The sequence below is a fragment of the Zingiber officinale genome, chromosome 4B, assembly GCF_018446385.1.
Source record: "Zingiber officinale cultivar Zhangliang chromosome 4B, Zo_v1.1, whole genome shotgun sequence".
Lineage (NCBI taxonomy): Eukaryota > Viridiplantae > Streptophyta > Magnoliopsida > Zingiberales > Zingiberaceae > Zingiber > Zingiber officinale.
In genome coordinates, this window is record NC_055993.1 from 122379447 (window position 1) to 122451535 (window position 72089).

General features: G+C 39.0%; 2 protein-coding genes across 2 annotated transcripts; both read right to left on the reverse strand.

The window, feature by feature from the left end:
* Positions 1-16258: 16258 nt before the first annotated feature.
* On the reverse strand, positions 16259-18643 carry LOC121976343 (oryzain alpha chain-like). The gene is made up of 5 exons (XM_042528473.1): positions 18138-18643; positions 17675-17907; positions 17425-17565; positions 16661-17122; positions 16259-16475 (listed from the first exon to the last, which is right to left on the reverse strand). The coding sequence occupies exons 1-5, from the start codon at positions 18601-18603 to the stop codon at positions 16377-16379; spliced, it is 1401 nt and encodes a 466-aa protein (XP_042384407.1). The 5' UTR covers positions 18604-18643; the 3' UTR covers positions 16259-16376.
* Positions 18644-33549: 14906 nt separating this feature from the next.
* LOC121978623 (zingipain-2-like) lies at positions 33550-36421 on the reverse strand. The gene is made up of 6 exons (XM_042530944.1): positions 35922-36421; positions 35343-35575; positions 35097-35237; positions 34519-34756; positions 33717-33811; positions 33550-33612 (listed from the first exon to the last, which is right to left on the reverse strand). Exons 1-6 carry the CDS (start codon positions 36403-36405, stop codon positions 33550-33552), a joined length of 1254 nt encoding a protein of 417 aa, XP_042386878.1. The 5' UTR covers positions 36406-36421.
* Positions 36422-72089: the final 35668 nt, after the last annotated feature.

Consider the following 72089-nt stretch of genomic DNA (forward strand, 5'->3'; position numbering starts at 1 on the left):
AACTTACTACCATGGCACTACAACTTGTTGATCACTCCTGCAGGTACCCTATGGGTATCGTTGAAGATGTGCCGGTAGAAGTATGTGGGAGTATAATTCCCATCGATTTTGTTGTGTTAGACATGGAGGAGGACCCAAAAATCCCTATCATATTGGGAAGACTATTCCTTGCTACAGTAGGAGCTATTATAGATGTTAAAAATCATAAACTTTCTTTGGTGATTGGTAAGGAACGGTTGGAATATGATTTATCTAAAGTCTCTAACCATGTCTTTTCTCTCTTAAATGCTTGTAGTAGGGCAAACATTTACAAACTGGAGGAATGGAATTTCCATCCTCATGGGAGGCCACCAAATGAAGAAAACATTGTGGCAGAAGATGTTGGGAGGAGACCTCCCAACAAAAGTGACAAATATTGTCTGCCCTCCAAGGGCAAGGAAAGGAGAGGAGTAATCAAGATTGGTCGAGCTAAAGACCTTAAACAAGCGCTTCTTGGGAGACAACCCAAGGGTTTCTTTTAATTAGTTTCATTCCATGTTTCTATTGTTCGTTAGTAGTATTTTTACTCGGGTTTTGCTTTGTTTTCAGGTTAAAATTTTACTTCCATAAGCTGGCCATGACTTCTTCATGGGCATGGAAGTGTTGGGAGAGCTAGAAAGGAGGAGAAGCATCAATTGGAGCAAAACAGAGCATGGTCGTGTGCTGTACACGGCCAGGCTCATGGTGCAGAGAAGGGAGATGCTTGGGTCGTGTCTACATGACACGACCGTGTGGAGTCTCCAGAGAAGAAAAGGTACATGGTCGTGTCCCAGACATGGGCGTGTGAAGAATCTAGAGGAGGAAAGCTTCTCAGCCGTGTCACACACATGGTCGTGTGAAGGAACCAATGCAGAAGCATGCACTGGCCATGTCATCTGACACGCACGTGTGCTGATTGTAGAGAAGGAGGTTGTTGAGGCCGTGTCCCAGACACGGTCGTGCATGGACACTCATGAGGAAGAAGGATATGGCCGTGTCAATTGGCACGACCGTGTGACTTAACCCGAGAAGGAGAAGGCGAGGGTCGTGTAGATCTACACGGCCCGTGTGGAGAAATTTTGCCAGGCCGTGTCTCCTATACACGGCCAGATCCAGGCCCCCCACACCCTCCTCATCTCAACACCCTCCTCCTTCCATAACTCCTCTCTTCTTTAACCTTTCTTCCAAACCTTTTCAGATCTAGACCTAAAGCCCTTTCTTCTCCACAAACTTCACCTAGATCTAGATTCTTTTCTTCTCCTAGGTCTAAGATCTCCATTTCCCTAACCAAAGATCTTGTTATTCGAGATCTATTTCCTCAAGAGCTAGTTCCTCCAACCCTAAATAGTATCCTTCCCCACTCAAACTTGACAATATGCTCAACCTTTTGAAGAGACTTTGCAAGGGTGGTAGTGGATCTAGTGGTGGAGACAAGGGGAAGGAGCCATCCAAGGACAAAGGGAAGTAACCAGTAAAAGGCAAAGGAAAGAGGGCATCACGCGACGAAGGTAACAACAATGAATTCAATATTGTATTTAGAAATGATAATCAAATAACTAGATTTGCAATTCTTGTCAATAGAAAGATAGTGTGTACTAGGTATATGGACCCAACCGTTTTAGACATGATGGGAATTAGGGACGATATAGATTGGATGATTGGGTTCTTGGATTGGAATGACATGCTGTACACACATCTACCTACTTATCCTCACCTTGTTTTGGAGTTTCTGAGTTCACTAGATGTCCATTTTGCCAATGAGGATGATTTTGTTGGCAAGAAAACCTTTAGATTGATGAATCAAGAATTTCAATGGATATTTAGTGATTTCAACGCTTGTTTTGGATTGTCTACCGGTAACTCTCGAAGGTTTAATTCTAGGTTTAATTGGAATCACTTTTGGAATTCAATCAACGGATTAGATCATCCTTATGAGCCCTCTAGAGCCAAGGCTTCTCACATGCAAAACTCTATTTTTAGATATCTATATAGAGTCATGAGCAAAACTATTTTTGGTAGGGGAGAAAGTGATGGAGTCATCAAGAAAGTAGAACTTTATTCTCTATGGGCTATGCTACATTTGGTTGATTTTGATTTCGGTTTTCATTTTCTGCAAACCTTAGTGAGAGTTGTGAGGGCATCTTCGGGATCAATAGTGCTTGGTGGTTTGATTACCCAAGTAGCCATTAACTTGGAACTTGACTTAGAAGGGTTGGAAGTTATTCATGGCAATGATATGATCGACATGGATGCATGTCTTGCCATGAAGATGATTGTTCAGGATGAGAATGGTTTTGCATTTCCTAGAAGGAATGGTTTTCCTCTACCTCTTCCTTGTCCCGAACGAACTTCAATTCGCAACCCTGCTAATTGGGTAATCACTGATTCAGATCCTAAAAATGTTCCCTCCATATCCGGAGACACAGAGCCCCACATTGAGCCCTCGACATCTAGATACCCGCAGCCCTCTGGACACTCGGATCTTGCTAGGCATTCCTTTGCCTATGGTACGGGTTCCTCCAGATTTGACTTTTCTGATTTTCGTACTTCTCTAGAATCGCTTCATGAGAAGCATGATGCCCAACGAAGAATGTTGGAAGGTCGCTTCTCTTTATCAGATAATCAGTTTAGAGAAATACAGGATCACTTTCGATTCACGAGGAATTTTCAAGGTCAAGTGGCTGAATTTGTCCAGGATTATGATGCGGATCAAGCTAGAATGAGAGATTTTATGCAAAGCATGAGTGTCACTAGCCAACAAGTGGATGCTTTGTTTGAGTATCATATAATCCTGAGCGAAACTCCAGGTTTCCCTAGTTTCCCCATTGGCCAACCACGTCTTAGGCATCCTTTTCCTCGTCCTCCCCCACCTCCACCTCCTCCACCATATTGATTTCATCGAGACGATGAAAGGTTTAAGTTGGGGGGGGGGGGGGGGGTGTTGAACTTGATTTTTCTTTCTTTTTTCATTCTAGTTTTCAGTTTTTGTTTGTTTTCTGCATGCACTTTATTTCGATCGTCTTGCTTTGATTGCTTGTTTTGATAGTCACTTGACTATCTTTTGAAATCTTGTGGCATACATCTTGAGAACATCAAAACTTCACTTATATGCTTTCTTGTCTTCAAGATTAAATGTTAGCACATTTATTATCTAGATTCATGATGTTTTAAGTGATGTTAGTAGTATGCTTAATGCACCTCTTTTCTCTATCTTGGGTAGCATGAAATAAGATAAGTATCTTATGGAGATGAGTTTTAGTCTTGGCTTGACCTTAAGGATCTTTCCTTAAGGATCTTTTTTTCACTACACTTTGACTTGATGCTTGAATGGTTGATATCATTGGAATAGTCATGATTCATCTTGTTTTGTTTAGTACTTGGTTTCCATGGTGATTTCTCAAACATCATTTTGGTTACTGGATGAGGCTCAAATCATGTAAGCTCATTGGGAAAAATAAAAATATCCCAACATTTGTGCTAAAAGTACACTTGTGAAATAAGATTTGCACAATGCAAATACTTATGAAAAAAAATGTGACAAAAAAAGCAAAGAAAAAAGTAAATAAGGGATATAAAAAACAGTTGTCGTGAGTGGAATCTAGCTAGTCACCCCTTTGAGACCGAGTTAGGTTACTGGGGAAATGACTGTTTAGCTTCTCTTGAGATTGAGCACGCCTTTGAGACCATGGGTTGATTGAGAAATATGAACCAAGTGTGTGGCAAGTAAGTGCCTATCACTGGTTACTTGTCTATCACTGGAAACACTAGGAATTCAAACTTGATGATGACTTGACTAGGACATAGATTGAAACTTGAAGGGTTTTGAGTTGTTTTTGCACTATACACAGGGTACTTATGCTTGAGCCAAACTTAACTTGTTTTCATGATCATGCTTACCAATGAAACCTTTTGATAGAGTTAGAAGAATGCATTAGGGATATGAGAGCATTGTAGAGCATATGAATTTAGATTGCAGCATTTTGCTTGAGGACAAGCAAAAGTTTAAATCTGGGGGTGTGATGTGCGTAGATTGTATACACTTGTTAGCATGTTTTGACACACATTCACATACTTTGAGCATGCTTCATCTATGCATTTTCGTACTTCCAGCTTTCCATTTTAGCATATTTACTCTCTTTGTTCGGAGATCTGCTTTTTTACATTTTCTGTACACATGAGTCGAATTTGGTGAAGGATGCGTGTTCAAGGCCAAATCTACAAGCAAAGCGATGGAGGAAGCCATGATACCTGAACCCCACACGACCCTGCCATGGGGGTTTGCCCAGGCCGTGTGGAGATGAGAGGCCGTGTAGCTGCAGCAGAGAAGGAAGATGGCTTGGCCGTGTGAGATCTTCATTTCTCCCAAAGGGGAGAAGATCTTTTGTTCTAGGATGGAGGGAGTATTTGTAAGGATATCTTGATGTAAAACTCTTGTGGATATGCCAATTTCCCATTTCTATGATTTTGTCCTATTTTGTATCTATTTGATCTTGTGTGGATTGTTGTGATTGTGCCTAATTACCATGCTTGATTGAGAGTTTGGATATCTTGTGGATCTTGTAGAGGTAATTCTTCATTCAATTTTCCGAGGGATCTTCGTGACAGGAACATGCTCATGCAAGGACGTTTGAGGGATTATCTTGAAGGGGAAATTAGGTATTTCAAGAGGGTAGGATAGATTTGTGCATTAATCTTTATATCTTGATGGGTTGATGAGTGATGGATTCTTATGTTGATTTTCTGAGGGGCGCACGTGACAAGCAAGCCCATGTAAGGACAACATAGATTCATTCCTAATTAATCAATCTAGGTATGGATTTCAGTCCTAGGTTGGTTCTCTATTGCAAGAGAGAACCGACAACCTTCTACAAATGATGGACAATTGAGAAAAAGGATTTGATAGATCATTTACATTGAACAACCTTACAAAGAAACCAAAACTCCAAGAATATCCCTTATCATTGCCTTTATTCTAGTTACACTTAGGCTTTGTCAATCCATTGATTTGTAGTCTAGCTAATTCGCGTTGAGATATTCTTAGTGCTTATTCCAGTCCCTGTGGATACGCTAATCTTTTATATTACTTGCGATATTTCCATATACTTGCGGAGGTCAACAAGTGTACACTGCGGAAGAGTACACCGGCGGACGAGAAGGAAGCGTGCGGTGGTTCCGAGGGACGAAAGCCAGAACGGAAGATTGCTCGGGGAGCAAGAGACGCAGCTAGCGAGAAGGTCGGCATGAGGTGCGGCCGAGGGACGAAGACTACGGATGAGTACGCTGGCGGACGAGAAGGAAGCACGCAACGATTCCGAGGGACGAGAAGTCGGAGCGGAAGCCCGCTCGAGAAGACCGGAAGTTGGGTTCGGATGAGCCCTATTCCGGATGGCAGAAATCACCCAAGCGAGCGGAAGACTCGGTCTGAGGCGAACGGAGCCAGAGCAGAAGACTCGAGATTGAAAAAGTCAACAGGGGTTAACTTGTTCCTCCGGGGTGCCCGGAGCTCACCGGGGTGCCCGGAGCTTACCGGGGCGCCCGGACCCCTCCGGGGCGCCTGGAGCTGTTCGGGGCGCCCGAATCCCTTCGGGGCACCCGGAACATACCGGGGCGCTCGGACCTTTCCAGGCGCCCCGACCAAGGCTATAAATATAGCCTTGGTCCAGAAGCTTTTCAACGAACTCACAAATTGTAATTCCAACGCTTGTGTGCTTTAGTTTAGAGTTAAGCTTTTGTTTCTGCGCTTCAACGTTGTAAGAGGCTTCTCCACCTGAAGGAGTATTCAGTACTACATTTGCCTTGGATTAACAACCTCTCCGATTGTAACCAAGTAAATATCATATGCCTCATTTTTATGATTTACTTTCTGCTTACTTTATTTTATAAGTGTCAGTTTAAGAGTTCAAGAAGGGTTGATTTTGTTTTTGTGTTTGCAGGCTATCTAACCCCCCTTCTAGCCGGCCGCAACGATCCTACACCAGGTTCTTCCTAGCCTCGGTATCCCTGCTATCATGCCGCTTTGCCTACAAAGTGGGAATTGAGTCGTGCTCTTCATGTTCTTACTCGCAATGTTCTGTTACGAGGTTGCTTAGAAACTCATTGGGAGTACACCATGCGAGTGATGGACACCCGCACCCTGCCTGTCTTGGTGGACTCGTCCACTAGAACTGCTACTAAGGTAAGTTTTCATTCTATTTTGTGGTTATGCTCCTCCTCCTCTGTCTTTCTACTCATACTTCTGCAAAATTATGAGCATATGTTTGCTTAGTCGCTCCGCCTGAATCAGACAAGTCTACGCATATATCAACACAACAAAATCTTAAAGGATTGAGTGGTAGACCTAGAGTCTCAAATCTCCGACCCTGAGGCAGTCATGTCGGTACTTAGGGTGGAAGTGACGACCTTAAAGAAAGTGAGCACCTCTCAGGAGCAGATCTTGGAAGAGGCCTAGTCAAAAATAGACCGTCTTCGAGAGGAGAAGGGTAAGCTTGAAGCTCTCCTATAGACCTCCGAGACTAAGTGTCAAGAAACTCAATCGACACTAACTTAGTTATCTGCAACTCTGGAGGATGTCAAGCTTAGACATAAGCAGGAGATGGATCGCATGTCCCAAGAGCTGAGTTCCCGGGACCTGTGTATCATGGATCAAATGCGGGATCTGGAGTCTCAAGCGATAGAGCTAGGTTCTATACAAGAAGAGCTATCTCAAGCTCAATCTGCACTATCAACCTCGGTGATCGCCTTGGAGACCTACAAGGCGGGGGAGAGCGACCGTCGGCAAGCAAGCCTACAAGAATACTTGCATTCTTCAGAGTTTGGCACACAAGTAGGGGACTGCTTCGTCATGTCCGTGGCCTATGGTGCAGTAGAGGCACTTTAACGGCTCAAGGAGCAAGGATACTTGCCTTCCATTCCTCCTGCGGATTTTCTAGACCATCGTCGCATCCTTAAAGAGATGCATGACGACGTGTTCGCTGAATTTAAATGATTTATGTATAATCATATGAACACTTTATTGTACTCTACTTAGTAGAGACATCACAGCTTCTCCTTAGTCCTGACTCTTGACTCATTGAGGTCAGAGCTACTTTATCCTGAACACAGGGTCCTATCCTGATCTAGTCTTAGCTTAGAAAAGATTCCTGAGTGTCCTGAACCCCAGTATCTTGACCTAGCAGTTTATGCCCGACCTAGCGATTTATGTCCGACCTATCATATTTCCTTGATCTAAAGTCTTACAAAATATTAATTTTGGGTGTGATAAGGCTGGAGGTAGTTAGCACTCCAGAGACGATCTAACTTCCTACCCTGAGCATCTTACAAATAGTATGCGCCCGATGCTAACCGTTTAATAATCTTATAAGGGTCTTTCCCACTGAGGTGCTAATTTTGTTACCTCCCCTACGAGTTTTGTCCTCTTCCACACTAAGTCTCCTTCTTTGAAAAATCGGGGAACAATCCTTCTATCATAGTTATGACGTATCCTTTGCCGATATGTTGTTATGCGGACAGTCGTGCGCTCACGAGTTTCGCTTATCAAATCTAGTTCTAAGAGTCGCCGATCGGCATTCCCTTCATCGTATAACATTCTTTTAACTGAAGGCACCCCGATCTCGATGGGCACCATAGCCTCACTGTCGTAGACTAGATGAAATGGTGTAAGCCTTGTGCCGTTGGTAACCTCAGTTTGCCCTTTACTCTGAGGGTAAGCAACAGATGTAAAGGACTGTGTTATACCTAACCCTTGACACCAGGCCTGGATTTTGCATCCTTGGAATTGTCTTCCGTTATCTGAAACCAGCTTGTGTGGTATACCAAATTGGCAAAGGATGTTCCTCCATAAAAATTGAATGATGACTCCTTCAGTAATCCTAGCCAGAGTTTCTACTTCCACCTATTTAGAAAAGTAATCTACTACTACGAGTAAGAATCTCTTTTGCCCTGGCGCCATAGGAAACGGGTCTACAATATTCATGCCCTATTGGTCAAAGGGACATAAGACTATAGAAGTTTTCAATGTGTTGGTCATCCGGTGGGTCAGATTCTGATGCTTTTGGCAGGATGAGCGAGTGTTCACCAATCTTTGAGCATCTTTTTGCAGAGTGGGCAAGAAATACCCGGTCAGTAATACTTTTCGGGCTAGTGTCCTCCCTCCAGCGTGGTTATCGTAGCATCCCTAATGTATCTCTTGCACTTCTTCCATTCCTAAACATTTAAGTAGCAGTCGGGAGAATGCTCGCATGTACAACTGGTCCCCGATCAGGGTATACATATGAGCTCTTTTCCGGATCAACCTGGCTTCTTCTGGGTCATCGGGCAAGTCACCCTGCTGAAGGTAAATGATCATCGGGGCCTCCAATCGATATGCTCCTCCATATTGTTTTGCAGGTCTATCTGAGCTACCAAGAAGGTCTGGGCTAGCGACCTATCAGCACCCAAGTGGTCAAAGAACTAGCCATCTTAGCTAGTTCATCTACCCTTTGATTATCTGCTCTGGAAATCTTAGTTACAGTGACCTCCTTAAAATACTCCTTCATATTCTCATATGCCTCTCGATATACCTACCTCTCGATATACCTACAGGTTGTCACTATTGACTTCAAAGTTGCCTGCTACTTGCTGAGCTACAAGCTGAGAGTCTGAGTAAACAACTACTCAAGCAGCTCCAACATGTCGAGCTGCTTGAAGCCCAGCCAATAGTGATTCATACTTTGCCTCATTATTTGTAGCCCTGAAATTTAACCTGACTACCAATGGCAAGATGTCTTCCTGGGGGGATATCAGGAGGATCTCAACACTGCTTCCTTGCTATGTAGATGGCCTGTCCACATAGATCTTCCAAGTTTCTTCTGAATCCAGCTGGTGAACCTCCATCAAAAAATCTGCTAGAGCTTGAACCTTAATTGACGTTTGGGGTTGATACTGTATATCATATTCTCCCAACTCAATGACTCATTTGATGAGGCGTCTTTCTACTTCAACATTAGTGAGGGCTTTATCTATAGTGTTGTTGGTCAGGATTGTGATGGGATGTGCTAGGAAATAGGGCCTCAAGCATTGAGCCATTAGCGCTAATCCGTAAACTAATTTTTTCATAGTCGTGTATCGGGACTCGACCCCTTTTAGTAAGTGACTGAAGAAGTACACTGGCCATTGTACATCGTCCTGATCTTTCACCAACACCACCCCCACGGCCTCAGGGGTGGCTGACAGATAAACCCAGAGTGGTTCTCCCGTAGTAGGCTTGAACAGTGAGGGTAAAGTCTCCAGATGCTTCTTTAATTCTTCGAAGGCTCGATTGCATTCCTCGTCCCACTGGAATTGGCAGTTCTCCTGAGCACTTTGAAGAAAAGCAGGACTTTATCCACAGATCGAGATATGAATTGGGATAGTGCTGTTATTCGGCCCACCAACTTCTGAACTTTCTTCAAATTTTGAGGCACCTTCATATCTCGTAGGGCTCGGACCTTCTCCGGGTTTGCTTAGATCCCTCGCTCAGTGACGAGGTATCCCAAGAACTTTCCTCCTCGAGCTCCAAACAAGCATTTTAGGGGATTCAACTTCATCCCATACTGTCTCAGAGTTCCGCAGGTTTCTTCTATGTCAGCGATCAAATTTATAGCTAGAGTAGACTTGATAAGTATGTCATCCACATAGACTTTAACATTTCACCCTATTTTCTCCCGGAAGATCTTATCCATGATCCTCTGATAGGTAGCTCCAGCATTCTTCAATCTGAAGGGCATAATGGTATAACAGAAGGTACCATCTGCCATGATGAAACTAACCTTCTCCTGATCTTCTTGTGCCAATGGGATCTGGTGATATCCTTGATAAGCATCAAGCATGCAAATTCTTTCACAGCCCGAGGTTGAGTCCACTATCTAATCAATCCTGGGCAGTGGGTAGCAATCTTTAGGGCTAGCGCGGTTGAGGTCCTAGAAGTCAATGCAACCCCTCCATTTATTGTTGGGTTTAGCTACTAGGACTACATTGGAGAGTCAGGATGGGAATTGTATCTCCCTAATATGGTTTGCTTTCCAGAGCTGATCTACCTCAGTCCGGATGTTCTTATTTTACTTGGCCGAGAAATTCCTCTTCTTCTGCTTGATCGGTCAGGAATCAGGCAGAAGGTGCAGTCTATGTTCGACCACCTCGAGCTTGACCCTAGGTAACTCCTCAAAGGACCAGGCAAAAACATCCCTGTTACGAGTCAAGCAATGAACCAGGTCCGTCTTGACTTCGATAGGTAGGTCGCTGGATATGCGGGTGATACTCTCCGGGTGTTTAGGATAGAGTTGTACCTCCTCCCATGGTATGGGTTCCTCTGCGATAGGCAAAGACTCCTCTTGAATGACGTGGATTCTGTCGTCCTGAGTCCATTGAGCCTTGCGAGCCTCCACCTTCACCATGTCGACATAACACCGACGAGAGACCAACTACTCTCCTTTAACTTCCCCGACCTGATCTCTCACAGGGAATTTGATCTTCTGATGAAAGGTAGAGCCTGCTGTCCGGAACTCATGCAGTGCTGGTTTCCCTAAGATGACGTTGTATGAGGACGGTGAATCCACCACTATGAAGGTGTTGGTTGCTACTCGGAAAACCTAGAGGTTCCACTGTACAAAAATTTTGTACAAAGATCTGAACCTTTTCCTAGCTACCATGTGTTCTTTTAAATTAAATTTTGGATCGCCTGCGGAACTTAACACGTTTGATCCAAAACTTAATCTATTTGTTCTTTTAGGTTTTGACTTGGATCTCCTGCTGAACTTAACACGTTCGACCCAAATCACCTTAAGTTATTAATTCCATTAAATATTAATTTCCATAATTGGTTCCCAGTACTGACGTGGCGAGGCACACGACCTTCTTGGATATGGGAGCAACCACCACCGACTAGACAAAACCTTTTATAGAAATCTAATATTTAATTTCCTAAAATAACTTTAGGTTAACCGAAAAGAATAATCAAATCACAAGGAAAAGAAAAAACAAAAGAACACAACATCGAAAAACATATTCGAAATTCTAGAACGTAAGCCTCTTGTATTTGGTATTATTTCCATAAATAACTAGTATGATGCGGAAAGAAAAATTACTAGTTATACCTTGTAGAAAAACCTCTTGATTTTCTATCGTATTCCTCTTCTAACCTCGGACGTTGTGTGGGCAACGATCTTCCGAGATGAGAAACCACCAACCACCTTCTTCTCCTCCTAGCTAGGTTCGGCCACAAAGAAAGAAGCTTCACCAAGGAAGAAAATCAAAACACTAACCAAGCTCTAAGAGATGCTAGCTTCCTCTCCTTCTTCTTCTTCTTCTCCAAGTAGTATCCGGCCACCACAAGAGCTCCAAGCCTTTGAGAGAGGTTCGGCCACCACAAGAGGAAGAGAGGGAGATGATGATGATGGCCGGCCACACCAAGGAACAAAAGAGGGAGAGAAAATAATAGAGGTTGTGTCTCATGAAGGCACCCCTACCCCTTCTTTTATATTCCTTGGCCTAGGCAAATTAGGAAATTTAATTACAATAAAATTTTCTAAATTTCCTTGACATGATTTAATTGAGAAAAATAAAATAAAACTTCCCCAATTGAAATCTTATGGCCGGCCACATCAATGAAGGAAAAAATTAAACAAGTTTTAATCAACAATTAAAACTTCCTAATTTATTTCCGGAAATTTTAAAAATAAAATTTCTCTTTAAAAATCTCTTCATGGTTGATAAAAGGAAATTTCTATAATTTTAATTTTATCAACATGTGGACAATTTTAAAGAGAAAATAAAATATCTCACCAATCTACAAATAAGGAAAGAGATCTAATCTCTTTCTTTAATCTTTTGTAGATCTTTTACAAGAGAGATATTTTAATTTTAATTCTCTTTAATAAATTATTTCTTCCACATAATAAAAATTAAAATTAAAATCTCTTTTTAATTTAATTTGGTCGGCCCCCACTAGCTTGGGTTCAAGCTAGGGCCGGCCACCCAATTTTATACCTAGGCCGGCCCTAGCTTGGTTCCCAAGCTAGCTTGGCCGGCCCCCTATTGGTGGGTATAGAAGGTGGGTATAGGTGGGTATAGAACTCTATAAATAAGAGGCTACGATAGGGACCGAGAGGAGGAATTGGTTTTGGTCTCCCGATAAAATTAAGCATCCCGTGTTCGCCCCGAACACACAACTTAATTTTATCAATAATAATTCATTCCACTAGAGAACTATTATTGAACTACCGCACCAATCCCAAATTATATTTTTGGGCTCCTTCTTATTATGAGCGTGTTAGTCTCCCTATGTTTAAGATATCGAATGTCCACTAATTAAGTGAGTTACTGACAACTCATTTAATTAATATCGAAGTCCAAGAGTAGTACCACTCAACCTTATCGTCATGTTGGACTAAGTCCACCTGCAGGGTTTAACATGACAATCCTTATGAGCTCCTCTTGGGGACATTATCAACCTAGTATCTCTAGGACACAGTTTCCTTCTATAATCAACAACACACACTATAAGTGATATCATTTCCCAACTTATCGGGCTTATTGATTCATCGAACTAAATCTCACCCATTGATAAATTAAAGAAATAAATATCAAATATATATGCTTGTTATTATATTAGGATTAAGAGCACACACTTCCATAATAACTGAGGTTTTTGTTCCTTTATAAAGTCAGTATAAAAGAAACGACCTCAAATGGTCCTACTCAATACACTCTAAGTGTACTAGTGTAATTATACAGTCAAGATAAACTGATACCTAATTACACTACGACCTTCTAATGATTTGTTCCTTTCCATTTTGGTCGTGAGCTACTGTTTATAATTTATAAGGTACTGATAACATTATCTTCTGCATGTGACACCACATGCTATGTTATCTACTATATAAATTAATTGAACAACTACAAACAAATGTAGATAATTTGACCAAATGTGATTCTTAATTCAAAATAAATGTTTACAAAAGCTTAGGCTTTCAGTATACACTCCAGAAGGTGATTCTCCTCGTCCTCACCAAGGGCTCGCTACCCAAAGATATGGCTAGCTTGATCTGGTCCATGGGTCATACTTCATTGCCAGTGAAGCCATACAATGAAGTTGCTATGGGTTGGAGTTCGCTGGCGTCAATTTATATGCCCTCAAACGCGCTCTTGAACAACACGTTGACAGAGCTCCCAGTATCCACGAAAACTCTGGCCACGCGACTGTTGGCGATGATGACCTTTATTATCAGGGCATCATCGTGCGGAAGCTCCAGCCTCTCCAGATCTTAAGGCCCAAAGATGATGACGGGCCCTGCAGCTTGCTCCTGGCAGCACCCTACAGCATGTATCTCCAAACACCACTCATGAGACTTCCAAGCCCGGGCAGAATCTCCATCTGTGGGTCCTCCTGAGATCATGACTATCTCACGAATGGTCGCATTTCCCCAGTTCTCCTCCTCCTTGGCTTCCCTAGGTTCTGGGTTACGACCAGACTGCTGATTTCCTTGTCCCGCATTTTCAGACTATGGTCTGCTAGGCTGACCTACACCTGCCTTGGCCTATTGGCTGGCCAGTATCCTCTGTTAAGTCCTAGGCGCGATCTCAGGCGGAGGTAAGCCCAGCTCAGCGGCGCACTGAGAGTCTCGGGCGAACTGGAAGCAATCACTTGTGGCATGGGTGTGGGGTCGATGGTAAGTGCAGTAACGCGACCCCCATGGTCCAGGCCTTGGGGCTTGGACAACTGCCACACGTGGAGCCGGTAGGGGATCTTCATCGGGACCAAAGGGCGATCAGGCGTCCCGAGCATGCGGAAGAGGTTGAGCTAGCAGTTGAGGCGGCCTTTTCTCTGGCTTGTTGGCAGGAGTAGGCCCTTTGTCTGCTTTGCGTCGAGCGGCCTGAGCCTCTTCCACATTAATATAGCTAGCGACCTTCCCAAGCATCTCATCGAAGTTCTTCATGGGATCCCGAATGAGATCTCGGAAGAACTCCCCCTCTACTAGCCCATGAGAGAAGACGCTCATCAGTATTTCAGAGGTGGCTGATGGAACGTCTTGAGCCACCTGGTTGAAGCGCTTGATATAACTTCGTAAGGGCTCAGCCATCCCCTGCTTAAGAGCGAAGAGACAATGGCCCGTTTTCTGGTACTTCTTGCTGCTGGTGAAGTGGCCTAGGAAGACATTTTTAAAATCATAGAAACAAGTAATGGACCTATTCGGTAATCCATTAAACCATTTCTGTGTCGAGCTAGAAAGAGTGTTCAGAAACACTCAGCACTTAATAGCATCGCTATACTTGTGTAATAACACCACGTTCCGGAACTTGCAGAGATGGTATTCTGGATCCTTACTATCATCATACTCTCCGATGGTCGGGGACTTGTATCCCTTAGGTAGTTTCTCTTCTAGTTCCCTTAAAGATAAGGGCACTTGCTTATCAGGTTCTACTCGAGGCTCCTCTCGGAGAACTATAGCCTTCCCCTTCTTTGAATCCCTGGGCGGAGAGTTCTTCACCATAAAGGCCTATGGTTGCTCTTTCTTATTATAACAGTCCGGACCCTTATGGTAGTAGTCCAGGACTGGTTCCCGATAGAAAGCCAGGGGGAATTTCTCGAGTTACTTCCTCTTAGACCCTCTGTCTGAAACGTGGGTCGGGTCCTTGGAAACAGTGGGCATTTTGTATGGTCACGAGGTAGTGGTCTGTTTTTCATAAGTCGCTCTTCTCTTCGCTTCCTTGAACAGCTCGCACTCCTCTGCTGTCATGGTCACCTTGATTCGTCCAATATCCTCCATCTTCATGTTCCGGAACAGTTGAACCAGCTTCCCACAGACGACGCCAAATTGATCCTGTCCAGAATCTGAGTCAAACGAGAGACGGGTGAGTTGTTGCGGACGCTGACGGAGGGGCGACTGAGATGCTTTTCTCGTACGTGCTTTCAAAAATGGACTCCCACGTGGTGCTGACGGACGATGATGACTATGTCGGCGTTACCTGAGCTCTACGCACACTCAGACAGGCACACGAGCATTAGAGACTAGAAACCAGGGGAAAAGTCCCTGGAGCAGGTCCTCCGACACTCAAGTCGAGTACTTTTCCCCAGAAGAACAGTGTACGAAGAAGAAGAAAAGTAGAAGACAAGTGTGAATGTGCGAGAGAACATCTCTGCGTGAGGGAGAGAACCTCCCTTTTTATATGACAGCGTGCACCTTCTGGAGCCTAACTGATGTCAGAGAATGTCGGGTGTCAGACCTTGTCGAGTGATGGAGGACACGTGGCACTCTTCTGTAGCCTGAAGGAAGGTTCCATTCGTAGGTGACTGCAGACCATTGGAATATTCCATTACACTTGGCAGTTATTCTCTGATAATTGGTTACGATTCTCTGATCTCGTTGTCCTGTAACGCTCTTCGTCCTGACCGGGAAGGAGTAGGACAGCTCGGGATGACCAGTCGGGTATAACCCCTAGTCTAGACCTTGGGAGATTGAGGCTGTCGAGAGATAGTCCCGGCACTGGCCAGGAGTTGACTGACCAAGAGCTTTAGCTTACTGGGAGCATCGGGTTTATGTACCGCTAGGTCGTGAGGGCCCAACCAGTCAAATCCTGATCAGGTGTCATCTGACTGTCTATCAAAGTATTTCAAGTCTAGAATCCTGATCTGTTGGAACCCGACAGGGAATCAGGTTGCTGAAATCATTTTCGACCTGTTGACCGCCACATCTCCTTGACTTCTATCTGCCACATACCCTTGACTTCTGACTATCACATACCCTTAAATTCTCTCTTGAGAGGTCTCTTTTATCCTTCCTCTCTTAAGAGTTTTAAGGCACTCTTAAGGCCTCGTAAATTTGACAAAGATTATATCCTAAAAGATTGCTGATAAATCATAAGGATCTGTACAAGATAATATCATCTTAAGAAAATAAATCTAATTCTCACCTCGATTTTAATATTTTTATAAATTTACTTGATGTATCGATATTCGAAAAGATAACTCAACTATCGATAAATTAAGTTGATAATGACAATATAAAAAAAAAATACACCTATTATTTGAAAGGATACATCGATATCCAAAAAGGTGCATCGAGCGTATAAATAGGACAAAATCTACCTCACCACACGGTGCTCCAACCGTTCTATCCGATGACTCATTGTTAATCAGGACTTAGCTGTTGGATCAACATCGCCAACTACATTCCATATAAAAATCCAACATATACTTACCAGCGAGACATTTGGTTCGCACAAATAATTTACATGGCAACCAATATAATATTATCATTATTCAGCTTATATCAAAGATCTAGCGTGCAACATCTTATTCGATAATACATATCGATCATAGCGAGCCGTTGCTTATAGTCGTCTCATCATGCACTGCTCTTCAGACCCCCTGAGCTACTTAAAACCCAGTTGGGAATCGCAGGAGTGCGTCTCGAAGCCTTCACCCTGAGAGGACTGTTCTTGCTCTGTCAATGGAATCGGATCGGATAAGCAAGTTAATTAGATGATAATGCAGTTATTATCGGAGAATCAAGATAATTGGGATGAGTTTGTGTTTCCTTAATTAAATTGCATAGACTTGGCCAGGTATTTCAATGAGAAAGTTAACTATAGGTAATAATTTCCAAGTGTGGAGTGGAGGAGGACTTACCATTAGGCAGTTATCATCAGCGACGCTGCAGATCGGGTAGTTAAAGGGGCAGCAGCTGTAGTGGTCCTTGCAGCAGGTCGCCCCCTCGACCGGACAGCACCCCCAAGCGAAACAGCGATTGCCCCGCTCGTACATGCAGCAGCATGTGGTGCTGCCGGCGCAGGTGTAGTAGTTATCGCAAGCGGTAAGAGACTCGACGAGGGAAGGCACAGAGGAAGAAGAGGTAGTAGGGTTGCGCAGGTTAGTAGCCCCTTCTTTTATGGGGTAAGAGGGGCTGATTGCAATGCCACATTTGCCAGAAGATTCTGCTATGTTTCGTTCCATCAGTATGTAGCCAGAATCACCCCAGCTCTCACCCCATGAGTTCTTCACAATCCAGTAGTCGTTGCCATTTACAGTACCGTAACCTACTACCGTCACACCATGATTTAATGAAGTGTTACAGCTTCCGGTGAATATTCCCTGCAAAAATTACTTTTTAAAAGCATGTGGGAAGAGCAACAGGTTTTGTGTGTTATGACATCTAAATATCTGCAGCACTTGCAATATAGCAAACTATATGTATGTACGAATAACCTTCATAGCTTAGTAAAACATCAAAGTGGTTTATAAGAAAGGCGTTCTTAAGTGAACAAAAATATGTAGAAATACTCATCAAGGATGCTGTGATACACGAACAAACTTTTGTGAGGAAAAACACTAATCATTCGGATGAATCTTACCGATGTAATTACCAAACTTTAATCATCCTGGATGAATCTTACCGAATGATAAAGTTGGAAATTTCTTCCAGAGGCATCGATACCGACACTAATTGGTTGATTTGCCACGGCCTTTTGGAGAGACTTCTCATCGTTGGAAGGAACATTTCTGTACGAATCAATTGACACAACATGAGCATTTTCCTGCAGCAGAAAGGCAAGAACCAAACAAGATTAACAAATTAAGCCATCCGCAATCTAAACATATATAAAGTGTCTCTAGCTAGTTGCAAATGGTTAGTCAATAGATCACCTTGGTCGTATTGCAAGTCCCGTTCGTGCCTGTGTACGGGTAGTGCTCCTCACTGTTGACGCCCCCATTGTTAATGATGTACTGGAACGCACGATATGGCCATCCACCTTCGCAGCCATGGTTTCTGGTACTGCAGTCCACTAATTGCTGTTCTGAAAGCGAAATCAGATCACCGGTGACGATTTGGTTAATACCTTCGACGGTGGCAATTGCAGCAAACGCCCAACAACTTCCTATACACACCATGAAAGATAAAATTAATTAATTAATTTGCATTCCCGTTGAGATCATTGAAACAAAGTACGCCTCTTTTAGTCTTTTGTCGAAAGTCGGACGAGAGGTAAAGAAAAAGGAATCCGGAAAAAAGTTTTCCAAACTAAAACTAGAGCAAGATATCTATAAATAAATAAAATAATAATAATAATAATAAAATCTGAAGTCCCCAAAAGAAGGAAGAGCTCACCGCAGCGGCCCTGATTCTTTACGGCGACGACGGCGCCCTTCTCCCTCCAATCTATAGAATCGGGCAGAACGTCCCCTTCTCTCAGCCGGTACTGATTGCTGATCTCCCCGGAGGTGGATCTCCCCAGCCGGGACAAGTCCCTGAGGAACCTGGCCCGGTACTCCTCGTTGGTGAGGTCAGCGAACCGATTCATCCCGAGGCGGTAGGCGTGCTCCCCGCGGTCGGCCGCCGCATTGTGCTCGTCCACGAACCGGAGGTTCTCCTTGAAGACCTCGAGCCGGTAGTCGCCCACATATTGGTCGTTTTCGGCGGGGCGATGCTTGGCCCTCCACTCCTGGTAGATAATTCTCACCTCCTCGTCGCTACGGCCGGCAGGGAGGATGTCCAGATGGGGGACGGCGGAGACGGCAGTGAGGGCGGAGGACGAGAGGAGAAGGAGGAGGACGACGGCGACGAAGGAAGCCATGAGCGGAAAGGGAAGAGAGAAGCGAGATGGTCTCTTTGGCGATGGAAAGGCTTCCTGATTTATAGAGGAGAGATTTCGGAAGGTCGCGCACGATACTGGTTCAAATAATGGTGTTTCATTTGAGAGCAAAAAGATTTTTGTGTTTCATTTGAGAGCAAAAAGATTTTTGTTTTTTTTTAAAAAAAAAAAAAACCATGCATCAAACTCGAGCAGAAGGTGACTGATTCGATCAGAAATTTTTCACTCGCCGCGTAGAAATTCTTATAATAGATTAATTTTAGATGTGATCGGTTTGTCACTGTAGAAATATTTTATCAATCATACAGAAATTATTAGAATTGATTAATTCTAAGGATAATTGATCTTATCTTATTTAAATGTTTCACAGTCACGTAGAAACTTTTTTACCGACGCTCATCCAAATCCAAATGATTAATAGTTTTTAGATCTGCTTCTCGTGAGAAGAACAATTTCTTAGAGTGTACCGTAACTTAAATTTAAATTTTAAATCCTTTAATTATTTATTAGAGGACTTCACTCATCTGTTGGGGCAGCCTATTTATTAATATATGAACAAAAATTAATATTATAAATGTATTAAAAGCATTATATTATATTATCCTAAAACTAATATGTAATTATAGAAATATTAATATTTTAATTAGTTTCATTGTTTCACTTTTTAACTGTTAGTTTTTATTTTTGAATATAATCTAAGGGGATGTTGGTTCTTTCTTAAAAATAGGAATCGGAATGAGAATCATAGTATTGTGGAATGAGGATGGGTATGAGTATGAATATCACTTTTAAAAGTAATGTTTGGTTAGTTGAATATTTTCTATCGGAATAAATCAAAATTTTCTTTTTTACCCTTAAAGGAAAATAAGAGAAAAAATTAAATGTAAGAGAAAATATAATGAGATAGAAAGTATGATGAGAGAGAAAGTGTGATGGGAAAAATGAAGAGAAGGAAAGTGTGATGTGAGAAAATGAGGTTTGGAAGAGATAGAGAGAGTGATGAGAGAGAAAGTACGATGAGAAAAAAAAAAAAAGAGTGTGATGGGAGAGATTGAAGGGAGAGAAATGAGAGAGAAAGTGTGATGAGAAAAAAAAAAGGAAGAGAGTGTGATGGAAAATATTGGGGAGAGAGAAAGTGATATGAAAAACATTAAATAAATATATTTTGATATGTGATATTAAGAGAAAAATTTTAGTTTTAAGTCGTTATTTTTGAAATAAGGGAATATTTTAATTGTTGAAAATAGAGTAATGATTTATTAAAACAGGACATGAGAATGAGTCATTATCCAATTATAAATATTCATTCCCTTATTTATATTCCTATTTATATAATTCAAATATTAACAATGACAATTAATTATTATTATTCTCATTTTCCAATTTTTACTCTCCTGATCAACGTCTCCTAAATAATCATTTAGGAGACAGGATAACACATGTACAGTGATTGATGTGAGACCTAGAGGCTATATAAAATGTGAAGAAAAAAATGATATTGTGACACTTAATGAGAGGATATACAATGCATGATTATCCTTCCGAGCCTTTAATACGTGTTTGTGTGTTCTTATTAGATATTTGATTATAATCTTGATGGACATGAAAACAAACCTCCTTCTTGTTGTGTTCTTCGTACTCTTCCTAGCCGTTGGCATGGTTGATGCAATGACCCACCTAGTGCACCTTTGTGTTTTTATCATGATTGATAAAGAAACAGGAATTTTTGTTTAGTATAATCATTTTATTATTTTCACCTCTCTTAATCTTTCTTTCAACATTTTCTTCCTACATCTTTGTCAAGTAAACAAGCCTAAGGGATGTAATCGAGACAAACTAAACTAAACTCTTGAATATTTGAATTTGACTCGTTTATAATCAAACCGTATTCAAGTTTTATTTAACGAATATATTCATGACTCATGAACTTATTCGAACTTTTATCGAGTCTAACCGAATTTAATAAATATAAATTATAAATTTAAATATTTATTAAAAATTAAATTATAGATTTAAAGAAAATTATAATATATTTTTTAAAATTTATAATTTTATTCTAATAAATAAATTTAATATATTTATCTATATTTTTCATGAGTAAAATATAAAATCTATAAATTAATATCAAAATTATTATTTCTTCATTTAAAATTTGATTCATAAGTTTACTAATGAATATGTTCACGAGTTAACGAGTCCAAGTATTGTGAAACTTGAGTTTGATTTATTTATTTTAACGAATCTCATTAAACAAACTCAAATGAAGTTTTATCGAATTGAGCTTCGAATAGTTCATCAACGACTTAATTTATTTACACCTCTAACTTAAAGGGAAGAATAATTAATGGATACAAGTTGGTGGAGATAAAAAAAAATCAACTTTGTCTTCTTTTGATTATTTTGAGAGGTGAAGGTGGAATTATAGCAATCAATCAAACATAATTATTTAAGTCGTTGTGTCTTACTCCGCGGACTGTGCTTGGCATCGTCACGACCTTCTATCCCTGTAAAAGGATATATAGCCTCGTTGTTCATGATAATTAATAATGATTGCATCATAACCACATATAATAGCCTTAAGATGCATCAAACTGTAACAAACATAAATACTTAATTATTTATTTGATGATATAGAAAAAAATATTAACATAATATCCAACTGATATAATGATCTAGCTAGATTCATGATGATTACAAAATGGACTCATGATGATCGACATAATGGACCCATGCTGATAAATAAAAAGATTGCAGCAAAATATTAAAATGCATAAAAGTAATAATTCTTACAGAAAAAAAAACTATTACCTAGAGTTATGGCCAAAACACTAGATTATATATGATCTTGCCCATAATATCAACATGTGATTTATTGGTGAGTTAACTTTATTATCAATTTAATCGCTAATATACATATGCTTATCTTAGGTGTTGGAAAGGAATACTTTTATAGAGAGAAAGTAGATATTTTCCTTTTATTTCTATCCTCACACTATCATCATTTAATTTTTTAAATAATGTAAGATTTATTCTCTATATTGCTTTTTTCCATAATAACTGAGTTTAATAGATTTCTTTCTTTCTGTTTCTGTTTCGATCCTTATGCTATCATTATTTAATTTTTTAAATAATATAAAATTTATTCTCATTGTTGTCTTTTCCTATAATAATTCGAGATTTACACAATGATTATTTTTTTTCTAAAATGATCATCACTAATTTAGTGACAGAATTAATTTCATTGCTATTTTTAGCAATGAAATTAAATTTTCATGGTTACTTTTAGCAACTGAATTAAATTTTCATCACTAATTAAATAGGTTAAATAAAAATAGAGACACATTAGCAACGGAAATTAAATTCCTTCTTTAAATCAACGACCTAAATAAATTTTGAATTAATGATGAAAAAATATCGGTCAATAAATTAGTGATGAAATCTAATTTTCATCATTAAATCCGTCACCATTTTAGAGTATTCTTGTAGTGCACATTGTAAATACATGTAAAATATTATAAGCTTATAAGTTAAAGATATCTCTTTTGGTAAGAGGTTTTTTTGGATAAAATCCAAAACAATCCAAAGTGAATAATATCATATTTGATATAGCGATATGTTGTGAAACAACTCATTTTTAGCTTTTGTTCTGAGTTTTTTCTCTAAAATTTCTCAAAATTGATCTCTTCAGAGTTGATTATCTACTATAAACTTATATAGATGTGATATGTATTCTAACAAAGCATTTTAAGATTAAAAGATCTTTGTGAGATTTCAGAGCAGTTAGTTATGTTAAACAAAAGTATAGTGTACTTGTTGATTTATAAGTTTTTTATATTGACATTAATTCTATCAGTTGTGACTACAATTATATAGAGTGTTTTCTATTATGATAATTGTGAAAGACATATTGTGTAATAAAATGTGTGATAATTGAATGAACATAATTTTATTATCGAAAGATATATTTCTAATCATTAATAATAAAATTATTGTATAAATGGTTCGAAATATGGAAGTTTGAAAAAAAAAACAATTGTAGATAATTTTTTATGGTGTTGTATGATTATAAGATTTTATATGTTTTTATTTTTATGAATTATATTTTATTATTGTTTATAATGAATCAAGATCGTAGCTTCGCCCAGCTAATATGAAAAAGACATATAATATGTTTAACAATAATTATATATACTTGATTCAGACTCTTCATCCGTTCCGAAGTTTATAATTTTTAAATATTTTTTAAAAAATAATAATAATATTGAACGGTTGTGAATCATGGACCGTGAATCAATTATCCTAAATTAAAAATCATAACCATCTTAAACCTTAAGTAGTTAGGATGATATTCACTCGTCGAATCGAAAATTCTGAACCGCTCTCCCTCTGTCTTATTCTCTTCCCTCCCCCTCTCTCAAGTTAACACGCTTAAGAGTTAGAATAATTGATGGGAAAAAAATGGTTAGAGAAAAAAACAATTAACTTTATTGTTTCTTTTCTTTTATTATTTGAGAGGTGAAGATGAGGGATTGCAACCCATCAATTAAATCTATGTAGATTGTTTTTTTTTTAAGTTGGCAGTACCTAACTTTTATCGATTAATTTTGACATAATCAATTTAATTTTATAAAAAAAAATTATAATTCATTTATTAATTTGTCAAAAATGCAATCTTTCGGTACATAATAAATTGAAAAGACGTTCTAGCTAGATCATTATCCTGAAGGTTGAATCTATCTAGATTGTTGCATCTGAGTTGACAAGTCCCATTCAAATTAATTGTGAAGATCCAGTAATTTCTAATTAATTCTGTTCGGAATCTGAATTAGACGAAAGCCGGATGAGTTGTTGCTGATGTTGACGGGGAGGCAACTGAGACACCCTTCTCGTACGTGCCCATAAGAACGGACCTCCAAGTGGTGCTGACGGACGACGATAACTGAGCCAGTGGTACTTGAGCTCTGCGAACACTCAGACGAGCACACGGAACATTAGAGGCTAAAAACCAAAGAAAAAGTCCCCGGAACAGGTCCTCCGATGCTTAAGTCAGGTACTTTTTCCCCAGAAGAACAGTGTACGAAGGAAAAAGAAAAGTAGAAGACAAGTGCGAATGTGCGAGCGAGTATACCTGCTAAATGGAGAGGACCTCCCTTTTTATATGACCGTGCGTACCTCTGGAGCCTGACTGATGTCAGGAAATGTCGGATGTCAAGACTTGTTTGGTGACGGAGGACACGTGGTTCCCTCTTATGGACTGGAAGAATGTTTCATTCGCAGATGACTGTAGACCATTGAAATATTCCCTGACATAGAGCAGTTATTTCCTGATAGACAGTTATGATTCCCTGATCTTGTTGTCGTGTAACACCCTCTATCCCGACCAAGTAGGCCTAGGGGAAACTCGGGACGGTCGGGAGTTGGCCTACTGGGAGGACAAGACCTGGATATAACCGAGTTGTGGAAACCCAATCAGCCGGAGTAGGTCAGGCATCACCCCGACTGCCCACTGTGTCTCAGGCCTAGGTGTCTCAGATTTGGGGTTCAGTTCTGTGAGAACCCGGCTTGGCATTATACATATGACGATACCGGGCGGTACTACCCCTTTTTTTCCCAACCTGTTGACTGTCACGTCTCCTTAACTATTGACTGTCACGCCCCCTTGACTTCTGACTGCCACGTCTCCTTGACTATTGACTGTCACGTCTCCTTGACTGTTGACTGCCACGTCTCCTTGACTCCCGACGACCGGACCCTACTGTTATGCACCATATCACAAGTCTCTCCCCCAAGTTTAGTCGAAGGAGGCTCAGGTTTGACTGATTAGACTCAGACCCTAGTTTCATTTATTTCGCCATTGTGCCTTTATGTCTTTAAATGCTACTCCCTTTTCCCAGATCCTCGGTTGTGTAACCTATTTAATCACCCAATCAACATCGAGGGAAGGGCCTTACAAACCCTTCGCAGAAGTCGACTCTCCACATCTTCCTTTATAAAAGGGGCTGACTCCCCTTTCACCATTGCACTTTCCTTACTGACTTCCCCTAACCATGGAATCTATCTCCGAGTCTGATGAGATGTCACTCCTACACCAACAACTAGCCCATCTGACTCAGTTGTTTGCCTAGTGATGTGCGTAAATATTATGATCGTTTATGCATGTTTTAACACACATTCACTTGCTTTATACGTATATATTCTTTGTATGATTGTCTCTTTTATCATATACTCATCATATATACTCTTTTGTTCGAATATTTGCTCTTTGTTTGATTTTGTGTTGACAGGGACAACTTTTGGAGCAAAAATAGCGATTGTCGACGCACCGGAACGAGCCAGAGAATATGGTCGTGCAACCTCGCATGACCGTGTGGCCAAACAGAAGAAGAGCAGCGCACGGTTGTGCAACTCTTGCACGGCTGTGGGGCCAACTAGAGACGGGTCCTTGCATGGCTGTACAATCCTGCACGGTCGTGTCCCCCACGATCGAAGCTAAGCAATGCACAGCCATGCACCCCTGCACGGCCGTGTCCTAGGAGCCGAGCCCCAGATCCACATGGTTGTGCCAAATGGTACGATCGTGCAGCGCAGCCAGAAGCAGAAGAAGGCACGACCCTGCACGGTCGTGTCCTAGGAGCCGAGCCCCAGATCCACACGGTTGTGCCAATTGGCACGGTCGTGTAGCGCAACCAGAAGTAGAAGAAGGCACGACCATGCCTTGTCTACACGGCCGTGCCGCAACGCCGTACCTTAGCTTATAAATAGGGTTTTAACCCTTCTCTTCAGGGGGAAGTGAGCCATCAAAGGGAGAATCACCTTGGTGTTGTTCCACGCCGTCCATGACCTCCGTTCAGCGATCCTTCATCACCACATCAACTCCAGAAGCAAAGGATTAGATCCGAAGATCACTCATCGTCATTGGATAAGCATCCTTTCTCTTTCTCTCTCTCTTCTTATTTGAGAATTGTATGCTTAATTACATTATGTCTTCGGGGTTTTCTCTAGTGTCTATGGAGTAGATTCCTTGTTCTAGGATGAGGGAGTAGTTGTGGATTGGTTTTGATGTAAGACTCATATTCATGCCTCTATTCATTGGATGATTTCACTTGTTTTGTTTCAACTATTATGCATGTCTATTGCGTATTAATTGATTGTGTAGGAATTGCTAACCTCGTAGAGAGAGTATCTTAGATCGTACATCTGAAGGGCCCTAGTGATGGGGGTAACCCGTTCACGGACATCTATGGTACTTCCTTGAAAGGAGAGACAACTTCTCCACAAAGAAGTAAGAGACCAAACTAAGCTCCTTATTTCTATCCTTAATGACACCAATTAGAGTTGCGTTCTTGTGATCTACCTAGGCGCCCTAGTGACAGGGGTTAACCGTAATAGGATTTCATAGGGATCTTCTCTATTTGGTACTTAAGGATAGTTGCTTTAGCTTCCGGCGAATGCATGCTGATGGACAATGAGTAAAGGATAGAATGTGATATATCAATACCATCACAATGAAACCGAACTCCTGAAACTCTTCATAAACCAAGTTTGCTACTCTCTTTTCACTAGTTTTCGTTTCCGCTTCACAATCTCTTTTCTTTAGATAACTTACAATCATCGGTAGTTTAGCTAATCCAAAGTGAGCCATCGCTAGTGCTTATAACCAATCATCGTGAGATCAATAATCTTTATTACTGATGATGAATCTGTGCACTTGTAGAATCATAACAAGTTTTTGGCGTTGTTGCCGGGGATTGCGTCTATAACATTAGCGAAAATCATATTAGATTAGACTAGACTTAGTTTTTTTCCGTTATCTTTCCTTTTTCTAATATTCTGCATTTCAGAGATAAATAATTTTATTTTTGTTTTTCTTTATTTTCTGCAATTTTATTAAAATGAAATATTCCATATCTTGTTCTTGCATGCGAAGAGCTAACATTGCAGGAGATTCAACTACCCCACATATCTGTCTATTTCACACTCCCGGTCTGTTCAGATAGGACATGATGTTAAGACCATTAAAGGATTATGGAGCCCCGAGGTCTGCTAAAGAGCTAGGGCTCATTATGTTTCCAGAAATCCCAGCGAAGAACTTTATGCTCAAACCTTCGTTCATCTCTAAAGTTCAAGAAAATCAGTTTGGGGGATTAAATTCAGAGAATCCTTACTTGCATCTTCTAGATTTCTACAATTATTGCAATACACTAAGAGTTGAGGGGGTTCCGGCTGATTCAATACAACTCATAACTTTTCCAATCAGCCTCAGAAGTAATGCGAAGATTTGGTTCAACACTCTGCAATCGAGAAGCATGAGGACATGGGATGAATTAGAGATTTTTTTTAAAAATAGATACTTTCCTCCAAAAAGGACTGCTCAGTTGAGGGATGAGATTCTGCACTTTAAGCAACGTGACGAAGAAGCACTGCATCAAGCTTGGGATAGGTACTTATCAATTCTATATCAGTGCTCGCATCACGGTATTGAGAGTTGGTTGATTTTTCATGTATTTTACATCGAACTTTCGTTCTAGAACAAGAGCCTTCTGGACGCAGCGACTGGGGGACACTCATGAAAAAAAAGTTTGGATGAAGCACAAGAAATAATCCATATGGTGGTATCAAATCTCAACGATTGGTCAGGACAAGATGTGCTAAATTTATCTCTACACCCGATCGAAGCAGGAGAGGATATGGGAGTGCTGATGAATGAAAATAAGTTAAGTCACGCGAGAAATGAGGTTCAAGAAGAATTAGAGGAATCCATCAGTGTGCGGTGCAAGGATGTACAAAAAATATTTCCTTGGTGTGGAAAGGTCTTATTAAAATCATCGGGAGGTTTGATATCTACCTCAGCATCATTTATGGAGGAGGACTTGGATGATGACGATGATATTGAGAGAAGGGCTCAAGAAATTGAGGGAGCGCCAGAAGAAGTCATGGTAAACAAGGAAATACGGTTATTAGAACAGGAACCAGCCTTGCCTGAGATTATGCCACCTCAAGTGGAGTTAAAACCTCTGCCGCCTAACCATAAATATGCGTTCCTTGGTCCAGATTCCACCTTCCCAGTAATAATTAATGCAAATTTGACTGAGATGGAGACACAGAAATTGATCAAAAAGCTAAGAGTACACAGAAAAGCAATCAGATACACCATTGATGACATAAAAGGGATCAACCCTTCGATCTGCATGCACAAAATTCTGCTTGAAGAAAGATATAAAAATTCAATTGAGCATCAAAGAAGATTAAATCCGAATTTGAAAGAAGTTGTGAAGAAAGAAGTATTGAAACTTCTTGATGCCGGAATCATTTATCCTATATCAGATAGTGAGTGGGTAAGTCCGGTCCATGTAGTCCCCAATAGAGGGGGAATGACGGTGGTTAGAAATGCAAACAACGAATTGATTCCAACAAGGACAGTCACAGGATGATGGATGTGTATTGATTACAGGAACCTAAATAAGGAGACTAGGAAAGATCATTTTCCCTTATCAATCATTGATGAGATGCTAGAAAGATTGGCAAAACATTCCTATTTTTGCTATCTGGATGGATACTCTGGTTTCTTTCAAATTTCAATACATCCCCTAGATTAAGAAAAAACCACCTTCACGTGCCCTTTTGGTACCTATGCTTATCGACGAATGTCGTTTGGACTCTACAACGCACTAGCTACATTTCAGCGATGTATGATGGCAATATTTTCAGATTTTACAGAAAAGATTATGGAGGTCTTCATGGACGACTTCTCAATCTATGGGAATGACTTCGACTCTTGTCTTCTGAATCTTTCTAAAGTTCTCCAGAGATGTGAAGATGTGAACTTAGTTCTGAACTGAGAAAAATGTCACTTCATGGTCAAAGAGGGAATTGTTTTAGGGCATAAGATTTCAGAACGAGGAATTGAGGTAGATAAAGCCAAAATAGAGATAATTGAGAAACTACCTCCTCCTCTTAACATAAAAGGGGTTAGGAGCTTTCTAGGGCATGCTAGATTTTATAGGCGTTTCATCAAGGATTTCTCAAAAATTTCCAAGTCACTAACTAACCTGTTGATTAAAGATATTGAATTCTGTTTTAATAATGACTGCAATGAGGCGTTTAAGAAAATCAAGAGTGCTCTCATCTCAACTCTCGTAATTCAAGCTCCAGACTAGGAACTCTCATTCGAAATCATGTGCGATGCCAGTGACTTTGCGGTGGGTGCAGTTTTAGGACAAAGAAAGGACAAAGTACTGCATGCAATCCACTATGCGAGCAAGACATTGGATGCGGTCCAAATGAATTATTCTACCACTTAAAAGGAATTATTAGCCATAATGTTTGCAATCGACAAGTTCAGGTCTTATCTAGTGGGCTCAAGAGTGATAGTGTATTCTGATCATGCTGCCATAAGATATCTGCTTAATAAGAAAGATGTCAAACCTCGTTTGATTAGGTGGATCTTGTTTCTTAAGGAATTTAATTTGGAAATTAGAGACAAGAAAGGGGCTGAAAATGTTGTGGCAGATCATCTATCCCGAGTATGGCTAAATAGGCAGAAAGATGTGGATTTTGATCCGTCCATAAATGATGTTTTCCCTGACGAGTATCTGTTGGCAGTAAGTTCTGAGAGAGTTCCTTGGTATGCGGATTTTGTTAACTATCTTGCAAGTGGAGTACTTCCCCCAAAATTCACCTAGTAGCAGAAGAAGAAGTTTTTCTCAGATGTCAAACACTACATATGGGATGAACCACTGCTTTTTAGGAAATGCGGAGATACAATCTACCGAAGGTGTGTGCCGGAAGATGAGATCAAGGACGTTTTATTTCACTGTCACTTATCATCTTATAGTGGACATTTGGGAGTGTCAAAAACAGCTGTAAATATTTTACAAGCAAGATTTTTTTGGCCAAGTCTATTTAAAGACACGAAAAATTTTGTGCAGTCCTGCGACCAATGTCAAAAGATCGGGAACATCACTAGGAGAAATGAGATGCCACTAAATTGCATCCACGAAGTAGAATTGTTCGATGTATGGGAAGTAGACTTTATGAGACCCTTTCCTTCATCATGTGGAAACAATTATATTTTAGTGGCAGTGGACTATGTATTGAAATGGGTAGAAGCCATAGCTTCTCCTGCCAGTGACGCCAAAACAGTAATTAAATTGTTTAAAAGGTGATTTTTCCATGGTTTTATGTGCCTAGGGCCGTTATTAGCGACGGGGGTTTGCACTCCATTGAAAGACAGTTTGAAAATTTGCTAAAGAAATATGGAGTGAGACACAAAGTAGCGACACCCTACCATCCCCAGACAATGGACAAGCTGAGATTTCCAACCGGGAGATCAAAGCAATATTAGAAAAGACAGTGTCCAATTCCCGCAAAGACTGGTCATTTAAATTGGATGATGCTTTATGTGTTAGAGTGTATACTAAAAGTCTAGTTTTTTGTATAAACATTTAAGAATCACATTGGTCAAATGACTACATTTATGCGAAGTGTAGTTGTCCATTTAATTTATATTGTAGATAATATGATGTGAGGAGACACAAAGAAGATTATGTTATCAGATCTTTTTTAAAATTATTTTAAAAAATAATTTTATAAAATCCTTTTAAAAATTATTTTAAAACTCTTTTAAAGATTCTTTTAAAAATTATTTTTAAATTCTTTTAAAAATTATTTTTAAATCCTTTTAAAAATTAATTAAAAATCCTTTTAAAAATTATTTTAAAAAAACCTTTTAAAAATTATTTTAAAAAATCCTTTTAAAAATTACTTTAAAAATCTTTTAGAATTATTTTAAAAAATTCTTTTAAAAATTATATTAAAAAATCCTTTTAAAAATTATTTTAAAATCTTTTAAAAATTTATTTTAAGAAAATTAAAATAATTTATTTTAAAAAGATTTTAAAAAATATTTTAAAATATTTTAAAAATTCTTTTATAATATTATTTAAACACTTAACTAAAACTTAAAAATTTTACTTAAATTATACTAAAACATAAATTAAATATAACTTAAAATATACGAAAATCTAAAACACTAAATAAACTTATATTAATTAATTAAAATTAAACCTAAAATTTTATTAAATAAATAAAATTAATTAACTTTAATTAATAATTTAACTTAAGTTAAATCTAATCAAAATATAAAAATGAAGTAAATTAAAATTAAAACTAATATTCTCATTAATTAATTAATTTGATTAATCAAATAAGTGAATTAATAGTTAATCAATTAACTATTACTGAGTTAGTAATAAATCATTTCATTAAACTTATATTAATTAATTAAAATTAACCCTAAAATTTTCTTAAATAAATAAAATTAATTAACTTTAATTAATAATTTAACTTAAGTTAAATCTAATCAAAATATTAAGATGAAGTAAATTAAAATTAAAACTAATACTCTCAATAATTAATTAATATGATTAATCAAATAAGTGAATTAATAGTTAATCAATAAACTATTACTGAGTTAGTAATAACTCATTTCATTAAACTTAATTTTAACATAAATAATTACATCAAAGGTTAACTTTTTTTATTAATGATTAATTTAAATAATCTCATTTTAATTAATCAAACTTAAATGAACAATTATAATAAATATGCAGAAGTACTTATATAAATAATATATTTACTAAATATAAGTATTACTAACACTAAATCTCGTGAACACTTAGACAGAACTTCCTATTACTAATAAAAATAATCAAAAGGTGCTAAGTAAAAGTTGAGGAAGGACTTTGAAAATATGTTGTAAAATTTAATATACTCAAATCCTAATACAAATTAAGGGAAAGTGTTAACTTAAGCGGGAGAAACGGTTCAATTACTTTGAAAAATATTTTTACTTTGTTCTGAAGTATATTTTGAAAATATTTTTAAAATTAATTTACTAAATTTCTTTGAAACATTAATTTGAAAAACTCTTTTCAAAATTATTTATTTAAAATTTTTTTGAAAATTTTTCTTAGAAAATTATTTCTTTAAAATTACTTTGAATTTTTTTTAGAAAATTAATTCTTTAAATTTTTTTGCTTCTCCCAATCGATTAACCCATACCCTTAATCGATTAACAAGTTTCTTAATCGATCAGCTGATTAATTAAGAATGCTTTTGTTAGCTAAGAAGAACCTTCCCAATTAATTATCCAATCGATCTGGGAAGCTATTGTTCACTCGCAATTTCTCCCAAGATCGATTGGAGATTATCTTGATCGATTACCCAATTAATCTAGAACACTTCTACTTCATGAAGAAATGCTCCCAATCGATCACCTGATCGATTGACTTTAGAACAATCGATTACCCAATCGATTGTCCCACTCTAATCCCCTAAACCTAGTTTTAGGGTTCCTTTGCCCAACCCAAAGTCTTCCATGACTTGTTGGAACTTTCCATTGCCTAGCATACAGTCAACCTTGACATGCCAGGCCTTCTTTATCAAGTGTCCGGTCAACTCTTGACCAACCTGGACTTTCCCTTGCCTAGTTCCCAACTATGACTTTTCTCATGTCAAGTGTTTAGCTCCCAGCTAATCCACCTTGGACTTAACCTAGTTGGGAAATAGGTTTGCCTAGTCCCACTAGGAATTCACTTGTGCTAAGTGTTTAACTCCCAGCTAACCCACTTTGAACTTAACCTAGTTCCCAACTAGGTTTGCCTAGTCCTTCTAGGACTTCCCTTATGTTAAGTGTTTAGCTCTAACTAACTCACCTTGGACTTAACCTAGTTTCCATCTAAGTTTGCCTAGTCTCACTAGGACTTCTATTCGCCTAACTTCCAATTGGACTTCTCATTTGCCTAACTTTCAATTAGGACTTTGTCAGTCAAGTCTCCAGTCAACCTTAACCTGCTTAACTTCTCATTCATACATATTGTCTAAATATCGAAACTCAAGCTCGAGTCAACTCATCCATAATCAACTTGGTCAACCTTGATCCAAGGAAGATTGCACCAACAAAATAAAGAAGACTACTTATAGCACTATGATACAATTTTGGATCAACTTCTTTGCCTTCAAGATCATTATCTAATTTTGTGTTATTGGTCATAGGAGTTGATATTTCTTTGACATTTTACATTCCAAAGTTTTTTTTACATATTTAGATTGATGAATGTATATTCCTTCTTTAGCTTACTTAATTTGTAGATTAAGAAAAATGTCAATTCATTAACTAAACTCATTTCAAAAATCACTTTCCATGTGTTTTATGAACTCATTTAGATAGTCTTTGTTTGTGGCACCACAAATAACGTCATCCACATATACTTGGGCCACAAAAATATCATCTCTACTATTTTCAGAAATAATATAGAATCAATTTATCCTCTATGAAAGTCTTTAGATACTAAGAATATTGAAAATCGTTCATACTAAACACGAGATGCTTGTTTTAACCTATACAAGGCCTTTTTAAACTTATACACGTGGTTTGAAAAATCTAAATTCTCAAATACTGATGGTTGTTCAATATAAACTTCTTCCTTAATAAAACTATTTAAAATTACTGATTTTATATCCATTTGATACAATTTAAATCTGTTGTGAGCAGTGAATGCTAATATTATCCTAACGGATTCCAATCGAGCTATGAGTGCATATGTTTCATCATAATATAATTCTTCTGCATGATTAAAGTATCTAGCAACCAATCTTACTTTGTTTCTTACAACCACTCCTTTATCATCAAATTTATTTCGAAAAACCCACTTTATGTCAATAATTATTTCTGAAAAATAATTATTTCTGTGGAGCGTGACAATATGAGTTGGGGTACTTCTCGACTTCCATTCTAACCCCTCCCTCACTCTTTTATTGTTAGCAGGCTCCTTGAGCGGTCAGCAGTACTTGAAGTAACGCCCGGTGACTCTCCTTCAGCTCCGCAGGCTTCTCTAGCAGTCCCACCTTCCCTCGGTGCACGGTGACTTAGTCGTCAACACCACTTCCAGTGGCTCTTCCATCGATGTGTTTCAAAGCAGGATCAGTGATCTAAACACATAGTCATTTCAATCAACTAATAGCATAAGGCTTGAGACAAGCAATAGCGAATTAAATGAGGGAAGGCACGGAAGAGGCTCGATGAGGGCAGACACATAGATGCAGCAACATGTGGTGCTGCCAGAGCAAGTGTTGTAGTTTTTGCAATCGATAAGAGGCTTGATGAGGGAAGGCACGGAAGAAGAAGAGGCATAGACACATAAGGTAATGAGTCAATTTTGGCTAGAGGGGTAAAATGGAAATGAGGGGTGTCTTTTGGAAAAGATAAAACTTAGGTGTATCTTTTGGGCGTTGTAAATTTTAAGTATGCCCTAAATTGCCGTAAAATATTTTCTTTGTTTCATGCTTGGTTATGTCTTTTGGTAGTCAACTTCATGGACCCAAAGCCCACCAGGAGCAGGAGCGTGTATGTAGGTACTCAAAAGATTAATGCCAATTCCATAATTTGTTTGCCCCTCTTTCTAAATTTTTTGAGACTATCTTATGGAATTTTTCTACCAAGTTGATATTATAATTAAAGTGATTTGTACTAGTTTTGATTAAGTTAGAATGGACTTTTAATATTGCATACCAAAAGGGTGGGTTTTTTATTTTTCTTTTTACATTACAAGGAGCTTATGAATAACTTATCTTACATTATGATGTGTCGAATAAATCATCAAAGGAACAAAAGTACAGTGTATGGTGAGGAACAATGGCTGCCATATAATGCAAAGTTGGTACTTGACTAACCACATTTAATTCACACAAATTTACATCACAACGGATGTAATATTATTATCATTTAACCAAATATATCCAAGATCTAACTAGTACATGATCTCAGAGCTCACGGAATAGACATACAAGATCTTATTTGATAATACATATTATAGCGAGTCACAGTTTATATTATAAAAGTAGAGTTGCACAAATTGGTCCTTTCTAATTTTACTGGGTAAGTAGCATACTTTGCAATACCACATTTGCCAGCAGAGTTTGCAATATTCCGTTCCATTCGTATATAGCCAGATTCTCCCCAGTTCTTACCCCATGAGTTTTTTACGATCCAGTAGTCCTTGTTATTTTCAGTACCATAACCTACTATAGTCACACCATGATCTAATGCAGTTCCACGAGTTCCGGTGAATATTCCCTACAAAAATTATATTAATTGTGAAGACAGGCAGAGAAACTAAATGTATGGAGCACTTATAATACAACAAACTAAAATTAAGGAGGAAAACACTTCACAGCTTAGTAGAACTATTGCCTTTAGCAATGATATAAAACATCAAATTAAAGTGGTTTGTAAGAGATGTGCTCTATTAAACCAATTCAATTGGGCCACCTAAAGATTTACAAAATGAACGAATATGTGGAAATACTCATTAAGGATGATGAGATACACAAACAAGCTTTTGTGAGGAAAACACTAGATTGGATGATTCAGACCGATGCAATTACCAAAAGTTAATCATCCGGATGAATCTTACCGAACGATAAAGTTGGAAAGCTCTTCCAGCAGACTCGATAGCAACACTAACTGGTTGGTTTGCCACGGCTTTTTGGAGAGACTTCTCATTATTGCGAGGAACATTTTCATACGAATCGATTGACGCAACATTGACATTTTTCTGCATGCATGAGAAAGGCAAGCGCCAAACAAAATTTATAAAGCCATCAACAATCTAAACATAAAGTATCTCTCGTTGCAAATGGTTAGTCAATAGATTAATTACCTTGTTGGTATTGCAAGCCCCCTTTTGGCCTATGTATGGGTAGTTCTCCTCGCTGTTGATGCCACCATTGTTGATGATGAACCTGAATGCAACGTCCATGAGTCCACCATTGCAGGCACGGTTGCCGGCATCACAGTCCACTAATTCTTGTTCTGACAGTGAAATCAGATTACCGGTGACGATTTGGTTGATACCTTCGATGGCAGCAACGGCAGAGAACGCCCAACAACTTCCTACAAATACCATCGAGGGTATAATTAGCATACCTGTTGAGATCATTGAAACAAAGTAGTACTTTACATCTCATCAAGCGTTTGTGAGCAAAATTGATGAGAGTTTGTTTATATTTATTTAATATGATCAAGATCAAATAGATAAACAAGCTTGAACACTAATCTGGTTTGGCTCGTTTTCAATCCTATCATTTACTTATTTTTAACACTACTTGAAGCAAGTGAAAAATCTTCATTCGGTTAGGTGATTTTTAGATTTCGATACTAGCAGTAGATAAATTTATAAATCTAACAAAATTCGCATGCACAAAATGGGGGCTAAAGAAGAGGTGGAACTATCACTGACCACACTGAGCCTGATTCTTTACTTGGACGACGGCGCCGTTCTTCCTCCAATCTATAGAATCGGGCAGATTGTCCCCTTCTCTCAGCAGGTACCTGCTGCTGATCTTTCTGGAGGTGGATCTCATCTGGGAGAAGTTCCCGAGGAACCTAGCCCTGTACTCCTCGTTGGTGAGGTCAGCGAACCGGTTCATCCCGAGGCGAAAGGTGTTCTCCCCGCGGTCGGCCGCTGCATTGTGCTCGTCCACGAACTGAAGGTTCTCCTTGAAGACCTCGAGCCGGTATTCGTTCAGATCTAGGTACTTTTCGGCGGGGTGATTCTTAGCCCTCCACTCCAGGTAGAGCATTCTCACCTCCTCGTCGCTGCGGATGGGGACGGCCCCGCCTTGCTTGGAGAGGGTCAGGACGTCCTGACAAGGAACGGAGGAGACGACTGCGAAGGCGGAGGAAAAGAGGAGGAAGAGGGCAATGGCGACGGGGGAAGCCATGAGCAGAATGAGAAGAGAAGAGAAGAGAAGAGAAGAGAAGAGAGAAGCTTGATGATCTGTTTGGCCATGGAAAGGCCTCCTTTATATACAAGAGGAGATAGTGACCACTGTGGAAGGTTGCCGCCTTAAACTTTATTTTCTGGAAAAAATCTATCTATTTATTTATTTATTTATTTTATTTATTAATAAAATATATTTAATCGATATATATATATATATATATATATATATATATATATCTATATATATATATATATTAAAAAATATATTTTATTTATTTATGATATAATTAACAAATTAAATAATTATTAAGAGTTTAATTAGAATGGTTGATTAGGAAGGAAGAGATTTGCTTTCTTGAATAAAAGGCAATTGATGGTGTATTTTATTCATTTTCACCTTATATAGAAGAGAGAGCAGCTTGATGCTCTCTTTGCCGAAGGAAAAGCTCCCTTCATGTAGAACAGAGGACATTGACAATTGGAAGATATATTATTTATTTATTTATTTATTTATTTTATTTATTAATAATATATATTTTATCAAAATATTTAAAAGCGCATTTTATTTATTTATGGGGTGAAATTTAAAAAACTATCCCACATTTAATGAATGAATAGTTAAATGATTTTTTTTTAAATAAACATTGTTAAATGAACACTAATAAAAAAACCCTTTAACGATGGAATTTTTTTGTCATTAAAGGGCCAATTCTTATGTTAAAATTCATTAACGATGAAATTAAATACTATAGAAGTTGTGGCTAAAAATATTCGGCGGGAATTGATTAGCGACGGGAAATAAAATATTATACGGTATGCACTTTTGTCATTAGTAATAGTAATGACGGATTAAAATACCATCCTTTAATGGCAAAAATGACAATCATAGATACTGTTGCCAATGACAATAAATATGTACCGTTGTCAATGACAAGAACGAAGGTTAACAATTATTGAAGTTATAACGAGGATCAAAAACACCATCGTTATAGGTGTTTATTTTATCGTTATATAGGTATTTTTTTATCATTATTATTTATACGTCGAAATATATATATATATATATATATATATATATATATATATATATATATATATATATATATATATATATATATATATATATATATATAAATAAATGATAATAAAAATCAAAACACAATATATTAAAAATAAAAACACCATATATATTAAAATATCATCCATTAGTTCATGATGATGGTCAATTGTTAAACTTATAAAATTCACATTTATTTGTATCAAAAATATTTATTTCTCTAAAATCTCCATATACAAAATATTGATATTTTCAAAAGCACCAAAAAAATTTATTATTTGTGTGCATATAAAGCATTGAAAAGTCAAAATGAATAAAACTACTCTTTCTCATTAGAATTAAGTATAGCAAAAATGAGCACACGATGTTTTTAAATTATCTTCTAAATGTCATATGAATAAATAAAAATACAACAGAGAATTTAGTTATCTGGAATCATAAGATGTTTGGATGTTTGGATTGTGTACAATGAGTTAGTATCTTAAGCATTTACATTAGAGATAATTGAAACAATCACACGCCTTAAGCGTGGACCATAATTAAGCATATCAAAAGTATATGACGTTTCTAAATATCATTTGAACAAGCAAAAAAGTATCAACGAATATTTAGTTACCTTGAAGTCTAAGATGTTTGGATCATGTAGAGTTAGTTCCCGCTATGAAAACAACTTTATCTTCTCCTATTTCCTAGCTCCTCCTCTTCGTTTCTTGCTCGTCCATCTCCATGCTGGTCTCTCAAGTAAACAAGCTCTAAATGCAAACTAATAGATAGACCGCATAGCTTTTTTTATTGATCGAAGAAGAAATTTGTGTATGACCAACTGCTGCCATCTCTCACTGTTTGCCATGTGTGGATTTACTCGCTGGGTCTATTCGAGTCTGTGTTATACGGCTCATGTATGACTCAAATCCTCTCGGACTGTGTTGAACAGGCCCAAATTAAGCCGAGCCAGAGTTAGGCCAAATTGCAGGTGGTCCAGCCCGAACTAGTACTCAATTTCCGTGGCGAACTACTACCACCAATTGTTGTTTGCCACATAAACAGACCGTGTCATACCCACTGGCCCCCTACTCACTCTCAACGTGCATCACATGACACCGGTGTGACTTGTACGCTCTGTTTACTCCAGACTTAACTTGGCTTAATTTGATTAATTTATTAAGAAAAATGGTATAGAGATGAAAAAAAATTTAGAAAAAAATTTAAGGAGAGATACATAAGGTAACGGGGCTTAAAAACTAAAAACTAATGGACCATAATTTAATTTTATGTGTCTATTTTTAAAAAAAAAAATTCTATATATCATTATTTATCTTGACTTTGATTCGTTTACGGTCATTAATTTTTTTTCCTATATATCATTATTTATCTTGACTTTGATTCGTTTACAGTCATTCGCCAGCTCACAGAACTATGTGATCGCATCCATCTCTCTCACATCACGGTCCGTTTCCATTACTGATCATCCAGCTGCATGATAATTAACATTTGTTGATGTTATTTTAGCTCTTATACTTAGTATTTTATTATCCTCTCGTTTAATTAAATGTTATTTAACATTATGATTTATGAGTTAGGATATAATTTGGAGCTTGTTGTAATTTCTTCCTAATTTTGATGTTATCGCATGATTTTTTGTAGGGAACCAAAAGATGAGCCATGGAGTTGATTAAATCGGATCAATATCAAACCCAAGTCAAACTCTCCTCACCAAAACCCTAAATTCCCCACTAAACCAAACCTAAACCAAACCCAAAGTCCGGTTCAAAATCTGGTATAAAACCCCATATTTCGTGGATGAACAGTGGCTTGCGCTACTGTTCATCTACGACATCTTCTTCATCGCGCACCCCTTCTCCACATTCAGACCCACTTTCCGGCCGACTTCATCGACGACAAAGTTGCCAGCTATTGGAATCTAGATTCCGGCCATCTGACTTCGCTTTAAGGCGTTCCTGCGATGACAATTCAACTCTGATGCTCTGTTTCCACCGCTGAACAGAGGTGTTCCTCCGTTTCAGTGGTTTCGCTTATAGCAGTGATCATTGGCGGCGTTCCTCTGGTGGCACTAGATCCCTCCCGACGGCATTCCATTCTCCAACAGCGCCTCATTAGATTAGAACTTCAGAGTTTCGGAATTGCAGATTTGGAAGGGATTTGGCAGTTTGTTTTTCACAACTTTGTGGAGAGGTTTTCTTTGCGCAATTGCTAGTGAGATCGAACTGAGTTTAGTTGCTGAGATCTTCTTCTTCGATTGCTGAAGTGAGATTTCATCGACCTTCCTCGTGTGACGGCAAGGAGAAGTTTTCGTGTAGTATGGTTTGGATGAGGAGATGGTTTTCTTTGTTTCTTGTATTTCTTTAATTCTAGAATAGCTTTCAATTTGTAATTGTTCTGCTTTTATTAAGTAATCTAGCATTTCTTTATCTTATTGAAGTTTAATTCGTGTTAAGTACTTAGAACTTCATTGTAGCAATTTAGTTTAAGTTTTGTTTAAGCTTGGTTAATTGTTAAGTTGCTAAGTTTTAAGTTAGGGATTAATTCTTGCTTTAGATCATATTTATCTTATGTCTTGTTATTTCATTCCCTATTTTATTCAATGCTTTAGATTAGGTTTCATTTATGTCTTATTATTTCTTTCTTAGATAAATTGTGGTGATGATGAAATTCATTGCATAGCGTGACAATACGTTGTGGATTGATCATTGGTACTTAGTTAGATTGTGTTTAAGCATTAGATTTTATTTATGCAGTAGATTAGTTTCCTACTTGTTCTACTTTTAATTTGTTAGTTTTAGAATCCAAATCCAATCCCCCATTTACATGTCAAAAACCCCAAAATTATGAATAACAAATAATTCTATATTACCATCCTAATGTTAGTTCCTCGAGAGATTCGACCCTAGGCTCGATACTACAATATCATTGCGTAATCAAGGGGTTCATTGAATATAAATTGTTAATTTGATTTGCGGGTGTGACAGATTTGCTTACCAAATTTTGGCGTCGTTGCCGGGGAACATATACGGTGTTTGGTGATCTTAGGATTATTTTTACTATTTTGTTTGGTGCCTTGATTTTTAAATGTTATATATATCCATGTGTTTGGTATTTTGAGCTTCTTATGTCTGGTGATTTTGTTTGATCATTGTTTCAGGTGAGACCAGGATATGTATTCAGTAGCCATGGATCCATTTGAGGCTTTGTTGATGGAGAAAGCTGAACTTGACGATAATGATAACATGAAGAAGAGGCTCATTTCCATTAGGTATATTCCACTTCCGCGTTGGCTCCTATTACTGAACTGTATTCGTCCACCAGAAATTCAGGGGAGTTTGATTCATTTCACCTTTTATTGGTCATTGTAGATATCATTCCTTGACTTTGATGCATGAATAATATCTTGGTTTACTTTGGCAATCTTGTTGGTTTTTGAGCAATTTTGTTGGGTTTGTAAATAGTCTTTTTGGTTTTTGAAAATAAAATGTACCCCTTACATTTCTTTATATCATTTTAGAGATTTTTGAAAGCTAGTTAAATTTGATTGTTCAGTTTTGGAATTCATTGTCATGATTGGATTCTTGGATTACATGAGGTTGCTACTTAGTGATGGATTCTTGATTGATTAATTGAGATGATAATTTGAATACCTAGTGAGGATTAAGCTTTATTTGTGTTATGCACTTGTGTGATTGTTACTCTAGAACATGCTTTGATTCTTTCAAAACCACATTTCCAAGGATTGAATCATCCTTATGAAGGTTAATCTAATTCTCTAATCTTCCACACAATTTCTTGCTTATTTTCTTGTGAACCATCATATCATTTTATCTTTTCTCATTTCTTATTCTCTTGGATGTGGATACCTTGATGGTTATATGATGAATTATTTGGCCAAGATGGATAAAGTGTTAGAGTGTATACTAAAAGTCTAGCTTTTTGTATAAACATATAAGAATCACATTGGTCAAATGTCTACATTTATGCTAAGTGTAGTTGTCCATTTAATTTATATTGTAGATAACATGGTGTGAGGAGACACACAGAAGATCATGTTATCAGCCACCTGTGGTTGATGTACACTATGTTTGTATCTCAGTTTATGGTCACCGGTACAGGAGAGACTCTGCCGAAATTTTTCGGTAAGGATTCCTCGTGGTTTCGATCATATCGGTTAAGTAGAGTCAGTAGTTAAGTAGCGTCCACCTCTAGAGAGTAGTAGGGAGGTTGGGTCGTTACAGTTGGTATCAAAGCTATTCCCATTCTCCAGCATCACACACATCAGCATCATCCTTGTCGTCTTCAAGTAAGAAAGTATTTAAGTTTTTCCTTTTATGCTTTCTTTATTATTTGTAGTATGGAGTAATTGTTTATATGCGCTTTAGTAAGTTAGAAGTTTTGTTTCTCTTTTATTCATATACATAAGTATGTTTAGAAAGGATAGAGAAGATATCAAGTTTTTCTCTGCATAACTAGATGTCAAGAAGAGGACATCCCCGTACCGTTCGTACTGAGGACCGAGCTCAGGAGAACGAAGAGCCCAGAACAACTGGGCCTAATCTCTCTGAAGTTGTTGCTCAACTTCAGAGACAAGTAGCAGAGCAGTAACAAGTGATTGCCAATCTGATGGCTAATCAGAAGCCAGCTCCTCCCACTCCCCCAACCATCAATGTGGAGACCCCAATGGTGACTGAAGTCCCATCAGTTGCCCTGGAAGTCGCCACAACACCTAGAAGACAAGAAGCATCCCTGATACAGTGGCTGAAGCTGAAGCCAGAAAGTTTCTCAGGCACGACTGACCCTGGGATGCCCAGGCTTGGTTCAAGACATTTGAGAGCACAATGGAGCTTCTTGACTGGCCAGAAGTCGAGAAGGTTAAGTGTGTCTCTTTCTCCCTATCTGGAGATGTTTGTATGTGGTGGGAGCGAGTTAAGAGTAAGAAAGCAGTCAACCAGATGAGCTGGGTTGACTTCGAGATAGAGTTTACGAAGAATTTTTCCGTCAAAGGATCACCAATAAACATTATGAGGAGCTTATAGAATTCAGACAAGGTGACCTACCAATAGAAGAAGCGGTCAAAAGATTCAACAGGCTAGCTCGCCTTTGCCTAGAGTTAGTAAGTACAGTGAAAGAACGAGTCAGACTGATGCTCCGAATGCTGAGACCAGAAATAACACTTAATGTGAGTAGTGAAACTCACCGACCACAGACTGGTGAAGAGCTGTTCAGCAGGGCGTTAGTCGCTGAGCATTATCTGAACAGCATCAAGGCACAACAAACACAACACAAGCCAGTCAAGATAGAAGACAAGACAGTGGGGAATCAGAGACCCCAGTCAAGTGATCAGAATTGGAAGGGCAAGGGTAATAAAAGGAAGAACAAGAAAGACCCAAGCAGGAAGATGTTCGGGTAGTCTGTGAGTATCCAGAGGTATTCCTAGAAGAGCTACCTGGACTACCTCTCAACAGAGAAGTGGAGTTTGAAATTGAATTGGTTCCTGACACCAGCCCAATTTCAAAAGTTCCATACCGAATTTCTCTAGCAGAGCTAAAAGAGCTACAGGAACAACTTTAGGAGCTATTTGACAAGGGTTTCATCTGCCCTAGTTATTCACCCCGGGGAGCTCCAGAGTTATTCGTTAAGGAGAAAGATGGATCTATGCGGATGTGCATAGATTTTAGAGCGCTGAGCAAAGTAACAGTTAAGGATAAGTACCCTCTTTCTAGAATAGATGATCTATTTGATCAGCTAGAGAGGGCAACAGTGTTCTCCAAGATAGACCTGCGCTCTGGGTACCATCAGTTGAAAGTGAAGGAGAGTGATATACCCAGAACAGCTTTCAGGACCAGATACGGACACTATGAGTTCGTAGTCATGCCTTTTGGTGTGACTAATGCACCTGCAGTCTTCATGGACTTAATGAATAGAGTGTTCAGAGAATACCTTGACAAATTTGTCATCGTGTTCATCGACGACATTCTAGTCTATTCCAGAACCTCAGAGGAGCATGACACGCACTTGAGAATAGTCCTGCAGACCCTACAGCAGAAACAGCTGTTGGTGCAATATCCCTTAGGTCAAAGTTGACTGAGTTGACCAAGCTTGAGTCTTGGTCATAGTTTCGATGTTTGACAATACATGTAGACACATGGATAATGCAGGTGCAGTTGTTCATGTTGGGAGATTCTGATCAGGGACTGATCAGTGTGGATGAAGAAGAGTCAAGTAGGTCAAGAGTGATCGGATACCTGACTGGGAAGTCCTAATTGGAAGGTTAGGCAGATGGAAAGTCCTAGTGAGTGAAGCTAGGCAGAAGGAAATCCTGGTGAGTGAAGCTAGGCAGAAGGAAATCCTGGTGAGTGAAGCTAGGCAGATGGAAAACCCTAGTGAGTGAAGCTAGGTGAAAGTCCTGGAAGTGAAGCCAGGTAAGGGAAAATCCAGATGGATCAAGGATGATCAGACATATGGTGTTTGGAAGTCCAAGTAGGTCAAAGAAGTGACCGGATACTTGGCACGAAGAGAAAAGTCCAAGTGGGTCAAAGGGATTGATCGGACACTTGGTGGGGAGTCCTGGCAGGTTGAGGGAGTGACCAGATGCTAGGCATGATGCACCAACAGGTCAAGGTTGACCGGATGTTGGTTTGAGAGGCTTAGGACTTGGTTTTGGGCAAAAAACCAAGAGTTGGATCGATCAATGAATCGATCCAGGAGCTAGATCAATCAGTGGATCGATCCAGGATTTTCCCAGCGAACAGAAAGCCACTGGATCGATCAGTGGATCGATCCAGGCCTTTCCTAGCGAACAGAGAGCCTCTGGATCGATCAGTGGATCGATCCAGAGGTCCAAATCGATCAGCCGATCGATTGGGACGCTGTTGGTTCGCGCGATAAGCGCTGGATCGATCCGTGGATCGATCCAGGCATTTTTCCAGAGCACAGAGGCGCTCTGGATCGATCCGTGGATCGATCCAAAGCCTCCCCGATCGATTGGGAGTTTTCGAATCGATCGGGATCCGACCGTTGCGTCGTATTTGAGCTGCAGGCGAGCGTCTCCATCAGCAGTTCTCCACTGTTTCATCTCAGATCTCTCGCCAGCTCCTCCATAGCGCTCTCAAAGCTCAGATCGCCAGTTCTTGAAGGATCTTGGAGGTTTTCCAAGTTAAGAGGCGGATCAAAGTCAAGAAGAGAAGCTAGGGTTAGGGTTTTCTGTACTCATTGTAAGCTTTGCGCTTGTATTTTGTTTCCCTTCCCTTTCTTCTTGTATTGAGAGTCTTGTAAGGCTTCTCCGCCTTTGGTAGTTACCATAAAAGAGAGTTTTATTAGTGGAGGGTGTGTGAGTAGGTGTGGATCCTTGGATTAGTCACCTCTTGTAAGGTGGATACCAAGTAAACCAATCGTGTTAGCGTTGTATGCTTTTGTTTCTGTATTTTCCGCTGCGCATTCTTGAAGAAACAATCAACGCCAAGCACCGAGCACGCGACGAGCTATTCACCCCCCCTCTAGCTACTTTTCGGTCCCAACAAGAGCCTTATGCCAAATTCTCGAAGTGCAAGTTCTGGTTAAATCAGGTGGCATTTCTAGGTCACATTATTTCTAAAGAAGGCATCCAAGTGGATCCTGCCAAGATAGAGGCTGTCAATAATTGGCATAGGCCTAAGAACGTTAGAGAGATCAGAAGTTTCCTTGAATTAGCTGGGTATTACAGAAAATTTGTGGAGGACTTTTCCAAGATAACTTCTCCACTAATGGCCTTAACCAGGAAGAACAAGAAGTTTGAATGGTCAGACAAATGTGAGCAAAGTTTCCAAGCATTGAAGAAGAGATTGACCAGTGCTCCTATTCTGATTGTTCCAGAGAGTGACAAGAGTTTTGACATCTACAGTGATGCCTCCAAGATGGGTCTAGGAGCTGTTCTCATGCAAGAAGGAAAAGTCATAGTTTATGCTTCCAGACAACTCAAAGACTATGAGAAGAACTACCCCACTCATGATCTTGAGCTGACAGCTGTGGTCTTTGCACTGAAACTTTGGCGATACTATTTGTATGGAGTCCAGTGCAGAATCTTCACAGACCATCAGAGTTTAAAGTATTTCTTCACCCAGAAAGACTTAAACACGAGACAGCGCAGGTGGCTGTAGTTGGTCAAAGACTATGATTGTGAAATCCTCTACTACGCAGGCAAAGCTAACAAAGTAGCAGATGCACTAAGCAGAAAATCCAGTGCATCCCTAATGTCTTTGTCATCATTAGCCCTGCCACTGCAGAAGGAGTTGTCAGATTTCGGACTTGAAGTTATTTATGGGCAACTCTCTGCATTGACCTTAGAGTCAACCCTGCTTGAAGATATACAGAGAAAGCAAAGGGAAGATCCAGATATCCAGAAGATCAAGCAAGGGATACAAAAAGAAGAAGATACAGAGTTTCGAGTATCAGAAAGTGGAGTTCATTATCAGGGGAACCATCTTTGTGTCCCCAATGATGAGGAATTAAGGAGGAAGATCCTAGAAGAAGCTCATAGTACACCATACTCCATGCATCCTGGTTCTACCAAGACGTGAAACAAAGGTTCTGGTGGTCTGGACTCAAAAGAGACGTTGCTAAATATGTCAGTACCTGCCTGACATGCCAGAGAGTCAAAGCAGAACACCAGAAACCAGGAGGAATGTTACAACCTCTTCCAATACCAGAGTGGAAGGGGAAGACATATCCATGGACTTCATAACAGGTCTTCCAAGAACTACGAATGGATATGATGCAATATGGGTAATAGTGGACAGATTGACCAAGTCTGCCCATTTTCTAGCCATCAAGGTGTCTCATTCTGTAGAGCAGTTGGCACAACTATATGTTAAGGAAGTGATCAGACTTCATGGAGTTCCAAAATCTATTGTGTCTGATAGAGATGGGCGCTTCACCTCTCATTTTTGGGAGTGTGTTCAGAATGCACTAGGCACCAAACTCAAGTTCAGTACAGTCTTCCATCCTCAGACTGATGGACAGACAGAACGAGTAAATCATATTTTAGAAGATATGCTCAGAGCTTGTGCACTAGATTTCAAGGGAAGTTGGTGCAAATATCTATGCTTAGCTGAATTTGCCTACAACAATAGCTATCAGGCCACCATCAAGATGACACCTTATGAGGCGCTGTATGACAGGAAGTGTAGATCACCCATTTGCTGGCAAGAAGCAGGTGAAAGAAAATAAATGGAAGTAGAGCTGGGCATTCAGACAGAGCTGATAGATGAGACTACTCAGGCTATTCAGAAGATCAAACAGAGAATTAAGACTGCCCAGAGTAGACAGAAGAGTTATGCTGACACACGCCGTAGGCCACTTGAATTCCAAGTAGGGGATTCAGTCTTTCTCAAGGTTGCTCCTATGAAGGGAGTGATGAGATTTGGCAAGAATGGCAAGTTAAGTCCCCGCTACGTAGGACCTTATCTGATCACAGAAAGGATTAGGAAGGTAGCTTACAAGCTGGACTTACCACAAGACATGTCAGCAATACACAATGTATTTCATGTCTCTATGCTAAAGAAGTGCATTCACGATCCTATCCAAGTGATTCAATCTCAGACAGTGCAGATCCAAGAGGATCTTAGCTACGAGAGCAGACCTATATAGATAGTGGACAGAGCAGTCAAGAGACTAAGAAATAAAGAAGTGACACTAGTGAAGGTTATCTGGCAAAACCAGAAGCACGAGGAAGTCACTTGGGAGTGTGAGGATAGTATGAGACAGAAATATCCAGAACTATTCTAAGTTCGATGATAAACTTTTTATAAGGTATGGGGGATTGTAATGATCCAATTTTCCCTATTTCAAGTTCTAAAAGTCCTTATTAATACTTAGAAATGCTATAGAAATATTCTAGAAATTTTTAGAAATTTTTAGAGTATTTTTACGTAATTTTTGGAGGTCGTTTGGTATTTTTACAAAATGAAAGAAGTTTCGACAAAAAAATGTCCAAGCCAAGGTTCGAACCAGCAACCTCCGGCCGAACCCAATCTTGATCGAATCCAGCTAGCCAACTGTTCCGCAAACATTTTGTGAATGAATATGGAACAAAATACATTTAAGCAGTAGTTAGATAACAAAAACCCTAGTTTTAAAAGAGAACTTAGGTTTTCTTTTTGCCGAACCCGAAAACCCTTCTCTTCTCCTCTCACGCACGCGTGGCGCGGTGATTTTCTGCTCTCGGGCGAAAAAGGCGACGGAGCTAGGTTTCTTCCCTCCGGCGGCCGGCGAAGGCTTCCTTCCGGCGAACCTTGCTGATTTTGATCCTCTCGTCGAGGAGAACTCGTAGGCACGAGGAAGAGGCCGGGAAGTTCAAGTTCCTCCGAACCCTAAGTCGTCACCTTCTCGGTTGTAAGTCCAAGAACGCTAGGTAAGTTGCTACTCACCTGCAGTAGGATAGCTCCGAGGTTTATTCCTTGTTCCTCTTCTTGTTTCTGAAGCTTTGCATGGTTCCCTTTTTGTTTCATTACCGTAGCACAGGGTATGAGGAATAATTGTTGTAGCAAATTGTTTTCCTTGTGTTTCGGATCATGTTATGCAGAGTAGTTGCAATTTGGGTTCCTTTTTGTTTAGTTGCCGTGTAAGTCATTGATAAGGGTTTGCTGCCGTGAGTTCAAAGAAAGATCAGGATGGGTAAAGTTCAAGCATGTGGGTTTTATACCTCAAGCTTTATAGCTTGAATTCGGATTTTGTTATTCTAGGCAATGAGAAATCTCTTTTTGGTTCCTTGCCGTGGGTTGAAATTTGAGTTTACAGTGGTAATTTCCTTCTTCCCCGCGCGCCCGACTCCCCTCTGCCCTAACCGCCGCTGCGGTTTCTTCTCCTCTCTCTCCTTTACTTTGATCGCGTCGAGACCCCCTTCTCTTCCTCCTCGCCGAGCGACGGCGATTTCTCCCTCTCCGCCGAGGCTGTGTCGCTGCCGTCCACTGCGGAATCACACCCGACGGCGCCGACACCCCAGGTGCTCTGCCCTAGCGCCGAGCCGCATTGCCGACGCTACTGCCGCCAGCGATGCTGAGCGCCGGCAGTCTACCGCAATACCTCGGTCTTCAGTGTATCCCGATCCGAGCCCTTCATCCCTTTTTGTGCTGCCGGAGCCGACCAGCACAGGCGACGCTAACCCTCTCTGCTCACCGGCGCCGGTTATCTTCTTCACCTTCTTCCCGAGCCACCCCGTGCCCTAGATTGGGTTCCCAGTCATCTTGTTGTTGCCGCACCTCTGCACGGTGCAGACGTCGCTGCCCTAGTGCCCTCTGCCTTGATCAAATCCACGGTGAGGTTTAGTTTGGTTGGAAATTCTGTAGGTTCAAGGATTTTGATTATTTGCTGTTTTGGTTTGTTCGTTTTTGTTCCAGCAGCAATCAATTTGTGCTGGTAGCCACAGTTCTGGTGTGGATCAACAAGCACGGCTATGAGTTGGGTAAGGAAAATTAGGTATTGCTGATTTTATGATGTCCTCATCTTAATTGGACAGTGGGAAAGAATTTCTAATGGGATTTATTGTGGTTTCCTTGATCCAGCAATTTATTTTGTTGCTAGCGGCGACAAGTCGATCTCCAGTTGTGTTGTTGACAGAAGCTTTAGAGTTGTGCAAATTTAAATTGGGTAAGATACTTAATTGAGTTTGTTTGGATAGGTTTGATTCGTTATATAGTTGGTGGTTCATGTGTAGTTAGGTTGACTTGTGGTTAAGTTAGGAATGGAACCCTAAGCTTTGGATTAGGGATAGTTAACTGTGATTAACTATTTAATTAGGGTTCCTGGAGAAAAATAATTTGGTTTAGCTATCTTGCTTATAATTAAATTTAGCTAAATTACACGGTTTATTACAGGACTTTGATTCGAGACGAGTATCTCGATTGTCGGATTGGACCATTTCGATTAGAGGCGGGTACTTTGACTTATGTCTTTTGATATGCATAATAATGTGTTTAACATATAGCATGATTGTGTTTTCCATTTGTTTTGGTTGGTCACTACATGATCTATTACATGTTTGCTTGTTTACTCGTTATGCACTGCATGTTATTATTTACCTGATCATACCTGCTTTATAAGTAGTGACACAACCATATGATACATTATGTTTAGGACCTAGGGTTTATTTGATACCCTATCTGTTTGTATACCTTCCATCTGATACATTGACTTGTAGTACACCTTTTATTTATGTATGGATTTTGCTATGCTATTCATGATATTGCCTTGTTTAGTGTCATGCAGCATCTTGCATGATTGCATGCTGTGCGATTGTCTGCTCAATTATTGTTAAGCGCATCGCCAGTTACATGTATCTGTACACACCACCACTCATGGGTTAGTGGTATATCAGACAGGTGTGTGGTAGTTCTGTTGTTTGGCTCCGTTGGTCTGGTGACTCAGCGTGGTAGCCGACAGACAGTTCCGCTCTGTTTGGCTCCATTGGTTTAGTGTAGCAGCGTTGTAGCCGGTAGGTAGTTGGACTTTGTTTGGCTCCTTTGGTCCGCTCATGGATAGTGTGACTCAGCGTGGTAGCCGATAGAGATTTCTCCCCGTCATCGTGTACCGGGAGATGAGAGCATTGCGCTCCCCCATTTATTATTTCGGGGTAGGAGTATGTGTGTACTCCGACAGCATCCCGTCTGCTCGGTCACTCATCAGGGGCAGTGATGTCAGAATGCACGGTTGTCACAGCCCTACCCACTCGAACTCATCATTGTGTGTGAGATGGCTGACTGGCATCAAGGGTGACCATGTCATTGGCATCATATGCATGATGTATTTATTGCTTGTGTTTGTTGCATTTACTTGCTGCATTTATATGGATGCATATGATTGACATGCATATAGGATTATGACACCCTCGGTCTGACGACCCTGTTACCCTTATACCTTGGTCCGGGTTAGTACAGCTTTTCTCCTGCATTCCTCAGTTGCATTTACCTTTCTTGTATCAGGAGACTGTATGCATGATTAGTGCTAGTTATTATATTCTTTATTATGCATATCAGTTGTTACCCGCTGAGCGTTGGACTCACCCCCGCCTCCGTTGTTATTTTCAGGTTGATGCTGTCAGGAGGCAGTTCCAGTTGTTAGTCCCCACTACACGTAGTGCTAGTCCTCTGCAGACCACGAGTTGTTATTTTAGTTTTCTCTATCGGACTATGTCTTAGTCATGTATTGGTTTTACTTATGGATCTTGTATGGATTCTTATCGTTGATGGACTTTGGTATGGTTTGGATATGTTTTACTCCATGCCTGCCTGGACGGCAGAAGATGTGTGTTTGTTGGATTTGAGCTTTACGAGTGTAGTTGAGTAGGGTTGTTTTTGAGTCATCGTACTACTGTTCTATTTGTTTACTACTTAACTGCGTGGTTGTGTCAGCCAGAGGCTGAAATTGATATTAACTGCGTGGTGATGGTTTTATTATTGTTATTATTCCAGCCGCATATGGCTAAGGTATATGATGCTGTAGAAAAGTTTCAGATTGTTCGCCGTACAGGGGAGATGCTGCCGAAATTTCTTCGGACAGAGACTCCTCCGGGGCGTGACATAAAGTTTTATCCACTCTCTCGATGGAGGCGCCTTGGACCCCTATTGGAGGCGCCTCTGACATCAGAGATAGGATTTCCAGAGGCTATATAAAGGCCTATGGAACTAGGAATTAGATATCAACTGTTCCATCAACTCTATAATCAATTCCTAGTAATAGTTCTGAGCTGTAAGAGTGTAAAAGGCTTCTCCGCCTTCAGAGAAGGAGATTTTTCTAGTGCGTGCTTTTCATCGCCCAGGATTAACAACCGTCTTGGTTGTAACCAGGTTAACTCCCTAGTCTCTAGCTTTATTGTTTTAATTTTATTATTATTGCTATTGCGCTTTCGAGTTGAAAGATCCGAGGAGGGTAGTTTTAATTTGTGCAGGCAATTCACCCCCCTCTTGCCGGCATCCGTTGCACCAACATGTACTCGTCCGCAGTCTTCGTCCCTCGGTCGCACCGAGCCCGTCGGCTCTCTCCCGTGCTGACCTTCTCGTTAGCTGCGTCTCTTGCTCCCCGAGCAATCTTCCGCTCTGACTTCTCGTCCCTCGGAACCAGCGCACGCTTCCTTTTCGTCGACCGGGGTACTCTTCCGCGGCACCTCGTCCCTCGGACGCACCGAGCCCGTCGGCTCTCTCCCCGTGTCGTCCTTCTTGCTAGCCGCGTCTTCCGCTCGAGTACCTGTGCTCCTAAGCTCCTGCACACTTAGACACAAGGTTAGAAACACACAGGACCTAACTTAACTTGTTGATCACACCAAAATAACCTTGGGGTTCCAGTAATCTCCCCCTTTTTGATGTGATCAACCCAAGTTAAGCTAGGGTAAAAAATAGATATGAAAATTAAACAATTTTCAATTTTCAATTTTTCAATAACGTGCAACAAGATAGAAACATTAAATTTTAAAATTTTCCAATTTTCAATTTTTCTACCTCCCCTTAGACTTATATTTTTTCTTCTCCCCCTTTGATCATATAATAAATTGGGGTTGCAAGAAAAGTCTAAAGGTTGACACTTAGAAACTTATAAAAATCTATCTCAATGATTTTCTGGAAAATATTTCTAAGTCAAAAAAAATTTCTAAGCCATTAAGAAAAATCTTTCTAAGCCCAAAACTTTATGCAAGAAAATTTAAGAAAATTGATAACATTAAAATAAATTTTCTATATATTTATTTATTTATATATTTTATTCTAATGCTTTTACCAGAGAGTTTTAAATTTCTATTTTAATATATCATAATTTCTTAAATCACACTTTTTCATATTTAAAGCAAAAATATTAAACATGCAACAAATTGTATCATGTTAATTTCTAATTTGCATAATTCTTTCGAAAAAATGTTTTGTAATTCACAAAAGTCTTTTGGCAAAATTTCTGACTTGCAAAATTCTTTTATCAAAATATTTTGTAATTCGTAAGAATCTTTCAAGATAATTGGTAAACTGAAACACTCTTTCGATAATTCAATTTTTAAATCACAAAAAATCTTCAGGCAACTTTTCTATTGAATTAACCAGTTGTTCAGAGGGTAGATGCCATACCTTACTCACCTCATCAGTCGTTGATTCTCCCCCTGTTGAATTACTTTCTTCTGAAGACTCTCCCCCTTTCTCGATGCTCATCTCGGATGATCTTTCTTCATCTGTAGGTGGGTCTTCCGCTATGATTGCTGTCTCGGCAATTTCTTTGGTCTCGGTGTCTATTGAGTCATCGGCTTCCAAAGGTTCTTCGTAGAGCTTCAAGAACTTTTCCCAAAGTTCTTTTGCACTTTTGTATTCGCCGATTCTGTTGATAACTTCATTTGGTATTACGGTTAGAATGTGAAATTCTGCCCGACCGTTTGCCATTGACTCATCACGTTGCTTCTTGTTCAAGAGGCGTAGATTGAGTTCTTCTCCATTTGTTGTCTTTGGTGCTTCATAACCACATTTCAATATTAAAGAAATACCAAAATCTGAATTCAAATATACCTCCATTTGTTGCTTCCAGTAAGAGAACTCCCCCTCGAATGCTGGTGGGTAGTCGCTAGCTCCGGCCATTGTTTTGTTGCTTCAGACGGCGGTTAGTCCTTCTGAGGCGTCTTGGTCTTATACCACTTGTAGGACCGTTGCGGCCGGCTGGAAAGGGGTTGTTGAATATCCCTGTAAAAAATAACGAACAACCCTTCTCGAACTCTTTAACCTAACACTTGCATAATAACCAGAGTAGATAAATAAAACATTAAAAGAACGAGGCACAAGATATTTATTTGGTTACAACCGATGTGGTTGTTAATCCAAGGAAGATTAAGCACTAAAAACTCCTTCAGGCGGAGAAGCCTCTTACAGCATTGAAGCGCAGAAAATAGAAGCTCAATTACAACTAGAAGCACACAAGCGTTGGAATTACAAGTAATGAGTTTGTTCAAAAGCTTCTAGACCAAGGCTATATTTATAGCCTTGGTCGGGGCGCCCCGAAGGGTTCCGGGCGCCCTAGGGGGATAAAACTTTATCCCCCAACGTTCAGAACCCGTTAGACGCGTTCTGGTCAAACATGCTGGTACGGGCGCCCGGAGGGGTTCCGGGCGCCCCGGGCTGGTCCGGACGCCCCGGACCAGTAAAGTCAACCCGTGTTGACTTTTTCATCCGGGACCACTGATCTGGTTCGGCTCGGTCCAGGTCTTCTACTCCAAATCCGCTCGCTTGGGTGATCTCTGCCATCTAAAAAAGGGCTCACCCGAACCCACCTTCCGGTCTTCTCGAGCAGGCTTCCGCTCCGGCTCCTCGTCCCTCGGAATCGTCGCATGATTCCTTCTCGTCCGCCAGCGTACTCGTCCGTAGTCTTCGTCCCTCGGTCGCACCGAGCCCGTCTGTTCTCTTCCGTGCCGACCTTCTCGCTAGCTGCGTCTCTTGCTCCCTGAGCAATCTTCCGCTCTAACTTCTCGTCCCTCGGAACCAGCGCACGCTTCCTTCTCGTCCACCGGGGTACTCTTCCGCGGCACCTCGTCCCTCGGACCCACCGAGCCCGTCGGCTCTCTCCCCGTGCCGTCCTTCTCGCTAGCCGCGTCTTCCGCTCGAGTATCTGTGCTCATAAGCTCCTGCACACTTAGACACAAGGTTAGAAACACACATGACCTAACTTAACTTGTTGATTATACCAAAATAATCTTGGGGTTCCAACAATTATCATATACTCTGTCTTCATTCATGTGGGGGATTATTTGATATATGTAAATGGAGAAGTGGTGGAAGGGAAAGAGGCTCCATTGTGAATGAGATTTTTGTCCCATATTAGGAGTTTTAAGGCATATTGATTGGTTTATATTGGTTTACATCCATGTATAATGTGAACAAATGCATGAGAGACTCTCTCTCATGTGTTAGTGCGTAGGGGGTGTAAATCCAGGATCTGAATTACACGAGCCGATTCTTTCCTCTCAGTCGTGCGTAAGCTTCAACGAAATCGTTTCCTGATTCAACTATGTACCACATCAAGTATGTGATTCGGACCACCAAAAGTTTAATAGAATTAGTCGTCATCATAACAGATAAATTAAAATTAATTTTATATTATTTTAATTCAATAATTTTTTTTTAGAAATCTTAGATAGATTGTCCAACATTGACGTCCCTAATATTTTGCCTGTCAATGCCAACCTAGCGGCTAACACGAGCCACGCCTCACGAACACCGACCTCACGACCAAGCGTCGTGTGCCACCTTGCCCTCGCGCTTTTCGAGCTAGTGTAGGGTGCAAAGTTACCGAGTCAGTTGGTGAACTTTTCACGTTAACTTAGAAGATTCATATTACAATTTTTTAAACCAAATTTGAATTTATAATGTTTTATTCAATTATTTACTAATAACTCGCAAATTAACCTTAACCAAACTCTATCTATTTTTATTCTATTATACATAACTTAAGTTCGAACATAAATAAACTAAGATTTGAATAACCTAAATCAGACTAGAATTTGAGTCATTTCAAGCTATAATTCAATTCTGCTTTTCAAACACCTCGAACCGAACTCGACCTCAAGTTAAAATTATTTATGTTTTTAAACTTTAAATCGAATTCGAATATCACACACGTATTTTTTTTTATGCTTAATCTCAAATATCAATATTCGTATACTATTCTATCTCAATTCAATTTGTTCACATTCATAATATAATTTTTAGATTATAAGCCATTGAAATATCGTTTAAATGATTATTCAAGCTGGACTTAGATTATTTTTTTTATTAACTTGAGATTAATTCAATTTTAGCTTCAACTTGATTCATTTAGATGTTATTAAACTTTCAATCCAAACTTGTTTGATTATTTAAAATTTTTATATTTTAAACTTGTTTAATCGGTTATTGAGATTGATAATATAAATTTATTTATTTATTTTAAAAATTTATTTATTTAGTAAGTCAATTAGAGTTTTATTGAGGAATATAGTTCACGAACTTTGTTCGTAACATGTACATGAACATTAACAAGTTTAACATATGTGTTCAAACTTATTCATTTAGTTTAATGAGTCGTTTAAATTTGTTCATTTAATTGATTATATATATTGAATGAACATCTATAAACAAGGTATTACCAAACCGAATATTAGACTTATTCATTAACGTTTGATTCATTTACTATCCTAGCGGTGGAGATTCAACAAAAAAGAGTGGGTCATTTATGCTGACTTCCTTTCACTTTTAATTTCATATAGGGGTATTAAAAATGAACCTGACTCTTAAATCTGACTTGAGTTGATAAAAAAATATTGTACTAGGATTGAGGATTTTAAGGTACGAGTCAGATCAGGTTAGTGTTGGTAATTTTGAGAGCATGAAATAGTAATAAAACAATACGGTAACCACTCACAGTGACCTCCCAAAGAAATCGCCGAAGAACCGCCGGAGACGTTGTTGCTGTTGTCTCCGAGAAGATCACCTCACGGAACCTCCTCGAACACTTTCACGAACAAAATCCCGGCCTCTGAACGTTCTCTACTGCTCGATCAAATCTCCTCACAGCCCCTCTTTGATCACCTTCTGCTGCGCTCTCTCCGATCGACGATCGACACACTTCTCAAAGGCTTGGACGCACCTTTATAAGAAGGTTGAGGAAGACGAAGGGGAAACAACGCCCCTTCGTCTCCTTGGCGTTTGCAATAAAGAGAGTAATGAAGGGGAAACTATGCCCCTTCGTCTCCAGTAACGCCCAACATCTCCCACTCGTCCAAGTCAATCCATATGGTCACATAGACCATGTCAGTCACATAGACTACAAGGTGATCATGTCACGAAGACCAGTGCAAAATTAGTCACAAGGACTAAATAAGTCACGTAGATTTTATGAGGGTCAAGTCACGAAGACCAGAGCAAAATTAGTCACAAAGACTAAATAAGTCACGTACACTTTATGAGGGTCAAGTCACGAAGACCAGAGCAAAATTTAGTCACAAAGACCAAATAAGAACATCCATTCCACACATTAGGGAAAATGGTTCGTGCGACAGCAAGCATATTAAGCATTCAACTGCTAAGAAGATTGTCACACCTTACTTAGCTGCTCCACATAACGAATCAGAGACATATGTCCATAGAACGAATCAGAGACATAAATGACTTGCCTTTACCCCAGATTAAATTATTTACATCATTATGAACATCTCTAATCCCTCATATTGACCATATGTCAAGAGCATGTTCAACATCTTCAATCAAACAAATTATTCACAATTACATTTTATGTATTGAACTAAAAATGTAACTGGTACCAGTGAATAAATGTCACAGATGTAAATCAATCTTAATCTTCCTTTTTAGCTAGAATCTATTCATTCTAATAAGTCGCTTTCCTAATTATGCTCCATAGACCGAATCATCCATAGTCAATAGGAAACATGCTAAAGTAGTAGACACTGATCAAAACTTCAAGTAGACAGCTAAATAGTCACTTAGGGTAAGATTGAGATTAGCTTATAATCTCAAGGGTCTCACATAGTAGAGAAGCAGGGATCCATTCTTCTACTACCCTTCTTGTCGCCATAGCACATGTAGTATGAATCACATGCTAACATGTTATTCTCTTTACTAAAAAGAGCGCATGTTTTTCTCAAATTTAACATCGTACAGATTTCAATCTAAACATACCTAATGTCTAATTTTGAATTCAACATATGAATTATAATCTAGCCTTTGAGCAGATTCAGTAAATGGTGGGTGTATTTACTCCAATCATTACACAAACGATCTCATCTTGATACAATTATCAAGACGACCTTAACTTATGGGTATGTCTCTATTCACAGCTACATAAGTTGTCTCATAAGCAACGGTCTTACCTCTATTCGTACTTAACAAATAGAGATGATTGTCCATGTGAGTGGTGTTGGAGCAATCCCAATGGTCCGCGGGACCATGTGTTTTGGTGTTTGGGCAAAGGGTTTAAGTTAGGTTCACCCTTGTATTTGATATGTGTATTTGAGTTGTGCAGGTTTGCAGGATACACATATGACTCAGGTTGATGGCTTCGGGTCCGGTGAAGGATGGAGCATCCGAGGGACCGTGGACAAGGCAGCGAGGACAAGGGCCGAGGGAAGCGACTTCGAGGCATACGCGAAGGATGGCATTGGGTACGAGCCGCGGGCTTGAATGCATCCGAGGGACGAGAGCCAAAGGAAGTAGGCTTGAAGGCAAAAGGTCAAAGCTGCAAAGGAAGAATCAAGTGAGTCATAAGGGTGAGGGTACGAGTGCACGAGAGATTGTACTCGGAGTAAAATCCTAGTTTTTAGGGTTTTACTGTAGCAGTACTGTAGCGCTACTGTAGTAATACTGTAGCACTACTGTAGCAGTCGACTGCATGTTTTATCAGTCGACTGGTGCAGTCGACTGGGGCAGTCGACTGGCATCGAACAGAATGTGTGGAATCGAGCCGTTGGGATGTAACGGTCGAATTTCCACAGAGGGCAGTCGACTGCATGTTTTAGCAGTCGACTGGTAGGCGGGGTTTTCCAACCCGTGGCCTATAAAACCAAAGCTTGGGAGCTTGGTTTGAGTTGACGAAATTAGTGGTGGGTAACCTCTAATTAGTAGTCAACTAGTGCCCTAGCAATCCAAGTGCTCTTGATCGAGTTGTGGTGAGGTTTCTCCACCGACAAGGAGGATTGTGCTAGCCGGAGTTTCCGGGGATTAATCCACCGACGGATTGAGGGATCGTCCACCTTACGGACAGCCGTGGAGTAGGAGCTTTATCTCCGAACCACGTAAATCGGCGTGTGTTGGTTTGTTTGCTCTTTCTTATTATTGTCTTTAGTTTAGCTTGTTTGTTTTGTATTTCCGCTGCGCAAGCTAACATCGTAGGAGAAGCGAGTATTTGGGGGCGCCGTCTATCCAACCCCCCTTCAAGCCGGCCGTCCGATCCCCAACAAGTGGAACAATCTCAATCTGCCAACATGTTTATCGAGACTTTTATTCGAATGTAACAAAGACATATACACTGAATAGATCATGACATTTTTTTCATTTATCAAAATGTCTTTACAATTAGTTACATTCTTCGAAGTCCCAAAGACTTCACATGCCCATGAAATGACTCTTTAGTCAATGGCTTAGTAAAAGGATCGGCAAGCATATTCCGTGTAGAGATGTACTCAAGAATAATCTTTTTCTTGTCAACAATATCCCTTTTAAAATTATAATTAATTTTTATATACTTGTCTTTGCTGTGATATTTGGGATCTTTGGAAAAAGCTATCGCAGCTTGACTGTCACAGTACACAGTAACAGGACTCCCACTATCCTCAGTAATCTTCAGATGCTTCAGGAACCTTTTTAGTCAGACAGCCTCTTGCACAGCCAGTGTACAAGCCACATACTCAGCTTCCATCGTCGACAAGGCTACACAAGCCTGCTTCTTGCTGTTCCATGAGATGACTCCACCATTTAGCAAGAAGACATAGCCAGATGTGGATTTTCTATCATCAAGGTCCCCTGCCCAATCTGCATCTGAGTAGCCACTTAGGCTCATATCCGATCCTTGAAAGCAGAGACAATAATCCGTTGTTCCTTTGAGATATCTGAATATCCTCTTCACTGCTTTCCAGTGTCTCGATCCTGGGTTTGACTGGAAACGGCTAACTAAGCCAACAACATAGCTTATATCAGGACGAGTACACAACATAGTGCACATCAAACTTCCAATAGCACTGGCATATGATTTTTGTTGGTGCGGGAAGCATCCGACGATCGAACCTATGTTTTGATTATGTCAAAGGGATCAAAGTTAAGGTGTTTTGTTTTATGATGTGTTGAATGAGCTTTGCAGGAAAAGTCATAAGTATACTTAGGCAAAAGTTCTAGCTGCAGTTAGGCAAGTGAAAAACCCTAGGGGGCGGTAACCCTAGGTCATAGGGGGTGGTAACCCTATGCGGAAAGCCTTGGCGGGTCGAAGCTTCAGGCAAAAATCTTAGGGGGTGGTAACCCTAGGTTAAAATCCTGGTATCGCGAACCGGATAGAAGTCTGGACGGGTCGTGAACCGGACGTCCAGCATGAAGACCGGAAGCATCAAGCGCCGAGCAAAATTCCAGTCGATCTGGAGGACTAAACTAGCAAAAGGTAAAACTCTCCTGAATGGAGTAGGTGAGGGCGCGTTCCCCGGAAGAGGGACCAATAGGCGCCGATTCAACCTAGGGTTTCTGATCCGAAATCCGAAATCAGAATCGGGCAACCCAGATGTTGTCAAACATTTCACTTACTATGTTTACATCTGTTCTAACTTTGTCTTACAGGGTATGTTATTATTTGGGACTAACGTGTCTTGAAGGTACAAAAGGAACAAGCTAAGCCTCGGATGAACAGTGTCCAAGGTGCCTCCATGGAGCTTGGAGGCGCCTCGGGTGCAAGGCTGGAGCTGTCTACGCAGTGAGCTCGGAAGTGCCTTAGAGGACAGTGGAGGCGCCTTGGACTGCTTCTTGGAGGCACCTCCATGGGACATTGGAGGCGCCCTCAGGCAGATAAGAGGCAGCAGCGAGAGCTTATTGCAGCGGTCAACCCAGGATCAGATTTCACGTTGGAGGCACCTCCATGGGGCATTGGAGGCACCCTCAACACCCAATAAAAGGTAGGCTCGAGGCAACAGCAAGATTAACAGTTCTCAAGTGTTCCTTCCTCCGTGTGCTGCTAATAAGACGACCCAGAAGTGCTATGACAAGTTCCGACGACCCGAAGCTTCAAGATTTCCAGTTGTGTCGTCGGTATAGTTTTTCTTTATTGCACTTGTAATACACAATTGTACTTATTTATGATATTATAGTTGTTGCCCACCGAAAGCAATCAATGATCGCGGGCTTTGGAGTAGGAGTCGCCCCAGGCTCCGAACCAAGTAAACCTTGATGTCTTTGCGTGTGTTTGTTTACTTTAATTATTTTCGCTGTGTTTATCACTCGATACGTTTTTCGATTACGAAACGCGTGAAAGCCACGGGCGCTATTCACCCCCCCTCTAGCGCATCTCCATCCAACAATTTCTTCTTCATTTCGGCTATTTCCTCAGGAGTCTTGGGATATATACTTTTGCTCAAGACAGTACCTTTCGCTATAGGCGTCTGTTCAACGTTGCAATCTGACATATTGAAGTGTTGCAGCATCTTAGTGATATAAGCTTCTTGAGACAAACCCAAAAGCCTCTTTGATCGGTCTCTAACGATTTTCACTCCTAAGATGTACTCTGCTTCTCCCATATCTATTATGTCAAATTATGATGAAAGCCAACTTTTGACTTCTATCACACACTTTATGTCGCTTCCAGCTATTAGCATATCATCAACATAGAATGATAAAATGAAAAACTTTCCTTTTCCTTTCTTAGGTAAACACAATGATTCTCATTGATCATTTCGAAACCATAAGACAACATTACTTCATTAAATCTTATGTTCCATTGTCTTGACGCTTGCTTTAACCTATATATAGGCTTCCGAAGTCTACATACTCTTTTCTCTTGGCCTTCAGCAACATAACCTTCTGGTTGTACCATATAGATTTTTTCGTCAAGATTACCATTAAGGAAAGCCATTTTTACATCCATCTGATGTAATTCCATGTCATATTGTGCTACTATAGCTAGGATGACACGCATTAACATAAATTTCACAACTAGGGAGAATGTCTCTTCAAAGTCAATACCCTCCATTTGGGTATATCCTTTTGCAACTAATCGAGCTTCGTATCGATTAATCGATCTATCTGTTTTCCTCTTTACTTTGAAAATCCACTTATTCCCAATAGTCATTCGGCTCGGAGGAAGATCGACTAAATCTCAAACTTGATTCTTTCTCATTGACTCCATTTCTTCATCCATTACAATTTTTCATTCTTTTCTAATTGAGCTTCTCAAAGCTTCTTCAACTGTTCGAGGTTCCTCATCATCAACTGGGAGAACCATCAATGCCTCATTCTCAATATCAAAACTTCTCCAAGGAATAATCTGTCGACTACTTCTTCGAAGGTTAGACCGTTAAGAAATTGACTCATTCAATGGCAAATTACTCTCACTCGGTTGACTAGATTCAGACATCTTCTAATCTGTTGATAAAGGAACATTATCTTCCTCCTCTATCTCATATAGAGGAATTGTCTTATCAACTTCACCTCGTGTTGGGAACTTAGTTTCAAGAAAAGTAGCATCTCTTGACTCTGTTTCAGAGATGGTTCCATCTTGTCGCTCACCAATAAAAACATAACCCTTAGAAGTTTCAGAGTATCTTATAAAGATACACTTCTTACCTCTGTGTCCTAATTTTCCATGTTCGTGAGTCTTATCATGAACGTAGGCAGCTGACCCCCAAGGTCTCAGATTACTTAAATCCGGCATTCTGCCTGTCCAACGTTCATGTGGGGTAGATGGAACTGACTTTGAAGGCATTTTATTAAGTATATAGGCCGCAACTAATAATGCATCTCCCCAATAGGAGATTGGCGAATTAGCCTGCGCCATCATAGACCTAACCATTTCAAGAAGAGTCCTATTTCTTCTTTCAACAACCCCATTTTGTTGTGGAGTTCTAGGGATAGTAAGCTGTCTAATAATCCCTTTCTCATTACATATTGTCTTGAACTGATCAGACAAATATTCACTTCCACGGTCAGTGCGCAAGGTTTTAACCTTACATTCCAATTGATTCTCAACTTCGTTCAAGTAACGAATAAAGCAATCCAATGCTTCAGATTTGTGAGAAATCAAATACACATGACCAAAACGTGTGAAGTCATCAATAAATGTAATGAAATAAGAACACTCATTTCTAGCCTTCATATTCATTAGACCACAAATATCCAAATGAATTAATTGCAATGGTGATTCAGCCCTAATAGCCTTACCAAATGGTTTTCTTGTCGTCTTTCCAGCAAGACAATGCTCACATATAGACAAGTTAATCTTAGCATGAGTGACTAAAAGGCCCTCCTTAGCTAATCTATTCATTCATTCTTGTCCTATATGTCCTACCCTAACATGCCAAATTTCATCATTAACATCAGCATTACTAGTAAGAGCAATGTTTGAAAAACAACCATCATTATTATTTGGTTCTACATCAAGAACCATAAAATCATTTGTTACTTAACCATACCCAATTAACACAGAGTTAATTCGAAGTTCCACACAACGGCTATAAAAATTTACATTATAACCTAAATCAAGAAGACAAATGACAGAAACCAGATTCCGTCGAATCTCAGGAGCATACAACATCATGTAGAAATAAGGCGCCTCCACCACGTAGGTTGAGCTTACAAGTGTCAATTCCTTTGACTTCAATTCTTGCATTGTTTCCTACATAAATCCATTTGTTGCCAGCTGGTACCCGACGGTACTCCACATATGTAGCTCGATCACGTGCTACGTGGTTCATTGCTCCTGAATCTACAATCCACAAAGGATACGAATCAGCTAACAACACTGTACTTGCAACATATTGCTCATGGAAAGAAGACAAAGTTGGATCTACCTTTTTAGGCTCAGTACACTCCCGAGCAAAATGGCCCTTCTTGCCACAATTGAAGCAAGTCAACTTACTCATAGGTTTTTGTCCATATCTCTTTCCTTTCTTCTTGATTTGTTTTTTAACAGCAACAGCACTAGCCTCCTTTCCTTTTCCCTTTCCTTTCTTAAACCATCTTTTCTTATTCTTGGAACCAGAACCTTTTCCTAGCTACCATGTGTTCTTTTAAATTAAATTTTGGATCTCCTGCGGAACTTAACACGTTTGATCCAAAACTTAATCTATTTGTTCTTTTAGGTTTTGACTTGGATCTCCTGCGGAACTTAACACGTTTGACCCAAGTCTCCTTAAGTTATTAATTCCATTAAATATTAATTTCCATAAAAGGTTCCCAGTACTGACGTGGCGAGGCACATGGCCTTCTTGGATATGGGAGCAACCACCACCGACTAGACAAAACCTTTAATAGAAAGCTAATATTTAATTTCCTAAAATAACTTTAGGTTAACCAAAGAGAACAATCAAATCACAAGGAAAAGAAAGAAACAAAAGAACACAACTTTGAAAAAACATATTCGAAATACTAGAACGTAAGCCTCTTGTATTTGGTATTATTTCCATAAATAACTAGCATGATGCGGAAATAGAAATTACTAGTTATACCTTGTAGAAAAACCTCTTGATCTTCTACCGTATTCCTCTTCTAACCTCGGACGTTGTGTGGGCAACGATCTACCAAGATGAGAAACCACCAACCACCTTCTTCTTCTCCAAGCAAGGTTCGGCCACAAAGGAAGAACTTTACCAAAGAAGAAAATCAAAATACTAACCAAGCTCCAAGAGATGCTAGCTTTCTCTCCTTCTTCTTCTTCTTCTCCAAGTAGTATCCGGTCACCACAAGAACTCCAAGAGGGATGAAGTATTCGGCCACCACAAGAGGAAGAGAGGGAGAGGGTAATGGCCGGTCACAACACCAAGGAGAAAGGGAGAGAAAATAATAGAGGTTGTGTCTCATGAAGGCACCCCTACCCCTTCTTTTATATTCCTTGGCCTAGACAAATTAGGAAATTTATTAACAATAAAATTTCCTTAATTTCCTTGACATGATTTATTTGAGAAAAATAAAATAAAATTTCCCAAATAAATTCTAATGGCCGGCCACATCAAGAGGAAGCAATTTGGACAAGTTTCAATCAACAATTAAAACTTTCCTAATTTGTTTCCGGAAATTTTAAAAAATAAAATTTCTCTTTAAAAATCTCTTCATGGTTAATAAAAGGAAATATCTATAATTTTAATTTTATTAACATGTGAATAATTTTAAAGAGAAAAATAAAAAACTCTCCAATCTACAAATAAGGAAAGAGATCTAATCTCTTTCTTTAATCTTTTGTAAATATTTTACAAGAGAGATATTTTAATTTTAATTCTCTTTAAAATATATCTTCCACATAATAATAAAAATTAAAATTAAATTTCTTTTTAATTTATTTTTGGCCGGCCCTACTAGCTTGGGTTCAAGCTAGGGTCGGCCACCCAAAATCATACCTAGGCCGGCCCTAGCTTGTTCCCAAGCTAGCTTGGCCGGCCCCCATTGGGTGGGTATAGAAGGTGGGTATAGGTGGGTATAGAACTCTATAAATAAGAGGCTACGATAGGGACCGAGAGGAGGAATTGTTTTGGTCTCCCGATAAAATTAAGCATCCCGTGTTCGCCCCGAACACACAACTTAATTTTATCAATGATAATTCATTCCACTAGAGAACTATCATTGAACTACCGCACCAATCCCAAATTACATTTTTGGGCTCCTTCTTATTATGAGTGTGTTAGTCTCCCTGTGTTTAAGATATCGAATGTCCACTAATTAAGTGAGTTACTGACAACTCATTTAATTAATGTCTAAGTCCAAGAGTAGTACCACTCAACCTTATCGTCATGTCGGACTAAGTCCACCTGCAGGGTTTAACATGACAATCCTTATGAGCTCCTCTTGGGGACATTATCAACCTAGTATCTCTAGGACACAGTTTCCTTCTATAATCAACAACACACACTATAAGTGATATCATTTCCCAATTTATCGGGCTTATTAATTCATCGAACTAAATCTCACCCATTGATAAATTAAAGAAATAAATATCAAATATATGTGCTTGTTATTATATTAGGATTAAGAGCACACACTTCCATAATAACCGAGGTCTTTGTTCCTTTATAAAGTCAGTATAAAAGAAACGACCTCAAATGATCCTACTCAATACACTCTGAGTGTACTAGTGTAATTATATAGTCAAGATAAACTAATACCTAATTACACTACGACCTTCTAATGGTTTGTTCCTTTCCATTCTGGTCGTGAGCTACTGTTTATAATTTATAAGGTACTGATAACATCATCTTCTGTATGTGACACCACATACTATGTTATCTACAATATAAATTAAATGAACAACTACAAACAAATGTAGATAATTAGACCAAATGTGATTCTTTATTCATAATGAATGTTTACAAAGCTTAGGCTTTCAGTATACACTCCAACACTTGCCACAATTGAAGCAAGTCAACTTACTCATAGGTTTTTGTCCATATCTCTTTCCTTTCTTCTTGATTTGTTTTTTAACAGCAACAGCACTAGCCTCCTTTCCTTTTCCCTTTCCTTTCTTAAACCATCTTTTCTTATTCTTGGAACCAGAACCTTCAACTACAAAAGCTTGACCAGAAATCCTTGCGGATTCAATCCTCTACGCCTCAAGTTCAACATGGCGTGAGACATCAGTGAAAGTCTTAATACTCTCACTGTGGGTCAGATTCTGGTTCATCATTTCCCAAGAATCAGGAAGGGAACGGATAACTGCTTGAACCTGTTGTTCATCGATCAACGTATGACCAACAGTCTTAAGCTCTCGAATCATGTTACCCATCTCCCTGAGATGTTGGGCCATGGTAACATTCGAGCGCTGTTTACAGCTATCAAACTTGATAGTTAGCTGACGGAGCTTACTCAGACTGACTCCACTGTACTTCTCTCTAAGGGCTACCCAGACAGCATGAGCAGATGGTAATGACTCATACTCAAATACCAGGTCATCCACCATTGAACTAATCAATATACCCTTAGTAATGAAGTCCTTCCTTTTACATGCCTTATAGGCATCAAGGTCACGTCTGTGCTGTGCTGTAGAACCATCAACCGGTTCTTCCATGACTTGATTTACAGCCTCTAGAACTTCTTGTTCCTCAAGAACGTATTGTATCTTAAGGTGTCAGATTTTGTAGTTATCCCCATATAATTTCTCACCCTTATTGAGTTCAGCTATGATGTTTTTAGTTGCCATGATCTACATAAATAAACATATTATTTATTATTTCAGTGTAATTCATATATGTGCAATTATTTATTGACTCAGTGTAAATTAGAGTTAGTTTACAAAATTAAGTGATAACATTATTTCCACTCATCATTTGTATGTTCTAATCTAATCAACATTGATCAATCATATCACACATATCCCATCTAATGAATGAATCATTATTAAAATGAACTAATCATTTTTCATATGAACTAATCATATGGATATATGAACGAATCATATTTACATGAACTAATCATGTCATGAAATGAACAAATCATTTCTAAGTTTATTAACATATAACATAACTTTTCATTATATAATTCTGTTCGTACATAACGACAGAAATTATTACATGACTCAAAAACTAGATGAGCTAACACTGCTCGTACATAACGACAGTAAACATAACACCAGTAACATAGATAAGCTAGCACTACTCCCACTAGGATAAATGCTAGAGCAGTGGGTAATTGCATCTCATTTGTCCCGGATTCTATGATGGGTGGTTCAACCTCAGATGTATCCATCAGATCCATATCTGGATCTTCTACACACTCTTGAGGATCCTCCTCTGATTGTTCGGGATCCATCTCTAGATCCTCCTCAAAATCTTCGGGATCCATTTCTGGATCCTCTTCAAATTCTTCGAGGTTCATTTTCGGATCATCTTCAGATTCTACGGGATTTGGATCCTCCTCTAAATCTTCAGAATCCATTTCTGGATCCTCCTCAGATTTTTTGAGATCCATATCTTCGGGATCTAGATTCTCTTTAGATTCATCAGGACCCCATTCCAAATGAAGTAAATGTCTGCACATCTCTGAGTATGAGATGTGCCCATCAGAATCATCCTAAAGTTGGAATGCTATCTACCTTAGATGCTCCGATAATGAATAAACCAGAGACCATCTTCTTTCTGTTTCCTGGACTGGATACCCTTCTTGCTCGAGATTCCAGAACAACCAATCGAGCCGACCAATAAGCTTACCGACTCCGTGATCCGGGTCATATTCCAACTTCTTGATCTCCTCCCAAAGCTCATGTTGTCGTTCATAGCGACCAGTCATCGTGTATATCGCTCTTTGTATCTGGAATTGAAAATCATGATGTCAGTACAAAACCGACAGACCATTAACAAAAATCGGTCTAATTCAATTCCCACATATAGAACAAAATATACAAAATGCACAAGCAATTAAGAAAAACAAATTTTCTTATTTTAGGGAGTCTCATGTGACTGACACATTGGATCGGTCGATCAGGAATTCAGATCATAAACTTAATCTATTGTCCTCATTAGAACTAATCTAATTGGACAGGGATTTCTGACCTATGTTCTGTTATTGTTTAAGCCTATTTGAGTGAATCTCAGACTTATTGATCAAACTCAGGTCCGTTTGATTCATCCAATGCTCATTGGATTAAGTCTGACCCATTAGAACAAATCTAATTTTTTTTATGATCAAATCTGACACAACAGAACTAATCCGGTCATATTTGATCAACCTGACTTTTGTAATCAATATTACCCTAATTAATTCAATAATAAACCGAGCTGGTTATACCAACAAATAATTTGAACCAGCTTTAGGTATCATTGAATCAAACTAGTCTGCTTAAATCAATTAATAATTTAAATCAGACCTAGGTTTGATTGGACAAGTTGATCTGATTCAATTTTCAGTAAATCGAACTATAAATTAATTAAATATTTTTTTAATTAATTAAATACATATAGATATGTATTATTAATTAATAAATAAATATTTAATTAAATGTTAGCCACTGTTCATGAACGTGGAGAAGCAAAAAGAAATTAAAAAAAACATGCATGTACTTTTTATTTTTATACATGTTTTTTTTTTTCACAGTGCTTCGTCAAAACGAAATGTTAGCATTTTTTTTATTTCTCAATCGATTCATGAATCGATTCAGCACAGGAGGCACTGTACCATCAATTGAATCGATTCAATTCCTTATTAATCGATTCAAATATTTGAATCGATTGAACAATCGATTAAAATAAAAAAAAATGCGCACTGTTCATTATCTTCTTCGCGACAGAAGAAGAAAAACATGAGTTTTTTCGCGTCGATTTTTATGCTTTCAAATCTATGCTCTGATACTATTATTGGTAATTTTAAGAGCATAAAATACTAATAAAACAATACGGTAACCACTCACAGTGACCTCCCGAAGAAATCACCGAAGAACCGCCGGAGACGTCGCTGCTGCTGTCGCCGAGAAGATCACCTCACGGAACCTCCTCGAACTCTTTTACGAACCAAATCCTGGCCTCTGAACGTTCTCTACTGCTCGATCAAATCTCCTCACAGCCCCTCTTTGATCACCTTCTGCTGCGCTCTCTTCGATCGACGATCGACACACTTCTCAAAGGCTTGGACGCACATTTATAAGAAGGCTGGGGAAGACGAACGGGAAATGATGCCCCTTTGTCTCCTTAATGTTTACAGCAAAGAGAGTAACAAAGGGGAAACTATGCCCTTTGTCTCTAGTAACGCCCAACAGTTGGATCCAAAATCTGACTTAATTTTTTTTAAAAATTGGATCGGTTGATTTGAATTTAGGATGAAAAAATGGAGCTTGAAATTATAAAGATATTATGTGATACTTAACCACTTAAAACTTTTTGATTTTTTATTGTTATCAAAAATTTTCATCGTTTAATATTGATTTTCAGAAAGATTTAAATTTTTTAAATAATTATTTCTTTCATGTATTAATTAAAAATTTAGATAATTAAACTAAATTTAAATATTTAAACCATGAAATATAATTATGAGGTTTGTTATTACGTATTTAAATTAAAATATTATTATGTGTTTTAAATTTTTATTTAATTATTTTGTTATAGAATAAAAGAATAATATCTTATAGTAAAAATCAAATAGGGTTGTTCGGATTAGTTTGGGTTGCTCAGCTGGTTTTGTTCCGGTCAAGTTCGAATTGTGAATTATTTTATAATACCTTGCTTCAACCCGATCTGAATCAATTGACCATCCACGCCCGTAGTTGCATGCTCATTTACTTTCCATTCTTGCCATTCCAAAGAAAAAAAATATTGAGTATGATCTTTGTTTTTCTTGACGAAGAAAAAAAGTAATTTAAAAACATTATTAAAAATGAACAAAAATAAATTTTGTTTAAACAAATACTTGATCAACTTTAATTTTCATTTACATAAAAGTGATTTTTATATTTAATATAGAAAGAAAAACAATTTTCCTTTCACCCAATGATAAAAAGCGAGGGCGACTTCTTTCACTTTTAAAAATGCTTGTGTTCTTTCCATTCTTATCATTTCCAAGACAAGGAAATTTTTTTTTCTCGAGGAAAATATAATTAAAAATGAACAAAAATTAAAATTAATATCGTTTAAAGAAATATTTTTATCATTTTAATTTTCATTGCACATAAAAGTGATTTTTTAAATTTATTTTAGAAAGAAAAACATTTTTCCTTATTTTTCATAAAAAAAGATTTATGACAATTATATGAGATGTTGAATATACAAGTTAAAATATTTTATTTGTTTCATGCTTGTTATGTCTTTTCGGTAGTCAATCTCATGGACCCAAAGCCCACAACGATGGTGTATGTACTCAAAAGGCCATTATAATCTGTATATAAAATATATAGGTAAAATTTTAAAATTATTAAATCATGTAAAGTAATTTAAATTATTAAATCAGGTATTCATATTCCATTTTATTCTTATGAGTTGGTTGATTTTTTAATCAGCAAATCGATTTCGCTCTGTTTTGAAATGTCAAAATTTTAAGTAAATCAGTTGATTAGTTTTTTAAAAAAATATATTTTAGGTAAAATTAGTAAAACGACCATGAATTGACATGAAAATATAGTTTCTATGTATTGACTATTTCTCTTGATTATATCCATGTCCTCAAACGTCAATTTGATGTTTGATACATGAGCTGAATTTGCCCAAAATATGCTAATGGAGTAAATGATTTCGGATTGACATAAAACTAGTTCATATATGTTTGTTTATCTCTTCTGATTATAGTCATACCCTCAAATATTAATTTAACTCAATATATTGAAAGCAATGATATTTTGAATATAAATATGTTTAAAAAATTTAATTCATGTTAAAAAAAATCTAACTGATGGGATAAACGACCTCGAATTGACATGAAACTAGATTCTATGAGTTCGGCTAGTTCTCTTGATTATATCAATGTTCTCAAACATCAATTTGACCCAATATATTTATAGCAATAATTTTTTAAACATGAATTAAATTTTTAAATATTTCCGTGTTCAAAAAATCATCGCTCTAAATATATTAAGTCAAATTGACGTTCGAGGACATAGAAATAATCAGGAGAGTTAGACGAACACATAAAAATTGGTTTCATGTTAATTCGAAGTTATTTGGTCTATTAGTCGATTTTTCCCAAAATCGATTAATGGACCAAGTGATCTCGGATTGACATGAACCAGTTCTAATGTGTTCATCTACTCTCCTGATTATTTTCATGTCCTCAAATGTTAATTTAACTCAATATATTGAGAGCAATAACTTTTTGAACACGAATTAAATTCTTTAAAAATATTCGTGTTCAAAAAATTATTGCTCTCACTGTATTAAGTCAAATTGATGTTTGAGGATATGAATATAATCAAGAGAGGTAGACGAATACATAGGAATTAGTTTCATGTAAATCTGAGGTCGTTTGATCCATTAATCAATTTTACCCAAAACTTGCTAATGGACGGGCAAAACAGGCTGATGGACAAAATAACTTCGGATTGACATGAAACTAGTTTCTATGTGTTCGTCTACCTCTTTTAATTATATCCATGCTCTCAAATGTCAATTTGACTCAATAGATTGAGAGCAATGATTTTATTAATATAAAAATATTTGAAAAATTTAATTCGTGTTAAAAAAATATGACTGATACACCAAATGACCTCGGATTGACATGAAGCTAGATCCTTTTTAGCTAGTTTTCCTAATTATACCCATACCCTCAAATATCAATTTGACTTAATATATTGAGAATATTGATTTTTTGAACATGAATTAATTTTTTCAAATATATTTGTATGCAAAAAATCCTTGCTCTTAATATATTGAGTCAAGTTGATGTTTGAGGGCATAGATATAATAAGAAGAGGTAGATGAACATATAGGAGCTAATTTCATGTCAATCTGAGGTTGTTTCATCCATCAGTCGATTTTGCCCAAAATCAACTGATGGACCAAATGATCTCAGGTTGGCATGAAACTAGTTCATATATGTTTGACTACTTCTCCTGATTATATCCATGCCCTCTGATCCTGTCTGGAAACTAAGAATACGGAACTACCGAAATGATGACGTGGATAGATTGTTAACAGAATCGCGACGTGCCGGAGGAGGGGTATGCTGAGATGGCTTCTATGTTGACCAAGTCGTTAGAAATCCTCTGGTCAACACTGCCTGCAGCCAGCGACCAAGTTGACCCGGTCCCTGATACCCCGAGGCTCAAGCAACCTTCGTCCCCAGCTTCTCATCCCTCGGACCGCCGCACGCGTCCTTCTCGTCCACTAGTGTACTCTTCCGTAGCATCTCGTCCTTCGGATGCACCGAGCCCGTCGACTCCCTTCCCGTGCCATCATTCTCGCTAGCCGCGTCTTTCGCTCGACTTCTTGTGTTCCTAAGCTCCTACACACTTAGACATAAGAATCAAACATAACAGGACCTAACTGAACTTAG

Coding starts and splice junctions, on each gene's coding strand:
- LOC121976343 (XM_042528473.1), bottom strand. CDS start 18,603: ATGGCTTCCTTCGTCGCCGTCGTCCTCCTCCTTCTCCTCTCGTCCTCC. Junction 17,908..18,137: donor AAAGAATCAGGGCCGCTGCG/GTGAGCTCTTCC, acceptor TGGTGTGTATAG/GAAGTTGTTGGGCGTTTGCT. Junction 16,476..16,660: donor CTGATGATAACTGCCTAATG/GTAAGTCCTCCT, acceptor TTCCATTGACAG/AGCAAGAACAGTCCTCTCAG.
- LOC121978623 (XM_042530944.1), bottom strand. CDS start 36,405: ATGGCTTCCCCCGTCGCCATTGCCCTCTTCCTCCTCTTTTCCTCCGCC. Junction 35,576..35,921: donor AAAGAATCAGGCTCAGTGTG/GTCAGTGATAGT, acceptor TGGTATTTGTAG/GAAGTTGTTGGGCGTTCTCT. Junction 35,238..35,342: donor GGGCTTGCAATACCAACAAG/GTAATTAATCTA, acceptor TCATGCATGCAG/AAAAATGTCAATGTTGCGTC.